We start from the raw sequence: 72089 nt of genomic DNA on the forward strand, positions 1-72089 counted from the left end.
GTGTGTGTGTGTGTGTGTGTGTGTGTGTGTGTGTGTGTGTGTGTGTGTGTAAAGGAGTGTGTGAAGGCTGTGTGTGTGTGAGAGAGAGAGAGTCCAATTGAATCATTAGGAATTGGATGAGTTAAATAAGAGAATGAAGGAAAGGAACTCTTTCTCTGTCTCTCTGTCTTTACCCTATGACAGCATAGTCCCCTACCAGACTTCAGATTCTGAGTAGTCATTTGATTTTGATTCATTATACAGGGGGGCAGGGGGCATTGGGAGGCAAATGATGAGGTCCACCAGGGGGCATTTATTTTAAAAAAGTTGGTCATATACGTAGATGATCTTCATAGCAGGGAGAGGTGCATGAATACAGTGCTCAGCAGAATGCATTACTCTCTGTTGCGCCTAAGAGTACACGCTATGCGGTCAAAAACTCCATGCGCTGTCTGCCAGGCGCCTGTGAGTATCCTAATAAGTCAAGTCAAGTCAAGTCAAGTCAAGTCAAGTCAAGTCAAGTCAAGTCAAGTTGGCTTTATTGTCAATTAATGATCATTCTGAGAGTGGCGCCACCAATGCCCGTCAGAGGAAGAGGTTCACACACAAACACACACTCACTCACAGTCCTGCCTCCTGCTGCAGAGTTCACAGTAGAGGAGAGACAACCTTCACTTTATCTGGAAGAACTAACACATAGACATACTGAATACCGGGGCAAAGACGATATAGATATGTAGGATATGAAGGCTTTTAATGTGTAATAAACTCTACCACATGCTCGACTGCATGCATCTGGGGAAATCAGGCTGAGTATGGTAAACAATAACATAAATACTGGAACAGCGATAAGTGTTCATAGGAATGATAGGAAGCCTTTTAATGTGTAATAAAGTCTACCATATGCTCGACTGCATCTGGGGAAATCAGGCTGAATTTGGTAAACAATAACATAAAAACTGGAGCAGAGATGTGCTGTTTAGAATAGGAAGCCTTTTAATTTGTAATAAACTGTGACAGCTTCATATGTAACAACCAATATACTGTAGGCATACAATCTGTTAAGCAATCACATAGAGGACGTACCATAATATGAATGAAAACAATAACACACAGCAACACAGACAGCTTATAGGATATGAGGCCTTTTAATGTGTAATATAGTCGGACAGCTTCAACCAATATAATTAGACCGAACATGTGAAGCAATCACACACGGGATATAGTATTTTTAATAATAACAATAACACACTGAAACACAGATAAGATAGAGGAAAGTATGTCTTTAAATATTACAACAACTTTAATGTCTAGAGTAGCAGCAGATTGCATTTAAAGTAGCAGGAAAACCCTTTACACATACAACCACTTCAAAGTGATTGTAAGAAGCAACAATGCAATGAAATGAAATATGAAGCTGCAGGATAGTAAGTCTTCAAATATTACTAACATAAGCATGGTATTAAAACTAGGATTTAGGATCATTAGCCTTTAATTATAACAATAACAAACACAAAATTACAGACAGGATAGGATATAGAATAGTAGGCCTATAACAGGATATAGAATAGTAGGCCTATAACATGATATAGAATAGTAGGCCTACAGTATAACAGGATATAGAATAATAGGCCTATAACAGGATATAGAATAGTAGGCCTGTAACAGGATATAGAATAGTAGGCCTATAACAGGATGTAGAATAGTAGGCCTATAACAGGATATAGAATACTAGGCCTATAACAGGATATAGAATAGTAGGCCTATAACAGGATTGGATATAGAATAGTAGGCCTATAACAGGATATAGAATATTAGGCCTATAATAGGATATAGAATAGTAGGCCTACAGTATAACAGGATGTAGAATAGTAGGCCTATAACAGGATAGTATATAGAATGGTAGGCCCATAAAAGGATCGGATATAGAATAGTAGACCTAAGCCTACCACAATAAGATAAACACAAGAGCGCAGATAGGATGGGTTAGCAAGCTGATAGCATGTGACACAAATAGCGTGGAAAACAACCAATGCAAACAAGTTTCATTTGATAAGTAGGAGTGGCTGCACCTATGCCGACATTACTCTAAATGCAAAAAGAATTCTGCTGCAAATTGACAATAAAAGTCGAATTCATGTATGGACTGTCAGCACAATATTAAGTTATATAGTAAAAGTGACAGTAGACACCATCAGGCTGACTGCAACCTGCAAACAATACATTCACATCTCAGTAATCAGCCATGACACAGATCAGATCGCAGTTTCAATCATCTCTACACTTCAGCAATGAGAGCAAGCCCTACTAGATGGATGAATAGTTAAATGAATAGTGAATATTTAATAGATGAATAGTGTTCTCTTACAGTACTGTCCTCTTCTACGTCCTACATGATGTGTGTGCGAGTGCAGACTGCCATGTACTCCTTGAAGTTGAGGAGAAATGAACAGATTTCCCTGCAAGACCACGCCTTTCAGTCCACTCGACTAGCTGGATACACCATAATGGGCAAAAAGTATATATTGTTCAACTGCTTGTGAACTATCACACAAATCAACATGACAATCCCCATGATTTGGTCAGAAAGGCTTTCACCTCCCATCTCCCACCACTGATAATGTAGGCCTAACAGGTTTTTGATAATTCAAGAGGACAAAAAGAGAAATAAATAATACTGTAGAATAAGTCATCTTAACACAAACACTCACAACACTCACACAGCTGTAGGCCTACTATACTACAAATTCCTTGCCAAGATGTGTAGTTGTACAAAGGGGCTTGAAGATGATCCTCGTTTCGTTTGGTTACTTCATTTACTTATCTCTTTGAGGTTAAATGGTTCACAGAGTTCCGTTCATGACATCGATAAAATCCATACATCCCAAGTAGTGATCACAGTTGTGCAAATGAGCAGAAAGTGTGCCGAAGCGCTGTGCAAAGTAAGCTTAAAGTGCACCAAGTAGCGTTGTCAAAGAGCGGTTCTAAGGCGCTGTTTCCACGTAGCAGGATATTTTTTTAGCAGGGTATTTTTTTCTCTTTTTGAGGTGTAAATATAAATCCCATTGTAACAAATGTGTTTCAGCTCCCTGAACAGGACATTGTTTTCTCCTGCTTTTTATACCTGGATTTTAAATATCTGCTACGTGGAAACGGAAGGCCAAAACCAATGCAAAACCAATGCAACCAGGAGAAAAAAATATCCACATATAAAAATATCCAGCTACATGGAAACAGCACCTAAAGCGCGAACTGCGGTCAGCAAAAGTTTGGCACTCCCTAGCCACCTGCCCTTAATACTACAACTTAGCTCCCCATTCACAAGTGCCCCGGAGAAATAAAAAAATGATCACCACGTGACCCAGTCTACGCACGTCACCCTCCAAGCCTGTCAATTACAGTCCAAAATCTGTCCGTAACACATGCCAATTCTATTCATTTGGGGGACCAAGGCAAAATATAGATATGGGACATGTGTTGTAGCCTTCAACTTTATGTTGTTCAATCCAGATCACTGCTTCATATAATAAACCAGAGCCAATGATTAAAAACCCTGCCCTGAGACATCGTTTGAAAAGAGCCTCTACTGTGTTTACTGTGCCATCCAGCTCACTACAATAAGTGCTGCCCACTCTCTCCAAAGCATCACCGTCAATAGGCAGTGGTGGCAGTTGAGTCTGGTGTCTCTGAAAGTTGACAACAACCTCCTTGCTCTCGCTGACGTTCAGCTGGAGGTAGTTGCCTTTGCACCATTTCACATATTGTTCACATATTGCTAATATCTATGGTAATTTATATGTGAAGTCTTTATGATAATCATTATGTGTATAGGCGACAGTATTTAAAGCCCATTGGGAAACTCCAACTCCCATTGTCATTGTGACACAGCACTCCACAGCACACAAGTGAACACTGCACGCTGCACACAACAAAATTGCATTTATGCCTCACCCGTGCAAGGGGGCAGCCCTCAGTGGCGCCCCATGGAGAGCAGTGCGGTGGGACGGTACCATGCTCAGGGTACCTCAGTCATGGAGGAGGATGGGGGAGAGCACTGGTTGATTACTCCCCCCACCAACCTGGCGGGTCGGGAGTCGAACCGGCAACCTCTGGGATGCAAGTCTGACGCCATAACCGCTCACCCATGACTGCCCATGTAGATGACAACAGGTCTAGGAAAATAAATAAAATTAAAACAAGAATCAAACAAAGTTCACGTAAGTCTTTACGGAAGTTTTTGGAGGCTCGTCGACTCCGGCGGCCATTGCTGAGCACAGTGGTGATATTGATGGTGTCAATTTTATATAATTCTAGGCCAGTGATGGTGTAATTGCAGGAGCTTGTCTGAATGGTGCGTATGACTTCCTGGTCTTTGATGATCTCCAGCAGGTAAGTCACCTGGTCCACTCCGGCTGGTTTGTCCCATGTCACAGTCGGTGGTGTGAGAATGAGCTCTTTTACCTCGAGATTGCATGGAGATGGGACGTCTGTAGGAGAAGAACATGTAGTCAGCGAACCGTAGCAACATGTATGAGCATTCACATTTTAAAGGAACAGTTCACCCTTTTTTGTTTTCCCCATATTTTCAGTATTTCCAAGCATTATTCATGAATTTGCACATAATTATCTTCTCAGTGTTTTCATTACTTAGATTTAGATTATATTTATTGGTATCAGAATTATTAGCATAATCACTGGAAGTAAATGGGAGCATTAACATCAAGCAACACATGATCACAGGACAGGATTAAATAGCTGTTTTACACTCTGGTGAATTTCACATTCATTTTAAAGTAGTTTATACGTTAGTACATTTGATGATGGGTTTTGTTTGCTCCCGTAGACTTGCATTGCTTCACTTAAATTAGCTATACTGTTAAACTAGGCAATGAGGTGGACTGTTCCTTTAAAACAAGTTTTAATTTGAAGGTAGACAGGGGACATTTTTATGTTTGCTGTGAGTAGTATAATGGCCCCCATGTCTCACCTGTGTAAACAGCCCCCTCCACAGGTGTGCTCTGGCGGCCATCTTGGCTGAGGGTGGCCACAGTGAAGTGGTACTTCTCTCCTGCAGACAGATCTTTGATTTCTAAACTCATACCCATCACCGGAAAGCTGCGATGCTTTTGACCTCCTGTCCAGGCGACCATGAAGGTGTGGTGACCAGGAGCGCCCTCTGGTGGTGACCAGCGTAATGACACTGAGTCTGGCTGCACTGACTCAAACTGGATCGGCCCAGGAGGAGGAACACCTGCAGGAGAATGCAGAAGGGTCAGAGTTTAGAACATGCTTCACACCAGTCAGCACTTGAAACACACATTCACAGATTATAAAACATGATGTACCTTCTTTTGTAGAGGACTGTGAAGATATCTTTACAGGACTCTGTATTAACACAGAAAAAGCATGCATACAGCAACATTAACAAGGTTTATAACACTGTCCTAATCAGTGGGCCCTGTTTCTCTCAGCCAGTTGTGGTGCATGCAGGTAGGGTGTTAAAGGAGCTCCCAGCCAGTTTTCAACTGTTTCTCAGATGGATCTCGTCGGAGCTGCCTGGAGTGTCTACCTGAAAATCCACACTACTCATTAAAATATTCTCTTTGATGCTTATTGAAATCGATGTCTGAATGCCAGCTTTTGGAAATGGGGATTCCTACCCACAGACCGTGGAAATGGTTGAGAAGACAATAAATAAAGACATGCTATTTCTGGAGATGTGTTAAAAATGGCTGCCATGTTAAAAAATCACAATGGTTGATATCTTTTTACTGTAAAACTGTGTGTATACACAAGTTTGCAGTTTGTTTTTTAATCTCAAAGTGCTCAGCTTCTGCAATCTGTCTTGTCTAGGCCAAACACCCACACAGACACACACACACACACACACACACACACACACACACACACACACACACACACACACACACACACACACACACACACACACACACACACACACACACACACACACACACACACGAACACGAACATGAACATGAACACACACACACCATGTTGAATAATTCCATAGTCTTTGCATGTGGATCCTGTTCACCTGTTCGATGACATCATGTTGTCTGTGATCGTGAAGTAAACAGCGTGAGCAGATTGCTGATTGGTCAGTTCTGCAGTAGAACTCCAGGTCTTTGTGATGCTGCGGGCAGATGCTGTGGTGATGGAGATCCTGTAGCTCGTGGCTGTCCAGGTCTGGAGATGTGTGGTGGTCCTTCACATGGACCTCACAGTAGTTGTCATTGCAGGTCAGACAGCGCTTCACTGCAGACCCAGAGCAGACATCACACAGTACTGGTTCAGAGGACACGCTGCAGGACAGAAGACAATGTGAGCCTTCTGGGTTAGGCCAATTCAGGGCTTGGCTGTCTTTAAAGATCAGGCGCTTCAACCACCTGAGTAACTGCAACACTGACAGTCTACAGAGGCTCCATGCATGCAGAGACCTCTGTGACATTATGTATGTAAATAGCGCAAATTGCATAATCCTTACAATAAATAAAATAAAATAAAAACACCAAACCAGTTTGAAGAGGAATTTACCTTCACACAGTGCAGTAAACTATGTAGCGTGTTTGCTAACATATCACAGATGTTGGCTTTCACTTGCTAGTAAATAAATGCTACATTTCAATGGCTCTCTTCAACACAGTACATCACATGGCCCTCTCCTATTTCATTCTGGTGGCTCCTTCCATAAATAACAAACAGTTACATGAATGTGGGTTGTAGCCTAAGTAGTACTGTAGCTTCTGGGTTAAGCCACTGCATGCTAGTTGCTACAGATATTCAGTGATGTGTGGTAAGGCTGTAAGGGCTAACATACATACCTCCAGGAGGACCGAGATGGAGGATAACCAGAGTCCATGGCCCTGCAGTTGATGGAGTCAAACAATAGAGGAAAAAAGACACACATGCTAGTGCACAAGGGATCATCTAAACATACACTATACAGTTGAGGACGATATTATTAGCCCCCCTCCTGAAATTAGACATTTCTCTTGATCTCTCAGTAAGAATTACCATTATTCACCGTCTCTGTGATTCTGGAAACAAATACACTGATGGAGATAATGTCCAATGAGTTGAATTTAGATTTTTCTATTGTTACGATGAGTTTAAACAAAAAAGGGCAAAAATGACAAGGACAAAATTATTAGCCCCCTGATCATTAATAGTCAATATGATGCCATTTATGAACCAAAACTGACAACAGGCTCTGATAAGTTGCTACCTAGGTTGGCTCGTGCCCCACTAGGGATTTTGGCCCATTTCTTCACTGCAAGTGTTCTAGCTGGTCCAAATCGCATGGAGGTGAGCATAGACATTAACCACAGACTCTCAGTGGGATTGAGGACTGACCTATGAGCGGGTGATTCCAATATCATGGTCCTTGAAGAACCTCTGAACTAATCTAAATGTATGCTTTGGGTTACAATGTTGTTGGAAGACCCAGCAATCCAGATTCAGACCCAGACTCCCTGTGTCTGAGGCTGAATAACAGACTAAACTTGATGCCCTTCCACTATGTGTAACTGTGGAAACTGCTTAGCCTCATTAGACCAAAGAAGCATTGGGCACCTGCCTAGATGATTGTTATTGACCTGGCCTCACCTGGAGGTCCCCCCCCCAAGAAAGACAGTTGTTAGGGCTTGTCATCATATTGGGCTTTGGGGCCATCATCACAGAAGAACCCCTTTACTAAAGGCAGTGCATATCAGAGTGTTATTGAGCTTTGCCTGTGAACATTTGAAAGTCAAAAATGAGTTTTGAACGTCTCTGCTTTCATCTGATGATATTCAATTGCACCTGCTTTGATGCATGAATTCTGCTTCTGTCAGGTGAAGAAAGGGATAGGCCTTGAATCGTTATAAGATGGTTTCCACAATTAAACATGGTGGTAGATGCATCATTCTGTGGCAGCATCAGCCACAGGAAACCTTGTTTGGGTGTAGGGCACCATAAAAACTGAAATTTATGATAGAATGTGGAAAGTGACCTTGCAAAAATATGCTCATAGAGGGAGGTAAGATCTTCACTGGATCTTTCAATAAGATAATAACCTAAAACTTGCATCCAAAATAGTTCAAATGTTCTTCAAGGATACTAAAACCATGGTCATAGAGTGGTTCAGACCTCAATCCTTTAGATAGTATTTGAAGAGTGCTGAAAATGAATGTCCATCCTCAACATCCATGCAATTTGGACCAGCTTAACTATTTGCAATGAAAAAATTGGGCTAAAATCCCTGGTAGGACATGTGCCAACATAGTTAACAACTAATCAAAGTGCCTGGTGTTAATTTTTGTTCATAAATGGCAGGTGTTGCTAATGACATTGCCGGCTATGTTTGGACAAGGAACTGGCCATTTTAAAATATAGCTTTTCTAGATATTCAATTTAAAATTTTTCAATTTATCATAATTCATATTCTGAGAGTTGTTGCATTCCAAGCTGATTGTGTAATATGTAGAGCCAGAAAAGAGCTTTCAAACAACACAACAGGCATCTTTTTGTGACTAACACTGACTGATATATTCAAGGCTGAATGTATAGTGTCCTACCCTCACATGTGAACCTTTCCTAGTCTGTTTCTCCCTTAATATTAGTGCCAGATTCAAACCAATGCAGTTCTGGGGTGCTACCTTGCTACTAAAAAGGCACACCAAGTATGATTGAAATCCGGGTCGGTCGGGTCCCAAAGTGTCTGATTTCACGTGAAATGACCCCATTACCTTATTGTTATCAGGCTATGGCGGAGTTGCGTTTGAGGGAAAAGACGGATGCTCGTATTTGATAACTAGCGGTCCCACCCCACGGCCCTCGCGGCCCTCTGGTCTGAAATTAAAAGTTGTCTGCGGGCCTGGAGGTTGTGATCGCGGCACAACTTTAGTTCGCGGCCCAATGGTTAAGAATCCCTGGGCACCAGTTAGGCTGGTATCTAACTGTGAGATTGTTATAGGCAGTGTTGGGCAGTAATGCATTACAAAAGTAATTAATTAATGTTTTGCTGTAATGTAGTAGGCCTAATGTTAAGACATTACAGGGCAAAAATCTAATCTAAAGTCTAAAGTCAAAAATCTAAAGTAATAGCATATTTACTTAGTTAGGCCTACAATGCTAAATAACAAGTTACAGTGCATTAGGCTACAATGACCTGGATTTTTTTTTTTTTTTAGCAGTATTCAGTGTGGTGGGTCAGAAAGAAGCTATTCCAGAATAGTTTTTGGTCTGCATGCTGCCAAAAACGCCTCCTGGATGGGAGGTGGAAAAGTCATGACTCATGAGCTTGATGTAGACTGTAATAAATTGCCAGATCCATTTTTAGGCTTGAGAGTAAATTAAGTAATGCAACAGTACTGTGATGCCTCACATTTTAAATATAGTACTGTTGTAATAAGGGATTATTTCAAAAAAACAGTATCAGTAGGCCTCGCCTAATGTTAGTCCTACAGTTTTGAGTAACTTGGCCAAGTCTTGTTAATATATAGGGTTAACTGAACACTATTGTGAGTGGGATCAAATATTAGGCTATCTGAAACGGGGTTAAATTTAGCCTAAATAATGTGGCCTATATTAGGCTACTGTGTGACTTTATAAGACTAAGTTTGTTAGGCCTATATAGTAGCGTTGGTTCCCAAACTCCTGACTTAGCCTACTTCCTGTGCAATGCAACGTAGGTTTAACCGAAGTCCTCCTGGACGTTTTGTTCTCGCGCAACTGTACTAAATTAAGATTATGACTATGTGTTGTGAGTCCAATTACTCCAGCCCCGAATGACCAGGTCTCTCGACACCGCTGATTACAAGTAGACTACCGGTATGAATGTTATAAATACAACAAAAGCAGAGTACGTACCAAAATAAGAAAATAACGGACGCCACAGTATGGCGGCCATTAAAACACGTGCATCTTCTGCAGCCACACTTTGTAGTTATTCACAACTTTCTGCAATTGTTAGATTTGCAGTCCAGAAGACCTCCTATTGTTTACCAAGCTTTTTCCGCCCTCAGTCAGCAGGACTCTCTGCTTCTGGCTGACCTTTGGTTGCTTTTGGGCAAGCATATCAAATCTAGCCTCATCAATGTGGCTGGACCATCCATTTATTGTGAAGTGCTCTCTGCTCTCTGCTCTACCCAAACAGTTCTGGAAGAGAGCACTAGAGGGTGTGAATGATGAGGATGGGCATCTACGTAGATGCAGAATGTGCCCTATACCTTACCCAGTTTTTATGGCCTGGCATGGCCAATGACATCGAAGAGAAGTGCTTGAGGTGTGAGTGCTGTTTCAGATGGATATTTGTTCTTCAGAGAGCTGCACCAATGGAGAGCATTACCACCACGTACCCACTGGAGCTCATCTGCATGGACTACCTGTTTGTCTCTGGAACCAGACAGCTACCAAAACACATTCAGTGGATTGGGGATGAGGATTCATCCTGCAGTTGAATGTGGTGCTTTATTACAGTGGTGTGGCCGTACGTGAGCTCATCTGTGGCAAATACCTATGGGACACTGTTGACTCTCCCGGTAACAGTCAGTCGTGTTGCAAAGCACGATGGACAGGGCCGGATTAAGATGGACTGGGGCCTCTAGGCTACAGTTTGACAGGAAATGGTGCGGCAAAACTTCATGGGCAGCGTCATAACTCCAAGCTAGAAATACAAAAAAATAACATATATGGAGACAAATCTCAATATGGCCTCTTGTCACAATTCTCTCCTCTACACTCCCCACCCCCTTTTAACCAACTGGATCCCCCTGGCAAGTGGGAGCCCCTATACTGCAGCCATAACTAGCCTGTGCGTTAATCCAGCCCTGACGATGGGAAATCTACAGTTTATAGCAACAGTACACCACCTGGCAATCGACAATGTTCATGTGGTCCAGTCTTTCCTAATCCAACAAGGCCAGTGGTGTATAGTCAAGGACATTGGTGCCAATCTCGACAAATTGCTGCCATATTGAATTTCTGTATGGCCACTGTGCCTTTTAACAAAACAGTGTCCCTCAGAGAGCATTTATGGCAACTTTCATGCTTTTATACCAAACAAAATGACTTACATGAACCATTTAGTAGTTATGGCCTCCATCTTGAAAAATGACTGCCATATTGAAATTTTGGGTGGCCAGGGTCTTCTTCAAAGTAGTGCCCCTCAGACAGCATTTCAGCCAAATTTCAGGTTTGTATGTAAAAGTAAATGGTTTTTACACTAACCATTTAGTAGCAATGGCGACCATCTTGAAAAACTGCCACCACATCGAATTTTCGCTTGGCCAGTGCTTTTTAGATGCGTCCCACGCATCTCTATAAGAGGCTTTGGTGTCCGTCCGTCCGTCCGTCCTTCCGTCCGTCCGTCCGCCCTCCCGTGATGAGTTTCTGAATTGTGATTCCCTCTTGTGATTCCCTCTTGTGTCCACAAGGTGGCAGTCGCTCAGTTTTGGACTGGAGCTCATGGGTGCAAACCAAAACGTCTACCAAGAGACCGTGCTCTTTGCCAGTGAGAAAAACATGGCGGCACTTCCTGTTGATTTTCACATGAAAGTTTTGCTTAATTTAAAGTCCCTAAGCGACTATAAATGTTGTGGCTTCCATATATTGATGTAAAAGTGCCCCACGAAGTAATGAAGCACAACAAAGTTACTCCACATTACCATTTGACCACTCGTTTTTCTATGCTAACAGGGTAGCTAATGTAGCATTGTAAATGATCCAGGGAGAAAGGGGGGAAGGTTGTGATTTCAGTCCGCCTGAGGCAACGATTTTCGTGGGGAAGATGACCTGCATCTCGGTGGCATTGAACCACGCCCCCGTGCCTTATTTGGCTCGCTCAGCACGTGCGTCCTCAGTCCAATCGCAATGCTTTATTTTCCCCAGATGTTTAATCCAATGGTTTAATCGCATTTAAGTGAAAGTGCCATGTATACACATCGCAAAATAACTCTTAATCTGATCTATTTAAATCGCATTTATTAAATCGGACTTAAAAACATCATGTACACGTAGCCAATGTCTCATTGATTAGTTTATGGAACTTACGGTTTGTCTGTTACGGTCCACGAAGACAATATCCACGTGAAAACGCAAACGCCTTCAAACCACTGTTTTGACAGAAATACAGTTCACCTGTCGCCTACTCTGTTTTCTTCCCAAAGCGGCATTTAAAAGTATTCCATGAAATCCAACATCAACGTCACTTCAAATAGGTGACAGCATCATGCACACACATGAAATAACACTTCAGTGAGGGGGGGACATCACTGCTCTCATATTAAAGTGAAAAGAGAATTTCACATTTTAGTTTATTTAATGTAGGCCTATGCAAAATTGCAAATAGCCTATTCATTGAAATCTGTCCAGAAAGGGTTGTAATGTTTGCCTGTTTTTTTATGTTTGTAATTATTATTTTTTTAAAAATAAAAAATCGTGATTTAAAAAAAAAAATAGCCTAACAAAAATAGAGATTTTATGTTAAAAAAAATGTGATATGGGATGGACCGATGGCCCCCCTAAGCTAAATTCGCCTTAGGTCCCCACATTGCTAAATGTAGTGTAAGGGATTATTTTGAAAAGACAGTAACATAATCAGCAATGCATTACAGTTTTTCAGTAAATTGCCCAACACTGTTGAAATCCTATGGTACTTTTTCAAATCCAGGCTTATACAGTACATGGTAGGCTTATTGATAAATTGCCTTGACAGGTTATGAGGAGGCCAAGGGGGCGTTTGGGCAAAAAAGGTTCAGAACAGGCATAGACGGACGCATCTGTTGTCCGCCTGTCGGACTTGTTTCCTAAAAAGTGACCCGTAGAGAGAGTATTTCAACCACATTTCATTTCTTTATACCAAAGTAAAAGGCTTTTACACTAACCCTTACCCTTAGTCGCAGAGGCAGCCATCTTGAAAAATGGCTGTCATATTTACTTTTAGTGTGGCCAGATTTTTTTTTCTAAAAAGTGACCCTTAGAAAGTATTTCAGCCAAATTTCATGTTTTTGTACCAAAGTAAATGATTTTTAAACTAACCGTTTTAGTAGCAATGGCGGCCATCTTGAAAACCGGCCGCCATATTGAATTTTTGCGTGGCCAGCGCTTTTTTTCTAAAAAGTGACCCTTAGAGAGTATTTCAGCCAAATTTCATGTTTTTAAACCAAAGTTACTGGGTTTTACACTAACCATTCAGTAGCAGTGGCGGCCATCTTGAAAAATGGCCGCCATATTGAATTTTTGCATGGCCAGCGGTTTGATTCCAAAAAGTGACCCTTAAAGAGTACCTGTGCCAAATTTCATGCTTTTATACCAAAGTGAACGATTATGTTACTAATCTGCTACACTATAAAGTGTGAACATCAGAGGACCTCACCTGTGTGTTTCTATGATACTTAAAGGTGAACTGTGTATGGTTGTGGCCAGAGTAGGTATTGGAGCTATGCTGCTCATTGAAACTGCGCTGCCTATTGCCAAATTTCATCTTTTCATGGATATTTACAAAGTCATTGACTAATATTTACTAGTATGACCAAAGTATAGCAAAAAATGCAGCTTAAATGGCGAATTGGAGAAGATCCAATTTTAGCTAGTTTAAAATGCTGTGCTACTCTTAAGAATGAATTAGTACTGTGCAAATGTGACATCTGAAAACTGGAGCGGCAGTCGGTTTTTTACCCTAGGGGAATAAGACTACGACTGCTAAAACTTTCTTTGATTGTTTGAACCACCCATCATTGAAAACTTATGGACTTGTGCCTTGAACTTTAATAAAAAGAAAAAAAAGAGGAAAAGCAAGAAAGGAAACTGTTGTCATGTCAACTCCTTGAGTGAATTCCAGTACCTCAAACCTCCACCAGATGTCACATTCCTTTATTCAAGTTGGGGTACATTGCACCAGTTGAAACCAAACCAATCAAAACCAGAAACAAATTGACAGTGTGTATGTGTGATATTGAATTGTGTTTGTGAAATAAGGGCTTTGAGACATTAAGCTGCATATACTGTAATTTTATTGAAATGAAAATTAATTAGGATTTCAAATGTTTCATACATCATAATTAAACAACCATGGCTTGTCATAGGAGTGGTTGGAAAACCAAGTATATTCTAGGAGAGGAGACAGACAGAAGACGTTGAATTAGAAAAAGGGTCGCTGGATACATAGGCTTAATGCCATGCGTTTCCCTGGTCTAAATGACAATATAGATATGATATCTTTTCTTTGAACCATCGAGCTTTGTAATGTCTTTTTGTTTTTCTTTCCAGTAATGTGATACTCTTTATGCATTTAACATTTTTAAGACTGCCACTGGCAGCTTTCTATTGTTGTGGTTGTTTGTACCTTGTAGCTCTGCAGGAGCAGACTCCGCCTACGTCACCTTGAGTCAATCAGCTGATTGATTAGTGTGTTTGAGACTCTTATGTGCTACACTGCTTGATTCACCTTGTGCCCTGATGAAGGCCCTGTAGCGGGCCGAAACATGTTGGCAGTGGCAGTATTTTTAATTATTTAAGTTCAAACATGAACTAGCCTTTATAATGAAGCGGTTTTATCTAAGAAGAGTGCCTTGGCGTCCTGCCTTTTTTTGATATTTTCTACGTCTTGGCCAAAGAGCACCTTCAAACCACAACTAGTTTTACCACTTGAACGCAGCAGCCCTCCAGCCCTCTACCTTTTAACCAAGTATATTCAGTTGGAGAAATGCCTCACATGTCCACATGTTTATTATAGTGTGTTGGAGAAAGGCCAGACGCATATTTACCAGGGAAAGTGGCCCAGTGTTTCTATTCATACAGTAAAGAGGCCTGATTAGGGGTGGGCATACTTGAAAATCTTATTAACTCAATGACTTTCTGTGATTAATCGTGATTAATGGCATAGCGCGCGGAACCCAAATATGAATTCAAAAGCGCCAATATATTTGAAAATGTCAGATTACCAAATCACTGATGACACCGTAATTATCATATATCACAGACGACCACAGAAAGAGATGGAATCTTTTTTTTAAATAAAAAAATAGACTAAAGAATAGAAAAGGAAAGAGAAAAGAAGTAGAGAAAAGAATAGAATATATACATTGACATTTTCTAAGATGAAGTAGACCAATCATAATCATAATTTGCTACTGTAACCTGTGTAGCCTAATAGGCCTATATCTATCTTTCAAAATAGAAATGGGCCTATTTGCCAATCTAGGCCTACATACTGTATCACACTAAGTTATAAAGCATGTAACTAATGAAACAAATTAGGCTATTGTAGAGGATAGGGTTTTTTTGCATACACTTAGGCTATTGAAGATTAGAGTATCACCATTATTGCATACAATTATTAAATTATAGGCTATTTAGATTGAACTGAAGCTGAAATATCAGAAACTCAAATTAGGATAGTCTACATGGGCCTACAAGAAACAAACCTTGTCACTTGAAATTAATTAGGCAAGCAGACGTGTGTCTGATAGGCCCTATGCCCCTCCTTCCCTCACTGTCAAGAGCGTGGAGTAGCCTAGAACTTTACCCTCCACTCTCAGTCCTTATCTGTCGCCATTATGTTGATGACCCTTTGATGACCCTTGACCCTTGCCTACAAAACCATCACAGGAACGGCCCCAGCTTATCTGAAGGACCTACTAACGCCTTATATGGAAGAGAACTGCGCTCATCCAGCACAAGCCGTCTGGCTCTGCCATCCAGTCGCTCTAGGTACTCCCAGTCAAGATTGTTCTCTGTTGTGGTACCCAAGTGGTGGAACAGTCTCCCAGAGGCAGCAAGACTAAGCACATCTCTTGCAGCCTTCAAGAAACAACTAAAGACATTCCTCTTTCAAAAGAATCTACTAGACTAATGCTTCAACTGGCCTTGCCCCAGGGCAGACTCCTGACATGATGTTTAGTTTAGTTTAGTTTAGTTTGTGTGTGTGTGTGTTGTGTGTGTGTACTCGTTATTTACTCTGTATATTAAAAAAAAAAAAAAACTAACCCCTCTTTGCAACTGCACTTCTTGTTCTGTATATCTCCTGTGCACTTTGTATTTGCTTGTGATGTTGGCTTGATTATAACCAAAGCGACTTTCAAAAGAGGACATAAAGCGTCTGCCAAATGCAATGTAATGTAATGTAATGTAAATGTTGCAGCGACTAGAAACTAAATGACTGACTGCTGGCGGTAATTAGGCTACAACTTTCAAATCAATAACGTTGACATCACAAAACAATAGGCCTAACATAAAGGTGAGGTTGCTGATGTCGGGTGTAGTTTTTGGCACGGCGAAATCATACTATGTTGCTGCCGATATGAATGCTGAATGTAACTTTGTGAGGCGCTTCAGTTAAACGCAATTAGACTTCGGCTAAAGATGCCTTCTTTTACCACTGATTTTTCAACTGTGCCTCTTCTGCTAGCCTACCGTGCATGCGCAACGCCAGATATAGGTAGAAATCAAAACGTTGCCTGAGGAATAAATATCTCGCGGTCGGCTTTTTGATCAAGGCTTTAGTTTTCAGCTATGCACACTGTCAGTCCGCGTGTCGTTATTGACAGCTGATAGGCTACTTTTTTTCATAACCTTGCGAGTTGCCAAGGCGCACATGCTTTTCGAGAGCTACGCAATGAGGGCTGTAGAACTTTGTAACGAAAATGTCCATTCAGAAGTTTTGCCTACTTTCTAGACCCTGATGTCTTTTTCTCTGTCAGCTGTCACTGGTGGTCTCCAACTGCTGCGTGCGAGGGGCAGGGCTTTAAGAGCGCAGACAGTTGCAAAATAAAAGTAAACCAACAACGCAACGGTCTTAAAAGGCTAAAAAAAATAACCAAAAAAAAACCCAATGCGTTAAGCGTTAACAAAATTGTCGGGCGATACTCACCTCAATAGTTAACACGTTAACGTTGCCCAGCCCTAGGCCTGATGTGTATTCATGAGAACAAGTTAAACCACTTGCCCTTCTCTTTACGTGTGCAGATTGGCCTCAGGAGAGGGCTGTTGTCATGAGTGAAGTGCTGTCCACCATTAGCTGCAAGCATCTCATCTATTTTCCTCAGCAGCTCATCTACCTGACTCCTGTCTCTGCTCCTGTTGTTAAACACATGATATCTCCCTCCACAGCTGCTGATCACCTCTTTTAACTCAGCGCGCTGTCCCTCCACAAACTGCCTTATCGTTACGCCATCAGCATCAAGCTGATCCCCATTTGTGAAGAGGATGATGATGTGGTCTTTCACCTTCTCCCCAAAGATCTCCTGGAGGGCCCTGACTCTATCCCGTTCCTCTCTGGTGAAGCGGCAGCGCACAGAAATGACCAGCAGGAAGGCATGGGGGCCTGGGGCGGACAACTTAATGCACTGAAGGATCTCCTCTTTTATTCTCTTATCATCTATTTCTGGGTCTAATACACCAGGAGTATCAACCACCAGAACTTCACGTGGGCTACTGATTGATGCTTGTTGACATGTGTGAGTGACAGTCTGGAATGAGGGTGTGGACTGAAATGCTTTTCTGCCCAGGATGGTATTTCCTGTGGCACTCTTCCCCGTTCCAATTCTCCCAATCAGGACGATCCTCAGGGGTGGACCTGCAAACTTAGCATGGTTCTTCATTAATGAAGCAAATTCAAAACCTGTGGGATGAAAAAGACATTTTGTTGCAACACCCTTCAATTCAAGATCTTAAAAAAAAATATTCCCCGCATACCACTACAGGAGACCTTGCACACCACTGGTGGTACCACAGTTAGAGAACCACTGTACCAAGACAAAATACAATCCAGCTATGTTTTTTTTACGATTTACATTGACAAAGTGGCTCAGTACATATGATCATTTAGAAAAGTTCAGAAGATCATTTAGAACTTTTATATTGTGAATTGGGTGAAATTGGCTTGAGTGTGAACGTAGGCCTGTGTTTTGTGTGATTTTGACCTCCTCTAACGTCATTACCAAACTGCTACACCTGTTAATCACCTGTGTCTACATGACCTACTAAAACCTCTCTACCACACACTGCCCCAAGTCGAGACCACCACAACAGCAATAATATACATGAATAAATAACAAATAACAATACAAAATAACACTATCCAATGGTGCACACACCTGTACAGAAGGTTGTGGAGGCTGGTTGACTTTGACGGCCATTGTTGACTACAGTGGTGACGTTGATGGTGTAATGTGCAGCTGATAGCAGGCCAGTCATGGTGTACTGGCAGGAGTCTCGGTGGATGGTGCGTTTGTCTCCCTGATATCCAGCTTTGATGATCTCTAACAGGTAAGTCACCTGGTCCACTCCAGCTGGCTTGGTCCAAGTCACACTGGCTTTGAGTGAATTCTGGTCCACATTCACCTGGAGATTGTGTGGAGGGGGGACCTCTGTAGGCAGAGAACATGAAAAACATAAAAAGGGAACATTTTGACATTTCGATATAAAGTAGATATTTGAAGACAGGTTTTACCTGCCTCGTACACCAACATAGTTTTATGTCTGCTAGGAATGAAAGCCCATGTGTCTCACCTGTGTGAACAGCCCCCTCCACAGGTGTGCTCTGGCGGCCATCTTGGCTGAGGGTGGCCACAGTGAAGTGGTACTTCTCTCCTGGAGTCAGTTCTGTCATCTCTAAACTTGTAGCTGTCACCGTAAGGCTGCGGTGCTTTTGAACGCCTGTCCAGGTGACCTTGTAGGTGCAGTTACCAGGGGCGCCCTCTGGAGGTGACCAGTGTAATGACACTGAGTCTGGCTGCACTGACTCAAACTGGATCGGCCCAGGAGGAGGAACACCTGCGGGAGAATGCAGAAGGGCCAGAGTTTAGAACATGCTTCACACCAATCAACACACAAAACACATTTATTCTACAGAATATAAAACATGATGCACCTTCTTTTGTAGAGGACCTTGGAGATGTATTTGCAGATGTCTGTATTAACACGAAAAATCATGCATAATATTAGCAAGGTTTATAACACTGTCCTAATCAGCGGGCCCTGTTTCTCTCAGTGAGTTCTGGTGTGTGCAGGTAGGGTGTTAAAGGAGCTCGCAGCCAGTTTGTATATTTTTTAACTGCTTCTCAGTTGGATCTCATCTGAGTTGCCTGGAGTGTCTTCCTGACAATCCACAGTCATTAAAATATACACTTCTGATATAGGCATGAACAGCCATCCGGGTACTTTGCCCGTAAATGTGCGTTACGTCCCTTTATGGGGGAAAATCAAACCGAATGTCTAATCAACTTACATGCTACATTGGCTAACCTAATGAACACAGTCCATGCTACAGCCACGGCTGTTTGGCTATTATTTGAACAGCCAACAACACTACACGTTTTCGGCATGTTGCGCGTGAACAACGCTAGTCTACAGGTCTTTATCTTTCGATTATTAAACCCCAACACCACCAATTTACTTGCATTGCCTGTTTTCCCCCACACATGTACATTTGTAATTATGATTTGAAAATTCACAATAGCCTGATCTATATTCATGTATTTCTATATTCTACAGTGCCATGAGAAAGTTTGGGCGCCCTTTTGGATAATCATTACATCGGTTTATTTCTCGTTGAACTTTTAAAGTAGCAACTTCATTTTAACATATGTTAAACATGTAGGGAAAGAGAAACATTTCAGCAGTGGAAGAATTTTCATAGGTGTTATACAAGTAGAAATAATTTTATGTGGATTTAAACAAAAATAGGCATGTGCATAAATATGGGCACCCCAAAGAAAGTATACCATTAATATGAAGTAGAGCTCACCTTTGCAGCACAAACTGGTTTTAATGACTTTGGAATCCCATCAGTCACCAAGACAGACATGATTGGTCATTAAAATGTTATTTATCATACAAAATAGCTTCTGATGGATACACAGGAAAGCCTTTTTATTCGTCACCCATCCAATGAGCTTTTGCCTTGTGAAAAGTATACGTGGAAGGACCCATGTCCAAGTCTGCATTATCAGCAGCTATGGTCTTGTAATTCTATGGAGGTGTTCTGTAGTGTGCCTGTTACCATTCTTACTATGCTTTAGCCATGCCCTTTTAACTATTTTTCAACAAACTACAGTTTGTTCAGAGCCCACCATATTCCACTCTCCAAGACAGAACTTAGGAGAAAACCTATGCAGAAAGCTTATCTGGACAAGCTAAAATCATTTTGGGAAATCATAGTGTGGTCAGATGAGACTGAGCTATAGTTATTTGACCTTAACAATGGGAGGTGGACATGGCAAAAAATGCACCCATCAATTCTATGACCTCTGGTCTGAAACACACCCTACTATAGGTCTGCGTGGATAGTATACACACTGTAAAACGTATTAGAGTTAAGGGCCTCACTAATTCTTTTCAAATAACATATTTTTCAAAAGAATGTTCAAGTGTCAGTCACAAAATTAGAGCTGAGCAGAGTTTGGACTTTCCAGCAGACAGTGTTTGCACTGCACTGATCAAAATTCAACAATGAGTTAATGCAAAACAACAAGTACAATGTCTTAATAGTCATACCAATCTTGAGATATCACATCATTGAAAAAGAATGAATTTATTTGAACCAGGATGTCTAAATAAGACATATGAATAAGTTGACTGAATAAGAGGGGCTCTGGATAGAATAATTGGCAACTATTCAGTAGCACCAGGCAGTTGGAACTGTCTTCTTGTATAGCAAGTATCCAAAGGCCATTAGATCAGCAAAGGTGAGCTCTACTTCATATTAATGGTATAGCTTCTTTGGGGTGCCCATATTTATGCACACGCATATTTTTGTTTAAATCCACATAAAATTCTTTCTGTAGCACCTATGAAAATTCTTCCACTGCTGAAATGTTTCTCTTTCCCTACATGTTTAACATACAGATGGTGTAACTTCAATCTGCTCATTACCGTGCCGTGCCGCGGCAGCGCACCGTGATCATTACACCCTGTGGCCATTCGGAATGCGGGGGGCAGTATAGCACCGCTTTTGCAGAGCAGCGTCTGCCTGTGTTAGTGCGTCTGTTTGTGCTTCCGTCGTCCGTCCCCCAGTTTTAGTAGTAGTAGAAATACAGTCAGCAAATTGCATGTTTTATTTAGCATTGGGCATTTGATATGGCATTTGATTATAACACAAGTGTGAGCCCTAAACAAGACCACCATGTGAATTTAAACTCGACTTTTTTTCTGTCTTGCATTCACCGTCTCCCAATCCGTCCCTAGCTTATTCCGGCACTATTCAAGCCAGGAACGGGTATCCCCAGGATACAGAGTTTGCATACCTACTACAATTTGAACCGGTAAAGACAATTAAAATCGAGTCAATCAGACAGGAACACCATTGTAATTAAGTGTGTCCCATAACGCCAGCATGAGAGAGATCGAATTTTAAATTTGGCGACGACATTCTGTCTTCAAAACTGGCATCGGCCGCTTCCAATTTAGGACCATAGGCCTATTCAACCGTTTCCACAACCTCACTGATCACAGTTGCTTCATCTCTAATGCCAGGGCTAAGAATAACGAAAATAGCAAAACAGAGTAGGCATGAAATCAAGCGGCGGAGTTCGGACCATTTTGAGTGGACCGATGTCGCTTGCGTTGTGTAGCCCTATCAAGCAAGCCTGTCTGTCTCATTTGTGCGATGAGCACAAAAACACAAATTGAACCACTCGTATAGTGTGAGTCAAACAGACATGAACAACATTGTAACCTAATGAAGTAGTGCCCCGTCATGTCAGCAAGAGAGAGGTGATTTTACATTTGGCGACGACATTCTGTCTTTAAAACTGGCGCATGCCGCTTCCCCTATTGCAGGCTATTACCTGATCTACACTGTCGTTACCACAAAAAACAAGGTAGCACAACTTAATACTATTACTAGGCTATATATCTGGTAAATAGTAGGTTGAAGACGGGGTATTATTGGTGCACTGTTTTTTTTTTGCGAAGCAGAGTAATCTGCTTCAGTGTAGCTCATTGTAGCCTATGTTGATCCCTCCCTCAGTTTTAGGCTACAAGTGGAAAGAGTCAGCCAATTGCGCGTTGCACGTAACATTGGGCATTTGATAATAACACAAGCGTGATCCCTAAACAAGACCGCCAGTCGACGGTGTTTTGTTTTTATTATTCTGTCCTGCATTCACCGTCTCAATTCCGCTCTTAACTTATAAGTGATAACTGTTAATTATTTCTGCACTAGCCTATTCAAGTCAGGAACGGATATCCTCAGGATAGCCTACGGACTAATAGGTTGAAGACGTTTTTTTTTGTATTGGTGCTTGTGAACATTTCATCCTTTCAATGCGCTGTTGTGCGCGGTCGACGGGGTTCGGGTTAACTGATGTGATGGACTGCACACGTGACAATACATCTGTTACACCAGGTGTGGCTAATCATATGTGATTAGGACTGCAAATTCAGTTGCTTCGGTGGAGATGCGAACCAACAATGTGACTGGGGAACTATGACTCCTTCCGAGGCTGGATAACCTGTCGCGCCACGACATCTCACAAAAGTCCCGTGCACTGCACAGCACTGCTGTAACCCACCCCTCCCCCACAGACAAACATTCATGTTCTGAAAAGTTCAACACGTTCTGAAAATTTTAGCCGCTTTGCATTAAGTTTTCGAGCAGACACTTGTCCACGGTGACGCAACATCGAAAGAGAAAAGCAGAGACTGTTCACAAATAGCCTAACTGAATAAAGATTTAATTAAAAAAAACACAGCATTTGTATGAAAATGTGCTGGGTGACACTGCCTAGGCCTATCCAGATGCACGTATAGCAACAATGAGAAAGAGGGGGAGAGACGGAGAGAGAGAGAGCGATTAGCGCGTATCTGTGTGTGTGTGTGTGTGTGTGTGTGTGTGTGTGTGTGTGTGTGTGTGTGTGTGTGTGTGTGTGTGTGTGTGTGTGTCGGGGAACATTTGAAGTGAAAAACCAACCCTCCCCCACTTCAGCATCAGATGTTGGTGGTCTAAGTCAATCCTTGTTTACCCAACTATCTTGTAGCCCAGTCATGAAGTTCACAAAGCCATCGGTAGTCTATAGGCTAAGATATCCAAAATCCCTCCGCAAATGTCTGCATTGCCTGAGTTCATAGGCTAAAACAACTTTATTTAGGCCTGACTTATTTAGCTTACTTTATTTGCCTTATTTAGGCCTATTATCGTATTTAGGCTTTAACGTGGGCCTATTTTACAAAATATCGAAAGAAGGAAAAGAAACTACAGACAAGTTGAGGCTTACTGATCGTAGCCTATTACAGCAAATCGAACATGCGCTTTATGAACACACTAGCCTGAGGGCAAACATCTTCTTCTCACGATTGAGATAACCAGGCCATGCCAGGAATTCAACTACCTGGGCACACACTAAAATACTGACAGACTACAATTGCTTGGATCTTCAGTGGGTTTCGTGGGTCCGGGGGGATGGGTGGCCTACTGCCTAAACTGTAACAGTTTAAATGCGTCCTCTCCAAACAGAGTGTGTGTGTGTGTGTGTGTGTGGGGGGGGGGGGAGCATTAGGCTATCGGGGAGGATTGAGGATAAATCTTACACCTTTCCTTATTAATGGAAAATGAATTCCATGCTTTAGGGAGTGTTCAAGAACCTAAACAATATGTAATTGCTGCTGCACAGTTCACGGGTTAGGCTATTTATTCAGTGAGGTTGTGGATATTGACACCTGTCCTCCGCGACCGCGGATAGCCCCCACCTTTGCGCTTCTCATCTGGCTGTCACACATCAACTGGAGGAGAGCGCGCAGTTCAAGACAAGCAGCATGACTGCAATCGTCAACAGGCCTACTGTAGTCTAAACAACTGTTCAATGTTCAGCGGTGTCCGTAGTCAAATTATCACAGCGGTCGAAGTCGAAAGTCGAAGACTTATTCACGAGGATATCATAGCTACCTTTCCTTGTCAATGTCCCATGCATTACAAAATATTCAAAAACCTCATCTGCGATAGGTTAAACACGATTTATCTAACACGCTTGAGGATAATATTGCCACCTTTCCCCTCTCCTGCGGTAGCCAGTTGCCTTCTCAGAAGAAGCAATCTGAATCTGAATCAGGGGTGCGCACTGTTCAAGACCCGCGGCAAGACTGCAATGGTCATCATGGTCCGTGGTGTCAGCATTCAGCCAAAACGGTGATAGGCCCTTTATATAGGCTATATATATAAATATACCTTATTCGCAGCAGCCAAAATCAGTCAGACAATAAGTCCTTAACGAGTACGTGCAGGCTAGCGAATGCTCCTTCTACCAGGGTAAAGTTTGCAATTGGAGAGGGGTGATTGAAAGGGTAAATTAAGTCCGAAATCAAAATGATCAAAATACGGTTAATTTATTTACAATACCCTACATGACAGAACGAAAATGTGTAGGAGGTCAACAGAAAATAACCATAAACTGAGGACTATAGTCAACATCAAAGTAAAATACAAACACGAAATCAAACAAAGCTTTTTTTAATGCGGCAACACTGGTTAACAGCAGGTTTTACGCACACATTTCGAAGCGGTTTATCACAGATGCCGCTCTCTTCCTTGCTCTCCCAAACCCCAACGTACACTGGGTTTAATACTCCCTGCAATACTGGCCAGCTATTATTCAATTATCATTTCATTTGTCCATGCAAAGACCTTACGCTGCGGTTAACTAAAAGTAGCCTCGGCCGAATTAAGGTAGGCTACAGCCTAACACAAAACGGTTTCCATCTGCACACAGATGCCACATATTAATAGGCTACCATACACAAAAAAAATGTAAAGCTAGCAAATGAAAATGAAAAGCATTTAAACTAACATCCCACTAAACAATCTCTTCCCCAAAGTCAAAGTTGAAACGGTGTGCGCTTCCGCCTCGCAGATTGACTGATTAAAGTGTGTTGATCAGTGCAGTGCGTGCAGGGTGTGTGCGAGTGTCCATATGTAGTGCACAAAACATTAAAAGCATTGTGAGAGAACATGTTTGCCAGTTTGGTGCGAAGGGAGGACAATCCAAGTGCAGAGAGGCTGCATGTTGACGTTACATTTCATTTCGTTGGATGCTTGTCTCAAATGTCATTTTCTCTCATCACATGCCTTGGCTACTCGTTTTAAATGTGGATTTTAACCACATTAACCCGTATTACAGTGTTAAACCACATGCTACCCTGAAACACCGCTGCTTCCCCGAGTTTTACATTGCAAAATTTCCAACATTTCCTTCACTGACGCAGCGGTTGATGGTCAAATACGCGGCGCATCCTAAACAGTAAACAAAAATATAAGGGGGGAAACATGCAGCGCCGGTGGTCAAGCCTTTTTCCTTGGTTCATTTAATGATTATTTAGACCGCGCTTTTCTGTCAAATATCCTCGTGCACCCGGCCCTTAAAAGGAACCCGGCCGCTAATTGGAACTCGGCTATTATATGGAACTTTACGGTATATTAATATGCCGTCAACATCGTCTAAAATATTCCATATGGTAATAAATGTTGCCTACCCATTTGCGCTTGAATGTGTATTGTGTGTATGCAAGAGAAAGTGTGTGTGTGTGTGTGAGAGAGAGAGAGAGAGAGAGAGAGAGAGAGAGAGAGAGAGAGAGAGAGAGAGAGAGAGAGAGAGAGAGAGAGAAAGAGATATCATATATATATACAGGTTGCGAGCGCTCCCAAGTAGGCTATAGCAAGCGCTCGCAAATAGCAAGCGCTCCCAAGTGCCACCCGGCGGTTGTTTGGGTACACTGCAGCTAGGCCCGGTACGTACCGAGGTGGATGACGTGGCATTACCTCGGTAAAGGGTGTGCATTGTAGGGGGACCGACTGTATGTTAAAATGAAGTTGCTACTTTAAATGCTCAACGAGAAATAAACCAATGTAATGATTTTCCAAAAGGGTGCCCAAACTTTCTCATGGCACTGTATATGCTTTTCTCTCATATACGAGTGATTCTACGATTCCCCTACGCTTTTGGCAAAAGCAAAATGTCAATTATCAGTATTTTTTTTTCAACTAAATGACCTAGATGTTTACATAGTGTATATATTTAAGTTTCCAAACAAACAAATTGCCAAGCTTAATCTTAAATCATTTGATAAATACTCTAATGAAAGCGAACATTTGCTTAATTATTTTGTCAACAGTGTTATGGACAAATACTATGTCATTTCAAACATATATAAAAATACTACAGAGTTGAAACAATATATGTTTGAAAGTGCTTATGTCCCTTAGCAGTAATGTTGTCATTAATCTGTGCAACTGATAGAGAAAATGTGATTGTTGAGCTTCATAAGTAGGATTTTATGAGTCACTGTGATACAGACTGACACATTTTTCATCATAAATCCCTGTAACGTCTGATTTGAATATAGTCACCCTCCTTACACAAGACTTACTTCTCCAGAGATAATCTCTAGTGTATGTTCATAGGATTTTTCCAACACATAAGGGATCAATAGCGCAAAAACACTTTCAAAACAGTCAACCGTGTTACTCAACTGTGTTACGGTCAACAGTGCAGGGGAACAAGTCGGCACTTTTTTAGGAGAAAAAACAGAGCAGACAAACCCATCTGCTTAGAACACAAATTATTTTGTTTGTTTGTCTGTCAATATGGATATAAATTGGCAAAAACATACTCCTCCTCAACTGTCATCAGTGTTGCCAGATTAGGCTGGTTCCCGCCCAATTGGGCTGCTTAGGATGGCCGTGTGCGGGTAAAAATGGCATCTATCAGAAAAACCTTCCCACTGCCATATAAATCAATAGAATTGGGCGGGTTTTTAGGGCGGATTTTGATCACTTTTTGGGCTGGAAATCATCAGCCTCATCTGGCAACCCTGACTGTCATACTTAATTGTAACACCATTGACGGTAACACCGTTGACATTTCAGCCATTTTTATGGTGTTGTGCTAACTGAGGACCTCAGAAGTTCCACCACAACACCTTAATCAATTCATGTACCTGTATGCTTTATCTGTGTTTTTCTACATGTGATTTCTAATTCAGATTCTTATGAATATGTTGATAACACAGTTGACAGGCAATTTTCCCGCTATGAGAACATAAAAAAGAATGGATTAAATTATGGAAGGATGGAGCTCAAAATTTACCAAAAAGTCTTCCCATATCCTGCCAAAGAGGTTATGACATCACGCGATGTTATTCGTATGGCCTAAGACCAAACCATTACTGATTTATGGAGGAGGTTTCAGACCGTGACACGGTTAACACAGTTTTCGTGGACACACACAAAATGGCAAATTTCATGTATAATGGAAAGGACAGTGGTCTTTCTGACAGTTTTGTCATATTGTGATGATTACTGTGAATCAACATTTGCAATCGTCTTGGGCAAAACAAGTTTCTTTACATGCTAATATGAAGACTGAATCTGACATTTGGAAAACAGGACGGCATGAAAACGCCCAAAACCAGTATTAAATATTCATTCTTGCTGAGGGAAATAATGCTATGTCTACACTTTCTGTATTATATGAAAGATAAATGTTTTCTAATGTCCAAAACATCATTGGATGCAGTTAATAGTTAGTGGAATTGCCAAATAAAATCCACGGACTTAAAAGTGTAGGCGATTTAGAGAATCACTCATACACTAAATATGTTCTATGACATGCTAATACAACAATAATAATAATATGATAAGCAAAAACGTACAATCTTTTTTTTTTTTTAATTGCTGCCATGATTGCCATGCTGAAAATTCACAATGGACAATATCTTTTATATTTTCAACTGCTTTAAGTTTGTATGCCCGAGTTCGCTCAAGTGTTCAGCTTATCTACCATCAGTCTCAAACAACGCACACAAGCACACACCATACTAGGCTTGTTGGGACATAAAAACATCCCTCTTAATCTTAATGTTTATTAGTATTGAGCACACCGAAAACGTCCACAGTCTGTGTCTGTAGATCTCGTTTAGGCCTACCTGTTCGATGACATCATGTCCATTGTGATCATAAAGGAAGCAGCGTGAGCAGATTGCTGATTGGTCGGTTCTGCAGTAGAACTCCAGCTCTTTGTGATGCTGTGGGCAGAGGCTTTGGTGATGGAGATCCTGTAGCTCGTGGCTGTCCAGGTCTGGAGATGTGTAGTGGTTCTTCACATGGACCTCACAGTACTTGTCATCGCAGGTCAGGCAGCGCTTCACTGCTGACCCAGAGCAGACATCACATAGCACTGATCCAGATGACACACTGCAAGAGAGAACAAGACAATACTGTATATAAAGAAGCAAATATGAACCCTCTCGGTAAGGCCACTTCTGGCGTTGAGCAAACGTGTGCTCTCTTCTTGACAGAACAGTCGAGCCACTGTTGACAGATGACACCCAAATCTACATTCACACTAAACCCTCCCATCCACTCCCCCTCGCTAACTTAACAACCTGCCTAAATGAAATTAGTAATTGGATGACCCAAAATGTTCTTAAACTTAATCAAAACAAAACCGAAGCCATCATTGTTATATCCGTTCAGGCTAGTTCGACTGTGCTGTCAGCATTGTGTTATGCCTGTATTATGTTGTGTTCTATTGCTGGGGTCTTGCCCGGGGTTCGGGGAGTTTGAGCTAGATAAACACGATGAGTTAACGTCACAAGCCGTGTGTCTGTGTGCTTCATTTACTACACGTTTACAAACGTAACATTGGCGACGAGGATGGCTGATATAAACCTCCCACCACCGGCACTGTTTCTCGCACTGCCGGGTGAGCCACCGATTCCGTGGACCCGTTGGATTAAGTCTTTTGAAACTTTCCTACTAGCAGTGGGACTCACAGATGTGCCTGCTGCACGCAAGAAAGCGCTGCTGCAGCATTGCCTAGGAGCCGAGGGTCAGCGTGTGCTCGGAGCACTGGAGTCAGGTACCGTCAGTGATTACAAGAAAGCACTAGAACTTCTTGGTGCCCAATATGCAGCCCCGCAAAGCGCCCTTTTGCGTCGATTTCTGTTTCGCCAAAGACACCAGTTGTCTGGTGAGACTGTACATCAGTACGTAGCAAACCTGCGTGCATTAGCCAGCTCGTGCAAGTTCGGTGCACTGCAGGATGAGATGATTCGCGACCAGCTCATAGAGCGTACGAACAATGCAAAAGTGTGCGAGACTCTCCTGTTGGAAGATGATAAGTTAACACTCGAAAAAGCGATGACTATTGCTTTCCAAATAGAGAGTGCAGCCACATACACATCTGCCTTGTCTAATCCACAAGCAACCGCAGCATATCCCACACCGTCACCCACGCTCACTCCATTACCCGAGCCTAGCCAGAGCGAGATGGAAGCAGCCGACTCCCCCGCGATCCAAATGCTTCGACGTCAAACTCGCTCACGGTCACGCCCACAGCCTCCCTCACCACAGCCACCTCCATCACAGCCTCCTCCACGATCGTGTAATAATTGTTGGTCGTCCTCCCACCAGTCCAGGGCTCAACATTGTCCCGCTCGAGGACAAATGTGCCGAAACTGTGGCAAACGCAATCACTTTGCTACTGTATGCCGCTCTGCCCCATCTGAATCACACCATGCCACTGTCATTCACAATGTCAATTCACAAGTAACCTCATTTAAAACATGCTCAGTGCAGCTGAATGATGTGTGCATCCCACTCCTCGTGGACACTGGTGCAAGTGTTTCTCTCATGAATATGCACACATACAATTCCTTCTTCAGTGCACTGCCCCTGTCTTCCCCAACTACCTCACTGTCGGCTTATGGGGATGCAAAAATAGACCTGGTGGGGTCCATTAAACTGACCGTGGGGTATGGCAATAAGGTCATGCCCAGTTTTCCCTTTCAAGTTTCTCGTCAGGGAGCCAACCTGATGGGTTTGGACCTCTTCTCAGCTCTGGGATTCTCCCTGGTGGACACAAAGGGAGCTGCAATTCTGGCTGTCACCACACCATGGCAACAGAAGTGGCCGTCACTGTTCGAGGGCCTGGGCTGCCTTACAGCGTTTGCGCACCAGCCTCTGCTGAACCCTGCCGTCAAGCCAGTCATCCAACCCCTGCGCCGTGTCCCGCTGGCTCTCCGTGATGAGCTCTCCACTGAGCTCAAACAGCTGCTGGACGCCAATATCATTGAAGCTGTGGATGCATCGCCCTGGGTCTCAAATCTGGCGATAGCAAGGAAGAAGTCTGGGGTTCTGCGCGTTTGCGTCGACATGCGCACAGTGAACAAGGCGATTATCCCGGATAGGTTTCCCCTTCCTTCAGCAGAGGAGCTCACCGCTCAGTTCCATGGCTCGACTGTGTTCTCCAAACTTGACCTCAACCAAAGCTACCTGCAGGTGCCCCTCCACCCCAGCAGCAGGAACCTGACAACCTTTGTGACTCACGTTGGGGTGTTCCGTTACACCCGCATGCCTTTTGGGATGAGCTCCGCCCCCAGCTGTTTCCAAAAAGTCATGACATCGATCTTAGCTGGCATACCTGGCGTGGCCATTTACCTTGATGATGTCGTGGTTCATGGGGCCACCCCTGAGTGCCATGACAACCGCCTCCACAGAGTCTTTGCAGCACTTAGCAAACACACACTTACACTCAACACTGACAAGTGCGTCTTCTCTGCACCAGCCATTGAGTATGTGGGTAATCGCGTGTCAGGGAACGGCATCCACCCACTGCAGTCAAACCTGGAGGCTATTCTGGCCGTCCCAGAGCCCACCTCAGCCACTCAGCTTGCCTCCTTTTTGGGGATGACGGGCTATTACCTGAAGTTCCTCCCACGCTACTCTACTACCACTGCGCCACTGCGACAGCTGCTGCGTAAGGGGGAGCTGTGGGCGTGGTCATCGGAGTGTTCTGAGGCCGTGCACTCACTCAAAACTCAGCTCACAACAGCCCCGGTGCTAGCCCACTTCAACATTGACAGCCCTACCTTGGTCACCTGTGATGCGTCGGCCACAGCCATCGGTGCAGTACTGTCACAGATGCAGGGAGGTGTGGAGAAACCAATCGCCTTCGCCTCACGGGCACTCAGTCCTACTGAACAGCGGTACTCCGTGGGTGAGCGTGAGGCATTAGCCTGCATCTGGGCCTGTGAGAGGTGGCACCTGTATCTCTACGGCCGCGCTTTCACCCTTAGACCACCAGGCTCTAACCGCTTTACTCTCCACATCTGGGACAGGCCACAGACCACTACGGCTACACCGCTGGGCCGACCGCCTCCACCAGTATAACTTTGACCTGAAGTTCACCCCTGGCCGAGATAATGTTGTGGCTGACCTGCTGTCGCGCTCTGTCACACAGTACCCCATCACGTCCACACACACTGACACCGACCGTGCTGAACAGGACATTGTCCAGATGCAACACACTCCACTACAGACCACGGTATCACTGCAAGAGCTGAAAGAGGCATCTGAGAGCGATCCTGTCCTCTCTCAGCTCCGTGACTACATTCAGAATGGCTGGCCGCACAGGGTGCCTGAGGAGCTGTCGGTCTTCTCCAGGGTAAAGCAGGAGCTGTCCTGCTGGAATGGGACTTGTGTAGCACGTGGCCTCAGCACAGTCATCCCTAGTGCCCTGCAGGCACATGTTCTAGCCATGGCTCATGAGGGCCACCTGGGCATGGTGAAGTTGAAGCAGCGCTGCAGAGGCCTGGTCTGGTGGCCTGGGATAAACGAGGAAATTGAGGCCCTATGTAAAGACTGCACTGCCTGCATCGTGAGTGGCAAGACAGGTCACCAGCCACCCCCCACCCCTGCAACCACTGGCCTGGCCAACTCAGCCCTGGGACCACCTACAGCTGGACATTTGCGGGGAAATACAGGGTGTCCCTCACCACCAACGGTTCCTGGTCGTTGCGTATGACCTTCACTCAAAATGGCCCGAGCTCATGACCACCGGCTCAGTGACCTCTAAAGTCATTATTGACTTCCTCGACTCTCTCTTTGCCCGCTGGGGTCTCCCAAACACCATCACAACCGACAATGGCCCACAGCTGACCTCGGCTGAATTCACCACATACCTCAAGGCCAAAGGAATCCGCCACATCCGTACAGCGTACTACCACCCTCAAGCTAATGGGGGGGGTTGAACGCTTCCACCAGGCACACCTGGTCCAGGGCTGGGCCTTTCCAGAGGCTCTACGTCAGACACTACTCCACTACAGGGCCACCCAACACTCTACAACAGGGGTCTCCCCAGCATCCCTCATGCTTGGCCGCGAGCTTCGGCTTCCCCTGAACAGACTGAGCCCCGAAATGCCCCAGAGGCCATCACCCACGGTCAGGGCCTCGGTTGCCTGTCAGCAGAGGCGTATGAAGCAGGCGTTCGACCACTCAGCACGCGCCAGAACCCCTGACATCAAACCCATGGAGTGGGTCAGGGTCCGTAGGCCCCACAGAGGCAACAAACTCGCCTCATACTGGTCAGCCCCTCTCCAAGTTACTCGCCAGCTAGGCTCAGCCACCTTCCGGCTCAGCGACGGCAGCCGGTGGCATGCAAGCCGCCTCCGCAAAGTGGCACCTCCGATTCTCACACCGCCTATGACACCACATACCACTTCTCTAGGTGGGCTGGATACTTCGGCACCGGAACTGGCACCTCAGATAGCCCCTGAGGCGAACCACGGGCACACCTACCGACCTGCCACCGATAACTGGTACCACCAGCTCACCTACCAACCTGCCCCTGACAGTGGGTGCCAGTGCATCTGAGACCACCCAGTCACAGCTTTATGCCTCCCCTAGGCCCGTTTGCACTAGATCCCGTCCTGCATATTTGGAGGACTTTGACTCTACATTTCATGCCTGAAATTCAGTAGGAGGGGGGGAAATGTTATATCCGTTCAGGCTAGTTCGACTGTGCTGTCAGCATTGTATTATGCCTGTATTATGTTGTGTTCTATTGCTGGGGTCTTGCCCGGGGTTCGGGGAGTTTGAGCTAGATAAACACGATGAGTTAACGTCACAAGCCGTGTGTCTGTGTGCTTCATTTACTACACGTTTACAAACGTAACAATCATCATCGCCACCCCATCATTACTTAAAAAGATAAACCTTTCTCAGTTCTCTATCCCTGACTATTTTACCTCCACTTCCTCTGAAGTAAAAAATCTGGGCACATTGATGGTGCCCTCCAAGTCGGTTCTAACCCCTATTCCGGATGGTAACCGTAAATGTGGCTCCTGCGCGCAATGCAGTTATACTTATAAATGCACTACATTCAAACACCCCCACACAGGTAAAAGTATTCCCATTAAGGGCATTATCACATGTAACACAAAATCTGTTATTTATCTGATTACGTACCCATGTGGAAAGTCATATGTTGGAAAAACTAGTAGGGAGTTAAAAGTATGCATTGCAGAGCATCGCAGCACCATTCGTTGTAAAAACCTTAACTATCCAGTAGCTGCGCATTTTGTGGAAGCTGGCCATTCGGTCTCTGCACTAAGATACATAGGGATTGAGAAGGTATCTCTGCCTAGACGGGGGGGTAACCTAGAACGTTTACTATCTCAGAGAGAAAATTATTATATCCACTCTCTTAAGACATTGATTCCTTTTGGTCTAAATGTGGAATTTGAATTAAAATGTTTTCTCTAGGTAGACTCAATCTTATTGTGCAGATCATCTGGCCTTTGGTGATGGGTGTCAAGATGAGACAATACTTTTCATGACGGCCTCTAGTGGCCTGATCTAAAAATTACAAGTGTTGCTCTCACTTTGCCTTCCCATCACGTAATGTATATAGTTTACTTGGGATTTGGATCTCTTGCACTCACAGGGGCTGGTGTATCACTATGTGTTTTTGTTTTTCTTTTAATTTTTATAAATTGTCTTACCTCTTTTTGACATTACTGCCAATTTGTAAAGAAAACATACTGTAATCAAGATGAGATTTCACCTTGTCTGGCAGGTGTCACTGAACTGATTAACCGGCTGCTGTCAGCCAATCACAAACCAGAGGACAATTTATAAGGGGTGTCTTCACTTTGCTTTTGTAAAACTTGAGAAAGGCCATACGGGCCGAAACGTTGTTTGTCAATAAATTGCAGCACGATGGACAAGAGTGTGCGGTACCTTCTTCTACCAAATTGATCCTGCACCCGCTACCTGCACCTCGAAACCTCTGGTGTGCGTTGGTTTCCTCCCTCAAAAGTAAAAAATCTGGGCGTCATCATCGACTCTTCGCTCTCCTTTGAATCCCATATCAAACACCTCACCAAAACTGCGTTTTTCCACCTTAAAACCATCTCCAGACTCCGCCCTTCTCTTACCCCTACCTCTGCTGAGACCCTCATTCACGCTTTCGGAACCTCCAGATTAGATTATTGCAATGCCCTACTCACTGGTCTCCCTACTAAATTGATTAACCGTCTACAATACATTCAGAACTCAGCAGCTAGATTACTTACACACACCAGACCCTGGCATCACATTACCCCTATCCTCTATCAATTACACTGGCTTCCTATCCATTCACGTATCCATTTCAAAATTCTCCTCCTTGTATACAAGGCCCAGCACAACCTTTCACCCTCCTACATCACAAGTCTCCTCACCCCATACAATCCCACCCGCACACTACGCTCCACTGACTCACTCCTCCTTACAGTTCCCTCCACACACCTGCACACCATGTTGTTGGCCCCAAACTTTGGAATTCACTCCCACTGTCACTTCGTCAGTGTTCTACACTGTCTACTTTTAAATCCAAGCTGAAGACACACCTTTTCACTTCTGCTTTTCCACTTCATTGACAGGCACTTCCACTTTATTTTAATTATCAGTTTATTTTTATTTTACATATTACTATTTTTTTCCCCTCATTTTATTTTATTTTCAAATGCATTCTACTTCTTTTTCTTATTTGAAAACATTTATTTTTATTGTACTTTTATTTCTATTTTATTTTTGAATTTTAATTACTCTCCTATTGTTAATTCACTGAAGCTTTGTTGTACTTTCCCTACTGTTATGTATTTGTTTTGATTGTGAAGTGTACTTGGGTATTTTGAAAGGCGCTCAAAAATAAAATGTATTATTATTATTATTACTGCAACACTGACACAGCACTGTATGCCACTATTTTACAGTTTGGCTGGGGTTTATAAAGGTGGTAAAGTTTCTTATTTTTCATGTTAAGCGTTGTCTTGCTTTAAGACAAGTTAAAAGAGGGAGTATGTAGCTAAGCTAGTGAAAGTCAATGGATCCGTGTACCATTGTAGCATGCTACACGGATTGCTTAAGGTTTTACTATGCCATATAAGGGCTTCCGCACACCGGCTCCGACAAAGTGCTGAGCACTGCTCAGCTAAAATCCGATTCCATTGTTTTCAATAGAACCACGCACACTGGCGCCGATGTCCCCGGACATTCGCCGATGTCGGATAGCAATTAGAGACAAGTTCTATTTTGTCGGCGCCGCCCATTGACTGTTCATGTGAAATTGGGTTTGGGGGTCCGAATTCTGTCGGAAGCAAAAGTGCGCCGCAGTGCTGTCGGAGCTAGTGTGAAAGTGAAAGCGAAAGCCCATTGGGAAACTCCAACTCCCTTTGTCATTGTGACACAGCACTCCACAGCACACAAGTGAACTCTGCACACTGCACACAACGAAATTGCATTCATGCCTCACCCGTGCAAGGGGGCAGCCCTCAGTGGCGCCCCATGGGGAGCAGTGCGGTGGGACGGTACCATGCTCAGGGTACCTCAGTCATGGAGGAGGATGGGGGAGAGCACTGGTTGATTACTCCCCCCACCAACCTGGCGGGTCGGGAGTCGAACCGACAACCTCTGGGATGCAAGTCTGACGCCCTAACCGCTCACCCATGACTGCCCAGTGTGCAGCTGGCCTAAGTATGTGTTCCGCAATAGAAGCTATGACATACTGTAAGTATGTGTTCCGCAATAGAAGCTATAACATACTGTACCTCCAGGAGGCCTCAGATGGGGGATAGCCAGAGTCCACAGACCTGCAGCTGAGGAAGAAAACAAAGATGGAATTGAGACTGGCAATACTGTACACCAGAGGTGGGCAAAGGAGGTGGCCCAAATGAGGCCCGCTGAGCCATTTCATCTGACCCACAGAGACTTTACAAGAAAGAATTTACTAATACAAATACAAATTAATATGCCTATGGTCCCTCAACAAAAGTGGCTACTTAAAACAGAGGTCTTGTGAATTTAGGATAAGCAAATGCATAGGAGGTGTGACTGTGCCTCCCTCTGCAGGTAGTATGGGGAAACACACACACACACACACACACACACACACACACACACACACACACACACACACACACACACACACACACACACACACACACACACACACACACACACACACACACACACACAGCAGAAGAAGAAGAATCAGGGGCTGGTCATACAGGTATGGTGAAGTGGACACACACACTATTGGATGACTGTCACTGCCTACCTTCTCCCCTCTGCCATGTTGGGTGGGTGGTCTTTTGAGACATCGCTCTTTATAGACAGAGCACTGGACATGCTGCCTGTAGTTGTTCGCTCGTCTGAGATTATTCCTGGTAATAGTAGATATATTACGTCAATTATGTCTTCTTGTTAATTCAAGTCATCAGCTATGTTTTGATTCAGACATGTTAAAGTTTTTTCCTTTACCTGACGTGTTTAATGGGTGTAACTTCAGTCTTTATCAGAGGGTCACACAGGGTGTTGAAGGGTGACACGTTTTGGAATCAACTGATGTTACAGAGGTGTTGACTTAGTCCAATCCATCGATTGTGCCCATGAGGCAATTATTGTAAGAAAAGAAACAACTGAAAGAAAATAAAGGCTCTGAATTGTGCGACACTATTTCACGGTATTCACATTAACCTGTTGCGGGGAAGAAGGATCAAGTGTCTGATGGTTGGGTTCTCTCACCCTAACAAATGAGAGAGGACCAGTGGTGTAGTCTACGTAGAACGCGGGTATACGGAGTACCAACTTCAAAATTTCAGGGATTTCAGTATATCCACTTAAAATTAATTGATCCATTATGTAGAATAGCAGAAAGACATGGCATAACAATAAGGTAAGGTCAAGTAAATATAGTTTATATTGTTACAATATGGTTTTGATTAGTAAACATTAAACTCAATAGCACAGTATATCAGATTTGCAGTGTTCTATTACGTAGTAGGCTAATACATTTTTATAATATTGTACTTTTTATAATAGGCCTATCCTATGCTGTGTGCACCTTTCTGCTGTGCAGGCCAGCCTATAGCCTGATGGCAATAGGCCTAACGACTGTCTATTTTATTATATTCTTTTTTTATATAATACATCTCCACTGTGCAATATAACTGTCAGTCTTTTTACCTTCCCTTGTTGCTGGCTGAAAGGGAAAAGTTTGCTAGAGTCTCTGCTTCCACCAGACTCGTGTCTTTTCAGCCATTGATGTGCGCAGCTATTCTGGACTTTACGGTCCCATTCACTTCAATTCATTTTTTTGGCGTTTTACATATTTCGGACCGTGCGGACGCCGCTGTACTCGTGCGAGGAAAACAACAATTGTCTCGGGTGCTAAACATGGTCATGGAACGGCTTCCTTAACCAGAATGGTGTGTGTTGTGTTATTTCGAAGATAATTAAAGAAAATCTTATTACAATGGGATTTCTCATAGGCATGGTTTTGCATGTCTCTTATCTCTTTTCATGTTGACTTAGCGATCACCGTTACAAGTTTACAAGGTGCCCAGCGCACATATGTATGCATACAAAAAGGAAGAATACATTTCACAGTGTAATTCTGCAAATAATTCACTTCAAAGTTAAGTGTTATTACATAGGCACCATGGTCATCAATATGTGTGTAAGAACAAGTGAAAAAAACAAATCGGTCAGTTTGTCAAAGAGGAGACGGTAGATATGCACCATAATACACAGTATTCATCGAAATATGCTCATGAGTTGTATGCTGAAGAAATACTGTACGCACAAATATCTATTTACTGAATTAGACTAATCATGGCCTATCAGAAGTGAGGTAACATAGGCCTACACGAGTGTAAAAATTGTCCTTTGATGGGCCTTGAACCCACAACCTGTGGAATGGTAGGCATGACTCCATCCACTAAGCTACCACAGTTTCAGTAGAATTTGTTTGACCAGAAAACTTCTTGTTGTGCACATTATCACAGCACTAAAAAATCATATAGGCCTACAATCATTTCTTCATCATACTTCAGACAATGAGGTAATGGTGCAGGGAAAATATATTTTATATGATTTATTGTGTTAAAATGCACAACGACGACATATCTTTCTGGTCTTAACATTTCTTATGAAACTGTGGTAGCTTGGTGGATGAAGTCATGCTGTCCATACCATAAGTTGTGGGTTCAAGGCCACTCAGCATTCAACTTTTACTCACGTGTATGTAACCTCACTCCTGATATAGGCCTACATTATAAGGCTTATTGGGAAAATAAATATTTGTGCCTTCAGTATGTCTTCAGCATATCTTTCAGGAGCACATAGCGACACATACTGTGTATTATGCTACATATCATCCACAGTGTCTGCTTTGAGAAATTAATCATTCTCAATTTGCACTACTTATTACATATGTGGTATGATCTGTTAACTTCAGAGTTACTTATTTTCAGAATTACAGAAAGTTCTGATCATTCTGCACATTGTAAGATGAAATGGTGATGACGCAGTGAACATGCTAAGAGATATGAAACCTGTCCAATCATGCAAATGACATCCCACTATAATAAGATTTTATTCAATTTTCTTCAAAACAACACAACACATTGCAGAAATTCTTGTAGCCATCATATGTAGGCCTATAGGATGTAATGGAAGCATTTACACATTGTCAGCAGCGCAAGCACCCTTTTCTCACAGACCCTTGATGTGCCCTACAGACAGACTTGAAGTACTTTGTACATGGGCCCATCTAAAACATGCAGTACAATGTTAAAGGGACAGTTTGGTCAATTTCAACATGCAGTTGTAATGCTCACACTACCCTGGACTTGTCAGTGCCTGAGATTTTTTTTTCTTTCTTCAGCCGATCCTGGTCATTGTAATGGGGGCAGCTCTTTGTTTACATTTCAAAAAAACATTTTTATTTATTCCCAAAAACATCCAAAAGGTTATAAAACATCAGCAGACAACTAGCAAGCAGCAGTACCTTTTGGGAAAATATTTGGAGTTGGCCTATGTTTTATTTTTTTAAAATGTAAACAAACGCTGCCCCCATTAGAATTGCTCATATCTCGGAAAGGGCTGAGCCGAAAAATGTGGCATCACCAGGTACTGACAAGTCAAGGGTAGCGTGAGCAATACAACTGCATGTTGAAATTGACCAAACTGTCCCTTTAAGATTTTGTTTGTTAATTCTTAACCTACAAACATGGAAAAGACAGAGGAGATGAAAGACATTGGAAACTTCTTGAATGTAGCAATCCCATTACAATAGAAACAACATGAATTGTTTGCCAATTAATGACTATATGTAGTAGCCTAGCCCAGTGGTTCCCAACCTTTTTCTTCAGGGACCCATGTTTTTACTATTGTAAGGTTTGGTGACCCAGCGCCCGCATGAGAGGAAGTCACTCGATACGCTCTGTCTCCTACGAAAACTCATTTTAGTCATCATTTTATTCCTCAATTCGTCTTTGTTCAAAAACAGAATACATGTTTAATGTAGCACTTAAATTTTGTTGCTTCTATGCATTTGTCATTTATTCAACATGGGCTACATATGGTATTAAAATGAAACCCCTTAAACTCAAGAGGGCTTCGCGACCCCCTGTGGATCTTTGGCGACCCATAGGTTGGGAATCACTGGCCTAGCCTATAATGCAACCTTTGTTACATAGCCTAATAGTGAGTTAAATTGAATCCGAATGTCTCAGCGTGCCCTACAATATCGCCCCCCTGTGGCCACATTAGCTAATGAAGATAATGTTGCTTGAGTGATATGTGGCATGATGTGCATTATTGAGGAAAGAGACGTAGGCTATGTGCCGTCAGTATTTTTCCTTCATATCATTCAGAAGCATGGTGTGATGCATACTTTGTACTATGTTGCGCATATCTACCATCTCCTCTTTGACAAACTGACCGATTTGTTTTTTCACTTGTTCTTAAACACATATTGATGACCATGGTGCCTATGTAATAACACTTAACTTTGAAGTGAATTATTTGCAGAATTACACTGTGAAATGTATTCTTCCTTTTTGTATGCATACATATGTGCGCTGTGCACCTTGTAAACTTGTAACGGTGATAGCTCAGTCAACATGAAAAGAGATAAGAGACATGCAAAACCATGCCTATGAGAAATCCCATTGTAATAAGATTTTCTTTAATTATCTTCGAAATGACACAACACACACCATTCTGGTTAAGCAAGCCGTTCCATGACCATGTTTAGCACCCGAGACAATTGTTGTTTTCCTCGCACGAGTACAGCGGCGTCCGCACGGTCCGAAATATGTAAAACGCCAAAAAAATGAATTGAAGTGAATGGGACCGTAAAGTCCAGAATAGCTGCGCACATCAATGGCTGAAAAGACACGAGTTTCCACCAGCTCCTGACCAATTTATTGCCTATTGCGCGATGTAAACAGACGTCCTTCGAGATGCGTTTCTCCTAAATGTTGTCAATTTTTTTAATTAAACAAGACAAAGTAGAAAATCGACAAATAGCCTACAACAGAGCTTAGGCTAGGCCTACTTACCAAAACAAATAGGCTAACACTAACATTAAATAATGACGAGTGGTAGCCTACAGCTCTACGTGACTCCCATTGCCCTTAGCTTGCAGGTGACTGTAGGCGCGGTCTAGCTCCTGTTTTCTGTGTTTTAAAACGTCCTTCTAATTCTCATATTCTCTATCAAATGTCTACTTTTATAAGGAGACGTAGAAACCAGGCGTTCCGTCAAATATAACCATAAACATAACAAATACAGCTTACCTCCGAAAATGATAAAATGGCGCCTACGTCTGTCAAGTTGCTTTCGATTTTAACTTCAGTCCTGTGACGCGCTTTGTTGATTTTTCAGCGGCGCTGCAGATTTCTAAACAATCGCACACGCACCAACGTCATCACGTGGGCTATTGGAATGACTAAAGTAGATGCGCTGTGCAGATGGACTAGAGATCAGTGCTACTCACGAAAGGCTAGGCCTACTGTAGTTTCCAGCAGAGGACAAACGCAGTACAGGAAACGTGGAAACTCAGTAAGGTGCAGCTCTGTAGCAGCCTGTCCCATAGGCTACACTCTGCTATGGTGTAGTCTACGTAGAACGCAGGTATACGGAGTAGCCTATAGGCCTACCCACTTCCAAATTTCAGGAATTTCAGTATACCCACTTCAAATTGATTCATGCATTATTTAGAATAGCACAAATATAAACAGTATACCCACTTCAAAAAGTGCTCAAATATACAGTATACTCACTACAAAAAAGTAGACTAGCCTACACCACTGGTCTGCTTATAGCACGTTTTATTTTCACATAAGCCTTTGTAAATGTCGGTCCTACGTAATCATCACATATGATGCGCTCGTCCAAGATTGGCCTGAAGTGAGGCAGGTTATTTTTTCCTAAAAAGGATGGGTGTGGTTTAAAGTGAGACACATTTTGTAGCCTAGGGTAAAGTGAGACACATGTGATTTAGCTCTTAATCATATTTTAGTGCTTATTTTGTTAGTCATAGGCTATGCATTAGGAAAGTCATGATGCCAAGTAGGCCTAATTAGGCTACTCCAGGAGGACAACCTAGACCAAAACCACCCCTAACAGGGAACTTGGGCGGTTCTAGACTGGTGCCAGGGCCCCTCTAGATTTCCTCCTGGCCCCTGTTGTGCGAACAGCCAATGACTGTGGCATGAGGTGCATTTCTGTACGGTATATTATGTATTCATAACATTAAAAATGAATCTCCTTTGGCAATTCGCAGTGTATGTGTCCCCCTGGTTCACTAGTTTGCCCTTGAGTGCTTGGTGTACAATATGCGTGAGTGGCATGTTAGCTGGCCTCGGTCCTCCTGGGATGTTTAAAGCAGAGATCATGCGGGATGAGGTCCACTTCCACCCCCATTGTATAGAGGAGTATAGCTGGGTGCTCTAGTCAATGAGGAGTAGGAGGAGGTCGTGGGACAACCACAAAGGTGAAAGGGAAAGGAGGGGTTTAAATATCTGCGAAGGCGGGAGCAAGTAATGACAGCTGTCAATCACTCGCAGGCTTCCTCCCGAACCATGTTTATATATAATCAACATTATTTTTGGTCTAGAGTCGCCCCTGACGAGGAGTGCAGCCATTGCCCAGACCCTGCTATAATCAGGATATAATATAATAATATAATATCATATATAATATGGATTTTCAATGCGTGGTTGGTTACTGATCTACGTAGCTGTTAGGATCTAAAAGAGTAATTATGACAAAGTAGAAAAAGGAAGCTTATCAGCTTACAATGAGGAGGTTTAACCTGACTTTCTCTAGGTGAAGGGGCTCCTCATTGCTCCACAAATATCCATGGAGGTAAAAAGAAAATCTTTGCACCAGATTGAGGATACACATGGCATTTTTAATGAGCTGCTACTTTAACTGCTAACAGAAAATACAATCCTAAAAAAAGTACAGAATCAATGTCGATGAGTGAGTCCATGTGAGCGGCCATTGTTGCTGAAACTGACGAGTTTCACACACACGCATGCACACCCACACACCCACCCACACACACACACACACACAAACACATAGGCCTACACAAAAACACGGTCAGACTGGGATGCTATGTTATGTAGCCTATAAAGTACGTCTGTCTGTCTGCAACGTGATACAATGCGTTTGTGTGTATAGCCTCTTGCCCTTGCAACAAAGATATATGATAATTTGAATTTGAATTGTGCAATTATTTTGCATCGAGTCATTATCATCATGAAATGGGTTACTGAGTAAACTGGAGCTGGAGTCCAACGTCATGACAACACCCCACATACTGTAGCAAACACACACACACACACATATACACACACACACACACACACACACACACACACACACACACACACACACACACACACACACACACGCACACACAGACACACACACACACACACACACACAGATATTGCAGTAGCTGAGTGTGCACGTTGTGTGTTCCTGTTCCACCGCCGCTCACCAACAGGAGGCAGCAGTCCTCTACTACAGACAGCAGTTTACAATAGACTACTTTCAGTCACACACATTACATATATTATATTAGAATACATTAATGTGATAATCATCATTACAAATGTGCAGACTGATCACAGTAGTTTACATTAGACTGCATTTACTTTAATATCATTACACATGTACAGGTTATTACACCCCAACACGGCCTGGCCCTTATGGGACAAACTTCACAGTATAAAACCAACCCAATTGACCTTAAAAGAGCACAAACAGCACCTTTTACACTCCGAGCCCAACCAGTGGGATTTATTTTACATTCACACATGGACATTAAAAAAGATTATTACATTACACTTAGCCGACGCTTTCATTTTTTTTCAAAGCGACTTACAGTTATTAATTGACAGGGTATTGGTTACAGTCCCCGGAGCAATGTGGAGATAGGTGCCTTACTCAAGGGCACTTCAGCCATGGATGGAGATGTAGGGAGAGATCAGGTAGGATTTGAACCTGCAAGCCGTAGATTGAAAGACCAATTCTCTAACCACTAGGCCACGGCTGCCACAACATAAATTCAAAATGTCCAAATCATAGACACAGACAAACAAATTCCATGATCCCATAACTGATGCTGTAAGTTAAGCCTAATTGACAGCATAGCCATCACATTCACTTTCTCTTTTAAAACATTTGCATGATTACAACATGCGCAATTGCACATGGTACAGTAGGATAGATAGGTTTCATTTCATTGTCACATATACATGTGCAATGTGAAATATAATGGTCAGAATGAAGCATCTCAGGAATTCCCACTTCATCAGGCAAATTCCACAGACCCCCTTTGTGACTCCATGAAAAATACAATAACAATGACAATAATAATGATAATAACAACATTTATTGCAGCAGTCCTATACAGCAGTGGTTCAGAGTGAATTTGAGTGTTCCTGCTCCCCCTCCTTTGACCAGTAGATGGCAGCAGTCCTCCTCTGCAGACTGATGGCAAGTTGCCTACGGCAAGGCAAGGCAAGTTTATATGTAAAGCACATTTCATACACAGATGCACAATGGGCTTCACAACAAATACTAAAAACTGTCAAATGTCATCAATAATCACCATCAACAAACTACAAATGGATACAAGACAGTACATGTACATTGTTTATTTATTTTCTACGTCAGATTTTTGTAGATGCAGCAAAGGATTCACAGAATGCTGGAGCTCAACTGTTAACATTTAAGATAAAAAAATTTTTCACTGCCCTCCACCCCCATTTTACTTAGATGTGCTATGATTATATGATTAGACTGCAGTCTGGAGAAAGTGCAGCCTGTTGCCCTAACGTGTGCATGATTGTCGAGTACATCACGTTATTGCACCAGTCCCCCTCTCAAGACTGATAGCAGGGTAAAGTCATGTGATTTCCACCATTACAAATGTGCAGACTGATCACAGTACAGTAGTTGACATTAGACTACATTAATTTAAATATCATGACACATGTGGTGACTGTTTACATTTGGTTAACTACATTGCTTTTAATATCATCATCATCATCATCAGGTAGTAGGAAACTAAATACCGGTGTTGACACAAAACCTTCCGCACCCTCTTAGAAATCTGAAGATGAGGAGGAACTTTTTTTATTTCAGCAGTCAGTCTAAAGATACATCTAAATCAACAAAAAGAACGGCTTCACTAGAAGAAGGCAGAGGTTTTGGAATCCAGAGTCCAGACCTGAATCCCATTGACCATCTATGGCAGGCATGGGCAACTTTGCTGATAAGGAGGGCCCGAGGAGGTCCATATAAGTTACTTACTGTATCATTGGGAGGACCACATTTTAGCATCGCCACCATCGGAGAGCCACATGACCACGAATCTGACTGCAATTCACATAGTCTGAGATGCAGTTGGTTGCTCGCTGACTGCCGATATTGTTTGGAAGGAATAGAAGTGTTTTCTATTAGGCCAACAATACAATACAATTACAATGGACTTGATTCAGTACTGTTTAAAAAAAAATCTGGTCATTATTATTATTATTATTATCTGTATTATTATTATTATTTCTACGTTAATCTACGGCCACACTGAGTGAGTAGGTGTGCCGCATGTGGCCCCCGGGCCTCCAGTTGCCCATCCCTGATCTATGGGGTGATCTGAAGAGGGTTGTGCCCTCGCAATCCATTTCATTTGGTAAAGAATTTGCAAATAAAGAGCGGACAAATATTTTCATGGCAGCTATGCCTCCGAAATAACTACACTAACCAAACACATCATCTTTTTTGGTGCTTATACAGTAAATCACATCGTGGCACAAAAACATATCGTAAAATAACATACATGTTAGTTGGCTCTGTGTTTCTGATATGAGAGCATGAAACAGAAAAACACTAAAGAACTTCATTGCGTATCAGTGCATATAGTAGAGTAGAGTAGAGTAACTTTATTGATCCCCAGGGAGAAATTGAGGTATCCAGTAGCTTACATAAATACACAATTACACAAAAGCCCACAGGGACATTTCAACACAAATAACACAGGAATAGTCAGGGAATAAAATAAAATAGTAAAGATAATAAATGTAAAAAAGGTAATTGTGAGTTGGGATAGACCAATGCAGAAAACATACTCTGTCAGTTAAGGTAGACAATCTTAACATGACCTGGAACAAGTGTTGATGGATACATCTATAGCATAGTATGTAGAAGTAGGCAGTGTACAGAGTATGATAGGGGTGGAAAATTCTCACAATGTTTCATACACAGGGCCAGTTCTATGGGCTTCACTACAGATATCAGAGACGTGTATTTTGTTTACAAGTATGTAACTAATCTAAAATAGTCCAAATATCCTTTTCACCCACTGTATCATTCTACTCAGCCAATTGCCCACAAAAGATTCAGGGTTCCTAACTGAGTCCTCATACACTTCATTAGAAAAGTGCTCCCCTCCATTCACCACTATCATCTGATCTACCATTCTAACAAGATCAGCAACCTGCTCACGATTGTTAAGATCGTTGTAGAAAGGAACATATCTACCGCCACATTCACTGATGACTTTGCGGAGTTCATTTGTACCGTCTTGCAGAAATTGTTGTATAGTTTGGTTTCCCAGCTCATCAGCACGATTGAAGACCACAATCATGTAGTCTGCGAGTCTTCTTCCAAATATGCCTTGTAAATCTTTGACTGTTTTCTGTTCCTCATCAGTGAATCGGGTCAGTTGAATCACCAGTAGGAATGCGTGTGGACCAGGTGAGGACACTTGAATGCATTGCAGAATCTCATTGGCAACCTCTACTGCCGGTCGTCCTGTATCCATGATACCCGGAGTGTCAACCACCTCAATCCGTCTTCCGTCCTCTATCACCTCTTGTTTTGAACACTTCTGTGTGACTGAACTTGCAGAGCATTTGGACACAAATGCACCTTCTCTCCTCACAATGACGTTTCCAACATGACTCTTCCCAACACCAGTTTTTCCAAAAATGACCAACCTCATAGGATTAACTGAAATCAAAAATCAATATTGTAAGAATTCAGACTTCCATTACAGTTTTTCACGATTGGTTTGGCTAATTTCTGGAAACCGAGATGGCATTTCTAGAAATTTTGGGTCATTTGGCCAAACATTCTTACACTTCTGCACAACAGTTCAGATAACTAGCAAAATGTCACATACCTCCCAAAACAGCTCATTCTTGCATCAGCACTAAACCTTCTCCCACATAAATAGTCAGTACCATAAAAATGGCATATATCCTTCTCAATTGGTTTGGCTCATTTGCATTAATTTAGTCATTCTGTCAAAATAAACTGGATGGTTCAGCATATCGCCATGGATCCTCATCACTTGCTCATATCACTCCAAAAACAGTTTACCCGTGTGTCGAAACTAAATTCCTTCCACAGAATGCCGTTTGAAAAAATGTCAAGAAATTAGCCAAATAACAGAGGAAACTGTAGTATACACGGTTGTAAAATTATTTCCTACAAACTAGTTAAGTTACAATACCATCTGGCCTGTTGAACACTGTCATGAATTTACTGTTTACAGTAAAGAAATTCTTAAAATATTATGTCCTTGACTGTTTTGACAATTGTGTAGACTACTTTGCATATGATGACTCACACAATGAAATCATGCTGACATGTTTTGGAAAAGGCAACCATTAGACTGAGAATTGTCTAATTTGTTTAGATAAGACAGGTCAATTTATTTGGAAAATGTGCTAAATGTATGCTCAATGTGTCAACTGTAGGGTACTTGTATATAGCCATCTGCCGAGATGTACTAAACATTTGAGACATGTGCAAAGCATTTGAAATTTGATGAAAGCAATGAAAAATGCCATTTTGTTGTGGGAAATTGTAAGTTGGTTTGGAGATTTGTCCGTGTTGTTTTGAGAATGTCATCTCAGTTTTGAGAAATTAGCCAAACCAATCGAGAAAAAAACTGTAACTGGCTTCTATTCTTTCACTTGCACATATTCAATTAACAATCGATGACAATACGGTTCATTTAACTATATTTTAACTTAGTATTTTGTGAGTAACCTGGGCCTACCTGGGTTAGCAGCCATTGTGACCGATTCAATGTCTGCAGCGTTGAGCATCTGCAAGTATCTGGACTTGTGGCTCTGTATATATTGTGAGCAAACAACAACAAACATCCCTAAACCTTCCCCATGGAACTGCCCACTTCTGTATACATGAAGAGGATTCTCAGCGCAACCATCATTTCATACATAATAATGAGTCAATGAGCCTGCCCACTATCACATAGGCCTACACATTATGAGCCAGCCATCCAGTTCTGCATAATGAGCTGTTTCAGTGGAACCTCCCACTTTCACATGCATAATGAGGCAAAGGCAAAGACCTCAAGTCTAGAGTCAGATGGAGAAGAGGCAAAAGAGCCTCACTGGATGTAGCAGTGTAAGGTAATGCTCTTGTGTTTTCCTTATGGAAAGGTTTAAGTAAAGGCTTTCTTAACTATTATAATTGATGTAATGTAGCATAATTGTATTAACCATTCATCTTTATTTAAATATCATTCAGCAAATTCTTGAGTTCATCGTGAAAGCCACTGTGTTGAAAGGGACTCAGAGAATATCAGCACTGGCTACTCTTTCAACACAAGACGCTGAACATGGGCAATAGTAAGACTGCTTTAAAGATTTTTCCTGTTAGCTAAATTGAATTGTTTTTCACTTGGGCTGTTTTTGCAGATACACAAACCTATCACAACATTGGAAAAAAAACTCAGTTTGCAATTTTATAACATACTTTGCTAAATTTACAAAAAAAATCCATTGCACCAAACTCATTTTACACAACTCTACATGACACAACTCGCAGGTCATCTTAGGGCAAAATATTCACTGGTGTAAGCTAACTGTTGTCTTTGTGTTGGAATTGCCTAAATGCTGTCGGGTATTTCAAAGAATATCCTTTAGGCACCTTTGTTGTCAGCGTTATAGGTGTGAATTGCAGCTAGCTGTAGCAGCATTGCAAAATTATGGTGATTTTAGTGTGGACACTCTTTATTACAAATCACCAGTGTGAGTTCAGGCTTTAATTGTTGATGGGAAATTTGAAATGACATTGCAAACGCAAGTGGTAGAAAATAATCACACAAAGAATATTTCTTGGCATAAAATGCAGTGATGTTAAATATAACTTAGATATATAACACTTTCTTTCCTCTTTTCTTCTGTAGCCCAAAGCAATACCACAGCTCTACTCAGCAGCCCCTCTGGTCAGTGCAGGCTTTCTGAATTTGTGCGGTATATAGAGGGCATATCGTTTCTGCGAACACTGATGGGTCGTTGTTTCATAATTTAGTACTATTAAAAATAAAATTACTTTATTTTTTACTTTTCATCTGTAGTTTACAATGCAACCCACTCTACATTGAGCAACCAGTCCATGCCTTTGGCCCTGGTTCTGCTGGGGAAGTCTGGTGCTGGGAAGAGTGCCAGTGGAAACACCATCCTGGGAGAGACATTTTTCCGATCAGAGGCCAGCTCCAGAGCCATCACCACAGAGTGCAAGAAAAGTGAAGAAAAGAATTTTCACGGGAGAAATGTGATAGTCATCGACACCCCAGATGTATTTTTTTTAAGTAGGCAAGTTAGGGATTGCAGAGAGATGTGTGAGGGGCATGTGTGTGTGTACCTGCTGGTCCTCCAGATTGGCCGCTTCACAGAGGGAGAGAGAGACATCTTAAAAAGCCTAGAGAAGACACTTCAGACCAATATCAGAGACAGAGCCATCATCCTCTTTACATATGGAGATAACCTGATGTCAGATCAGACTATTGATGATTATGTAAATGAAGCCGGTGAAGACTTCCAGAATCTCATTAAGAAGTGTGGCAACAGATATCTGGTGATCAATAATAAAGACACAGATAAGAAGGAAGAGCAGGTGGAAATGCTGGTGGAAGCACTCATGAAAAAGATAGACGAACTACCTGAGGTCAAAAAAGAGAGCGAAAAATGTTGGGAAGACAAGAAATGGTTATTAGCGGCTGGCATTGGCGTTGTTGTGATAGTTATAGTCCTCTCACTAACACTGGCAAAATGGCCACAGCCATAATAAAAACTGCTAATGTATTTCTTTCTCTAGTGATTCAGTGTTTCTTTTTTTCTTTTTTAATTTGGGGACTTTTATTTCCTGTTTTTCACAAGAATGTCCAACTATGGTCTTACATGTGTTTTTGATAAGGTAATGTTCCTGCCATTGGACAAAAACTTAAATGAATGTTTCAAAATACTATGTGGATCATAATATTGCTGTCATGATGTTGTTTGTTATGGGTTTTTTTGGTCAGTTAGAGAGAAGGGGAATAAGCGGGAGAGAAAGAAGGATTGTAATGAACTCGGGTTGCTAGAATGTATGATATGGTGCGTGATCCACCATCCTTCCATCAGTTTAAAGTATGGGGCATTGTAAACATAAACATGTACTAGGAAATCACACTGACTTTTGTGATTTGGGAAATTTGACGCATGAGTGTCTTCCCAGTGTATTGTGTCCTGCCCTGATAACCATTAAAAATAGTAATGTCTTGGCGTATAAGTAAGACACTGTTGTTTTGAATTCCTGTTTTCCTTTATTTCCTCTGAATTTGGTCATCTTTGGTCAGTCGATCATGAATATCACAAACTCATTAGCCTATCACAAACATCATCAGTAGTGCACAACATGAACATTCCCAAATGCTATTTTATTGGGATAATCTGTAAGAGCAAAATCTAATTTTGTATTGCTTGTATATTCGTACTCTGTTATTCATTTTGTCTTGCTTGTATATACATACTCTCTTATTCATTCATGCTTTTATGCAGGCTTAAACCGTACACTCTCCTGTCTAAATAAAGGGCAACTGAAACAGGTTCCAGAGGAATGTGATATCTGATGAGTTTCTCTAAATATAACACGGCACAGTCACATCTTGTGTGTCAAGTCTTTGCATACCCCCTTTCCCCTTCAGTTAGTTTACTTTCGATTTCAGCTGGACTTTGCGAAATGTTTACTTTGGCTCATTTTCTTGTTATCTCCTAAGTTCTCAGACATTTCCTTGGGCCATGTCGCTATAAATGTTTTTGTTTTGTTTTCACAAACTATTGTTGGAGTCCACTTTCGTCCTTCTATATCCAAACCAAACCTAGTTCCACTTAATGGCACAATACTTCCACCACACACTGTAACTTTCTTGACGAGAAACTTATTGTCTATTATTAATCACACTGCCAGTAACAAGTTGTCTTTATTTCTTTAATTTGAAAAGGTTGCATGCCTCTTATATATGTTATTGATGCAGTGCACACCATTCACGAGTATAAACCTTTTGAAAAAATAACATTTTGAAAGATATTTCCAAAATTCGCATACAGGGTAAGTTTAAAGGAACAGTACACCTTTTCTTGATTTTCACATACAGATTGTATACAGTATTTGCAGTTTTTCCAAGTACTAAACCTGAATGAATGTATTTTTTTTTTGTCTTAGTGTGTTCAGTACTTATCATCATTACTTCCTTAGCATAATCAGAAGTGGATAGAACCATTAATATCAAGCCACTAGTCATACTGGAAGGAATTAAATAGCCAATTTTCTACTGGTGAATTTTACATTAGCCTATTTCAAACCCTTGTAAGGTGTTCAGGTCATTTTGACCTGCATTCAGTTTTTAGCTTGAGAAAAATAGTATCAGTTATTATTCTTTCACACTGAGTTTCACTGACTTTGGCCCATTTCCAGTGAGGAACATGAATAATAGTGATTTCAGTCATATTTAGTGGAACATACTTTTTTCAGGGTCAAAGTTGGAGATTTCCCATTCATTTTCCCATAGGGACACAAACAATGAGATATCAATTTGAAACTTTCACAATAATTTACTCAAGCAAAGAAAAATATTTTTTGTATTCCAAGTTGTCTGAAATATGATGATTAAATATGCAAATGAGATCACATCTAATTAAATATGTGAGACTTTATGCAACAACGGGCATACAATAAATTACATGAATGCTGCCAAAAGTGGGAAGCTCAATTTCACCAAATGAAACATGCATGTCAACATGTACTGTGACTACTGTAGCAGATCATGATCCTCTCTATGAGATTTTAAAAGAGGGTGTACTCACTTTCATTTCACAAAAATGGAGAAATAGGTCATTGCTATTAACCTTAGTTTTCTGTTGTAAGCTCAACAGATGTTGTATTACACTTGGAAGTAACGTGTGCTTATTGAAATACTGAATATTTACTTTCAAAACGGGTGTACTCATTAGTCATTATCAATGTACATATGCTTCCATGCCATTGTTATGTTTTGTTTCTTGTACGGATGTAGTGTGAAACGCGCCTTCTAGTAAAGAATTGGATCAGGAATCTCATTATCTTAATGCATTTATTGATTGTTCTTTTGTTGTTGATTTCGTGTGATACCTACAGGATTTTCTTCAAAAATATGAAAATAAATTGAATTAAGTGTAGTGGAGCAAAGTAAAAGAACAGAAGTAGAGCACATGCTCAACATCAAAACCAAACCCTGGTGTGCACATGAGGTGTACCTGTGTGGGATTTTCCACCTGTCTGCCTGGGCGGGTGTGGTCCTAATAAAAGAGAATTCTTACGGAATAATTACCGAGAAGATAAGCAAAGTAATCACTCTGAAACAATTATAAAACAAAGAAACAGAAAGGTCACAGTTTCACTGGCAAGGTGGAACTGGTGCTCTGTAGTCAAGAACTTAGTTGGCCTCAAGATTTTGTTATCACTACACTGTCCATCCATCATACTGTAGATTCCAATGGCATAATGGATGCACATATGGGTTTATCTCTGTGTTTAGTGGCTAAATGTCCGTTCTTAAAATGTTGACCATTTCCTTCTTGAGAATCATGCAAGTAACCACTCAGTCAGACGGAAAGAACGAGTCTACGCGTGTTAAAGTTTGAACGACGGTAGAAAACAGTGTGCTCACCCCGTCTTTATTTAAGTTTCTCAACATATGACAAACACACAGCAGTTTTCACATTCAAGACGCACAAGCTCCAAAACGTCATTGCTCAGCGTCAGTTTCTATTGATTATACATTCGGCTATTCATTCTAGATCCTTCTAAGCATTAAACTAAAGGCAGATTAACTGAGAGGAAATTATAAACATTAAATAGGTAATGTAATTCAAATACAATCATAATATCTATATATAATATACAAGTACTAAATATACAAAAATAACAACCAAATATGAGCATAAATGTTACATAGAAAATGGCACCAATACTGTGTGTATTTGTGTGGGTGTTATCCTGGAAAAGGAAGCATTAACCCCATGAGAGGGCATAGAAAAGAAACCAACGAAAGACAGCAAAGAAAGCTAAAGCATTTATTCTTAACCCTCTGAGGTCTAAGGCCTTTCAGAGGCTTTTAGGCTGCTTGCACCACCCTGACATTTTCAAGTATTTTCAGCTAACAGTAAGCATCTATGCAAAAGTGGAATATATGGTTGTATTGTGAAAAGCCTGACAAGAAATAATCTGAAAAAAATTGGATGTCATACAAACATGTTTTATTTAAATTGAGTATAAACACAACTGTACAAAAAAACAGGGTTCAGACGTCTTCAAAAAGTTCAAGAAAACACACAATAAATATATCTAGCCAAGACTTTTGAAGTTTGAATCTTGTAAACAAATGTGTTGGCAGCATAAAAGTGAAAAGGGCATTTAGAAATGTTTTGTTGTTTTCATACAAAATGCAAAAAAGAATGACTATGTCACTGCCACTGCCTGTCTCATTTGAATACTAATGAGCTAGGTGTGAAAAACCTCTAATGGCCCACACCCCCCTGTCAATCCCCATGTGCTCTGATAGCCCCAACCCCCCTGTCACTCTACGTCTGCTGTGTTTACCCTACCTGAAAGGGGCGTGTTGTCACCTCTGAATAGCCACTCAAGTACTGGTACTTTACATGTGAATAGCTATAGGTGTGGCTGCTACAGGCAGAGAGTACAGAATATGCGAAGATTTCTTTTCACTTTCTTTAAATTGGGCCAGCTATATAATTTATTTAATATATATATATTTGAAATCTGGAAGGTCTGAGGTTTCTAATGGTGTAACTTATGTGTTTCAATGACAAAAACTCACAGAGTTACAGATTTGTTTTTAGAGACATGTCAAATTGCCCTCTCAAGGGCACTTAGACCTCAATGGGTTAAAGGTGCACTGTGTGAGATTTTTAGTTGTTTATTTCCAGAATTCTAACCATTCACAAATGTTACATTTTTCATGAATATTTACCACCACTATCAAATTCTTTTTTTTTTTCCAAATGTTTCTTTAGTAATTTTTTTAAGTGTAATAACAGGATACTGATTTAGGATTTAGGGTACTGAATGACCATAGTATAAAAGTTAAACAGTATGGGAATGATATCACACATTGCCTATAAAAAGGCAAAAAGAACAAACCAAACCCCCAGCACCCCACTCCCCACCCACCAACCATTTACAGTACACTACCCAACACAAAGTAAACAGAAGCAAACTGCCATAGACAGAAAAAATAACAAAAAACACACAAGACATACACTCACCGGCCACTACATTAGGAACACATGTTACAACTGCTCATTGAGGGAAATTTCTGATCAGCTACATCACATGGTACTCTATGCATTTGTGCACACAGACATGGTTGAGATGATCTGACGTAGTTCAAACCGAGCATCATAATGGGGAAGAAAGGTTATTTAAATGACTTTGAACATCGCATGGCTGTCAAGCCGAAAGGGCTTGATTTGAGTATTTCAGAAAATACTGATCTACTGGGATATACACACACAACCATCTCTAGAGTTTATAAAAAATGGTACGAAAAAGGAAAAAAATGCAGTGACCAGTGATTCTGTGGGCAAAAATGCCTTGTTGACGGCAGAGGTCAGAGGAAAATGGCCAGTCTGGTTTAAGCTGATACAAAGGTAACGTCAAGTCAAATAACTAACGCAGTACAACCAAGGTACGCATAAGAGAATACCTGATTACACAGCACATCAAATCTTGACCACATTTGGTGCCAGTCCTGTCAGCTAAGAACAGGGAAATGAGACAACAATTTGGACAGACTCACCATCACTGTTGGGAAAGTTACTCAAAAACTGTAATGCACTACTTATTACATGGTACTGTCATTTAAAAGTAATGCCTTACATTACAACATTACTTTTTTTTAAAGTAAGGCATTACACTACTTTTGCATTACTTTTAGTTACTTTAGCCAAAATGACTGGAAATAAGGATTTGGCAATCTACAGTGCAAATCTGTGAGGTGGCATGACTTTCACCTGCCATCCACAAGTCGTTTTGGAAGCCTGCAGACTGAAAACCAACATTTTCAGGAATTGTGTCTTACCCACATAGGCTACAATAAGGCCTAAGAAAAATAAAAGTTTGGTTCCGGTTGGTTGTCAGGTTTGGTCATCGTCCGGTCGGATTTCTTTTCTATTTCCAATTTTTTTCAATTTCTTTTTTTTTCTATGTCCAACCCCCCAACCCCCCACATGCGCCAGATTTTTGTCATAAACGTTGTTGAACAATGCCAAGGACGATAGTGGAGTTGAGGCTTGATAAGTACAGCTGAAGCTACAATGAAATATAATAAACATTAATGAGCCAAGAGGCCTATAATATTTTATTTCAAATAGATTTATTTCAATTTTAGTGATGTTTAGTTGAACAAAAGTGAGGGGGGTGCAACGTAGGCCCTACTCATCCCCCCGTCGGATAGCCTACCCTGCCGTGTCCCTGTCTCGTGCGAATGGGATGCATCCCCTCCTTTCCTGACTAATTTGGTGGTGCTATGGCACCTCTTCAAATCGTCAAATTGTTTGTAGGCTACTGTTTTTCGACGTGGATAGCGGTTTGGGTTTCAAGTATAGTGTGCATTTAACTTTATGTTCTTAGCGTCCTTATTTTCAATGGAGTCAAAGTAGTGGGCATATACCCATCTTGAAAACGAGCAAGCTGGATCTTCTGGATCGGTCATCCTTTGTCAGCCTGCCATTTCGAGAGACGAAGCGTGAAAGAGGAAGCAACGTTCTGCGTGAAACTTTAAAATCTCTGCGCGGACGTAGGCTATTGTAGGCAATAGCTGATCTTGCTGTGATCCGCGAACATTGTATAAAGAAAACAAAATACCCACACAAAATTTAGGTGAAAAAAATGCGTTGTATTGTGCAAGTTACTTGCATTGTAACAAGGACATACAGTTAGGGCCATAAATATTTGGACATCTGCACAATTTTCATCTTTTTGGTGCTGTACACAATCCCAATGGATTTGAAATTAAACAAATGAGATGTACATTAACAGCAGACTTTCAGCTTTAATATGGGGGTGTTTGCGTCCAAATCGAGTGAACTGTGAAGGAATTATGACATTTTCTATCAGTGCCACCCCATTTTTAAGGGACCAAAAGTAATTGGACAGTCTAGTATTTATACATCAAACTTTCAATTTTTAATGATTTGGTTGCAAATACTTTCCAGTCAGTTACAGCCTGTAATTTGCAATCCATAGACATCAATAGACACTTGGTTTTATCTCTAGTGATGCTATGGTGAGCTCTCTATTGCAACAGTCTTCAGTTCCTGCTTATTCTTAGGGTATTTTCCCTTCAGTTTTGCCTCCAGCAAGTGAAATGCTTGCTCAACCGTACTCAGGTGAGGTGATTGACTGGGCCATTGAATAATATTCCACTTTTTTGGGGGTAGAAATGGCTTAGTGGCTGTCAGATGAAGCTTTGGGTCATTGTCCATCTGCACTGTGAAGCATTGTCCAATGAGTCCCACACCATTAGGTTTAATATGACATGATAATATAGCCTGAAAATCTTCAGAATTCATCCTGTGGCTTTTGTCTGTAGTCCTCATCATCAATAAATACAAGGGGAAAATAGTATTGACAGATATGCATGCCCACACCATGACACTACCACCACCATGATTCACTGATTGGGTGGTATGCTTTGAATCATGAGCAGTTCCTTCCCTTCTCTATACTCCTTTCTTCCCATTACCCTTGTACAAGATGATTTTTGTCTCCTCTGTCCATAGGATGTAGCTCAAGACCTATACAGTCTTTTTAAGATGTTGTTTGGCAAAGCCAAATCTGGTATTGCTATTTCTGATGCAATCAATAATTTACATCCTTTAGTAAACCCTCTGTATTTCCTATGGTGAAGTGTTCCTCAATGTTCTTGATCTTTTTCTTGATTGTTGCCTTGGACATGTATCCACCGTTCACCTGGACACTGTTCTACATCTGGCCAACTGTTGGAAGATGGGTTTTTGTTCACCAGATACAGAATATAGTCTGTCATCCACAGCAATTGTCTTCCATGTCTGCCAGGTAGTTTGGTGTTGCTCTGGTATTTATTTTTTTCCAACATTCTGAACTCTTGAATTAATCATATTCAATGTTTCCCCATCTCTCAAATGGGTTTGTTTAGATTTTTTTCAACCTTATGATGGCTTGCATCACTGATGGTGACAGGTGGACTTTGGATCTCATGGATATTCCGTAAAAATATATGGAAATGCAAATGGAACACTTCAAATGAACTCTAAAGGGCTCTGCATACTTCACGTGCGCACTTTGTCGCGAGTGGCGCGAGAACCATTAATGACGTCATCACTTGCGACAGACTATTCATACTTCAAAAGCGCCTTGCTCGCATTGTCGGAAGTGCCCTCTGCTGTTCATGAGAGAAACGGCAGTATTTTTCGCAACTCGCAGCGTGAGTTCTACTGATGTATAAAATAGAAAGCCAAACACGGCTGCTGTAGGGCTACTGAACGTCTGACTTGTGACTTACCACATTGAAACATATATTTTTTTGTTGTAGCCTACATTGCCAGATCATTCCAAGACCATGTGAGAGCATTGTTCTGGCGGCAGAATTTATAAATAGATCGCCGAACACAACGTGCTTCTGAACAAAGTAAACAATTGTTTCACTGAACAACATTTAAGAGAGAAGATAAAATAACTCTCTATGACATTTTATTATCCTCAAAATGATGCAGGATCCATTCTGTAGTAGCCTACAGTAGTTGTAGCCTCTCTTCGCAACTCCTGCTTTGTCTGCCTACCTGCATGGTCGCTGGTGGCGCACGACAAGTTAGAAAAATCCTCGTGTGCACGACGTGGCGACACGCGCCGAATTTTGAGCTTACGACGGGGGGCGTGTCGAAATTTTAGGTCACGTGACGGCGCGCGCCATCGTCGTGAGTGAAGTATGAAGGAGACTAGCGCCACTCACGACTAGTATGAATCCCCCTTAAGACCTTGTATTGACATCTTGGTGATGGTGTAGTAAGGGAATAATACACATCTGATTGGAAAATAGCTGAGAAGCCTACTGTCCAATTACTTTTGATCCCTTGAAAAGTGGGCAACACACACAAAAAACGTTGCTATTTCATTCCTGTTCATGCGATTTGGATTTTAACACCCTCACATTAACACTGAGAGTCTACAGTTAATGCACAGCTTGTTTGTTAAATTTAAAATCCATTGTGGTGGGGTATAGTGTGGAAAAGGATGATGATTGTGTTGCTGTCCAAATATTTCTGGACCTAACTGTATTACCGATTTTTTCCCCTGTAATCAGTTACATTACTGCGTTACTCAAAAATGTAATGCATTACAGTAATTAGTTACTTTTGTAACGAGTTACTCCCAACACTGGTCCTAGTGTACTCCTTGGCGTGGAGAATGTGCTGGGTCAAGCATGTGAACGCTTCCCCTGGAGCCGACCTGCTTGCCGGCGTTGGCGTTCCAAATGGGACTGTGCAAATGTTGAGCAAATGTTGAGTGGTTCTGTTGGCAATAGCCTTGCGCTACAACCAGAGTCACCTCTGTGCTTAAACAGCTGTAGCCTTAAGCTACAACGGGGGCTGCTAACACCTGCCCTGCACAAAACAACTGAAGCCATAAGCTTCACCGGCTCAACTTCTCCATACTATACACTGCCTGCAGCCTTAAGCTACACGGGATCCATTTCTTCAAGCTCTGACAGACATTGCAGCCTTAGCTACAAACAGAGCAACATGCTCTGGGTAAAACATTTTGGGAAGTTTTCCTCTTCCTTTTATCTGTTCTGTGGTTCAGGCTTCCTGTTACAGAAAACCAGGGTCAGGTTAGTATCAGTGCTCCCTCCACTGGGAGGGAGTGTATGTGTGTGCGCTAATGAGTGCATGTGTGTTCATTAACACATGTAGACTACATGTGGGGACATAAAAACAGCATAACAGTAAAGACGCAACACCCGGTCACATAAAGGACATCTTTAATCAGGTAGGCCTAACTGGATGGGGGATCAAATTCTATGTATTCATTATGACTACACTATGACGAGAACATTGCACTTTTATACATGAAAAGGGGGATCTTCTCCATGGTCTGCCATTTTGAATTTCCAGAAATTGTCTTTTTTATCTGAAAAAACACATTTTACTTTGATCATACTAGTAAATATTAGTTTATTATTTAGTAAATATTCATGAAAAGATCAAATTTGGCAACACAGTTTCAATGAGCAGCAAAGTTGCAGTACCCATTCTGGCCACATCCTACACAGTGCTGTCAGTGAGCCACTCTTAAACTTTCAACCTGACAAGCCACTGGTAGATTTATTGTGCGTTCATGTGGTCTCGTAATTATCGTAAATACCAAATGCCGACATTCGAAGCACACATTAACGTCACCGCTTCTGGTATTTAACACGGGACAACTCGGAGAAAATTTTGATAAACGAGTTTCCGAGATGATGACGCACAGAACAGCTGGCTCTACTAGAGGTGCTCCGATTGCTCGGCTGCCGATCATGACCGGCCGATAATGGCCAAAAATAGCCTGATCGGTGATCGGAAAAACATGCCGATCAAAAAAACGATCGAGAGATATTAAATTCCTCACGCAACCATTTGCCTTTACACCTGGCTCTGCACAGCTGCAACTGCACCAAAGGCATCTTTGCTTGTCTATAACTTTTCGCCATTCCCCCCTTCATTTCCACCATTCATAACCATATCTGCATCAACAATGATCTGATTTTCCGATCCATGCGCCGTTTACCTGACAATGTAATTTGCGATTGACTACTCGCCAGTGAGCCATGTTACGTTATAACCTGTGTAGTTGCCTTGGTCAGCACGCGACAACTTCACGTTGTCAGCACGCGACAACTTCACGTCAGCACAAACATGTCAATTATTGTTTTCAAAGTTGTAATTGGCAGTCAGTCGATTAGTTTGATAGTCGCTGAAACACCAAACGGCGACAGATGTGGTTAAAACTTGAGAGAGAGATTCAGAACGGTAGTGGAGCACTGCAACTGTGGACGGTGACAGAGAGGGGAGGGGCTCTCCTCAAGAGGCTGCTCATTTAAAGCAACAGGTTGTTTTTTTCTCGTATGTGGAAGACTATTTGATGTAATGTTTCAGTTTCAATTCAATCTTAAATAGTTTAGTTATTCTATGCAATAACTTATACATTGATTAATACTGTAGACTGTATTACCAACACTAGTCTGAAAGATAATAATAATAATAATAATAATAGCCTAATACTGTAATAGACATGTGCAAATTAAGATTGATTGGTTTATGGGCAGAAATGGTATTCAATAAGGATAATTAATAGGCTATTAAAAAAATAGGAAATCATTTTTGTGATCGGCAATGATCGGTAATCGGCAGATAAAGATTTTTGGTGATCGGTATCGGTGATCGGACCCAAAAAATGGTGATCGGAGCACCTCTAGGCTCTACTCTCACCATGGCAACCGCTAAGTTGAAATACTCAAAAACCGGCATCAGTATGTTCAGACGGTCATGGTAAATGACAGTGTCCGAAAATATTCAGCATGTTTACCTTTTGACTTCCTAATTCATTTGCTTGCTGTAGCTGATGAACAACAGTCTTTCTTTAATTATCATTCAGCACATTCTTGATTTCATTGGGAAAGCCACCGTGTTGAAAGGGACTCAGGAGTACAGCAGCACTGAACTACCAACACAAGACACTGAACATGGATAACAGTAAGGCTGCTTTACAATTTTTCTCTGTAGCTAAGTCTAACTGTTTGTCACTTGAGCTATTGTTGCAGATACACAAACCTATCACAACATTAGAAAAACTAATAGCATGACTGTGAACTTATATTATGTTCTTAATCTTAACTCTTCTGCACTTTGTTTGTGGAATGCGTTGAGAAAATCCATGAAATCCATTTGAAAACATATAAGATAAGATGATCCTTTATTGTCTCTACAAGAGATGTAACATGTAAACATGTAAACAGACAGCTGTTGTTCGTATGCTTCTTCATCTTGGTCAATCATCAAAACATTCGTCCAGAATACTGCAACCAAACATATACGGGTTGGTCTGTCAGTCTGGAGTGCAAGGGAGGGCAAGGAGGAGAACTAGGCTCTTTTTCCCACAGGCAGTGATGTCAGGATCAGACCTTGAAGCCTTGATGGGTTTTGTTGTCGTATGTACGTGTAGTTCTGCAAACAATGAAGGTACAAAAAAAACCCTATAGTGATGGAGAAAAACTGTAATGTGGCAGTACATTACATTTCACAGATGCTCATATCCAAAGTGACAATGCACAAAATATGTCGTAATACAGAGTACAACAGCATGAATAAATACGTAAGGGATAATTGACGATACGGTGTGCGTATAACGTAGAAAAATAATGCACACCTAGTTGGTGATGCGGCCACGACGCGAAACGGAGACCTCGGTGTGCATTATTTGTCCTGTTATATGCACACCGTGAAGTCAATTATCCCGCTTATACCACGGTTGCCACACTGTCTGAAATTTATTTGAGAAATTATTTCAATGTTTTAATGGCTAAAACAAAGGTTTTCTGTATAACTACTTCCTTCCACCACAAGAAGGTTCTTTTCATAACTTTCTGGCAAACTGCCATTACTAATTCTAAATTGAAGGTTGCTATGGCCAAGACACCGTCGTTAGTTCTATCGCATTCGGTTGTCAAGTCAAGAGCCAGTCGTTAATTCTATCGCATTTGGTTGTCAAGTCAGTCGCCTCAATGTTCTATCCATCCAATATATGGGCGCGTCTGACTTGCCCACAAGATTATGCTACAGTTGGCATGATTCCTACAAATGTACAGATCTCAATAGATTAACAAAATACCCTGCGTATCTTGGCGACATTCTAAATGCCTCGCCTCGCCATTAACTTTATCAAAACGGGCACCTCGTCCATCTGCTTTCCTCCCATAGGAAACTCCCCTTGATTTATTTTCCACTGTGTTCCCATAGTTACCCCTATTGATCCGAAAATATCCCATACTTTTCACAAGTTACGCTACTCTCTCAACTGATAAACGCTACAACCACAGGAAACATCTCCTCTCGTGTGGAAGGAACGCCCACGTGAAACGGGCGTCCCTTTGCGCAGGGAATCTCTCTCTCTCTCTCTCTCTCTCTCTCTCTCTCTCTCTCTCTCTCTCTCTATCACAAAGTTGACAGAGGGATGGTCAGTTGGGAGAAATCAACATGTTTGAAATTCGATTAGGCCTACTAAGATTTGCTCCAGATTCACTATGCATTGCTGGTGTCCAGACGCGCGATGCGACGTGTCAATTCAGCACGTAATGCTTGCAACTTTTTGTGTGTAATTTATGAACGTGCGTGCCTTGGTGCATTGATACACTGGAGTTATGCGGTCAGAAAAGTAAACTAATAGTGGGACTACTTCAGGTGTGCATATAGACAGTTAATCAACACCCAATTTAGTGCGTCACAATGGGAGATTCCAGACTGCCGTGGTATAAAACATAATGGGGAAGTGCAACGTAATATATGCTGTACTTTTCATTTTATGGGGAAATATAAAGTACCGGTATGCAAGAATTATTTCAGGGAAGCAGAGAAGGACATACATATTGACAGGGGCGTAGCACCAAATTTGGGGCCCTAGGAACGACCTCTTCCATGGGCCCCCCTACACACACCCCAACCTACCCAACACCCCAACCGCCACCCACCCACCGCGCCTACCTCCTGATATCGTCATCCTTCTTGCCTTCCTCAGAATACCCCTCTAGGCTGTCCTCTCCTTCACTTAAATCATCCTCATCTTCAATCATATGACATAGGCTAATAGACATAATACAAATATAAAATGTCTTAATCTTTCACATAACCAGTTATGAAAAGTAGGCTATCATAGGCTATTCATAGGGATGACTTTTAATCACTTCATCACTGGTGTGAGGGGAGACACTGGTAGGCCTACATCTCTCTTCTCAATGCTTTTGGCCTACTATTTCGTGCACTATGGACACATGAGACATTGATATGATGAACTGAACTTTCTTCAATGTGCATCCCTGAACAGAAACACACGCGCTAGCGCACACATTCGTTCACTTGCGCTGCCTCGCACCCACGTCACGTTTGCCCGTATCAGTGTTTGGGAGAGCAAGGGACAGAATCAGCTGTGATTTAGCCTTGGCACTGACAGAAGCTGACTTCGAAATTTCGCTTAAAACCTGCTGTAAAGCAGAGTAAAGAACTAAAGTAGGCTGTCGCTGTTTGGATTTGATGTCGTTATTCTCAACCTTTTGAAGTCAGGGCACCCCGAAGTTATATTTATTTCTTTGAAATCACTAGGCCTATTTATTAGGCTACTGCATATAATTTCAGAATTTAATTAGCCAGGAACTATTTCACAGTAGCCTACCTTGTAGTAATTTTTATGAGCACTCAATGCAGATAGGCTACCTGCTCAGCACGGAGGTAGGCTACTCTGCCTGTCTTTTCTATGCAAACCGCTTTGCGCAGATAGAATGGCGTCAGCAGCATTCATAACGCAGACTGGTGCCCCGTCAAAATCTCGTCATTATTTTACCACACTTCAGCTATAACGGGCGTTGTCAGATGGTCAGAGATATGGCCAAGTAACCAGAGCTTTCCTATTGAGAGTGTTGAGACCGCAAAATAAAAGCAGAATGAAAATTCAAGACTGACAGCTGTTCGCACCGCTACCTTGACATTGGCAACTGATGAACATGACGTCGTTATAGCCTAGTATTCATATCGTTACGAGGACAGAATCAATCTGCAAATTTGATGACCAGGGCGGGCAGCATTGCACCCGGTTGAGAAACTGCTTTTCTTCAAGACTAGGATATTAGCTAAAATAGGCTCACCTTCTCTCAAGTTCACACCATTTGCACCTGCTACGACAGGGGGCATCTTCACGTCCGTGACATTTTCTGAAATTGAGTGGGATATATTTTACAAATAGCTTTGCTATCATTTGGATATTTGAACCAACATCGACCCATGGTCTTTTGGGACACTTGAATATATCAAAGACAAATATGGGTTCTATTAGAATGATAGCCAACAAAAAGAGATTTTTTTCATTTGACTTCGGCTATCACAGAAGGCCACACGGAATGGACATGGGATAGGCCTAACCAGTTATCCTACTGTGAAGCCTAGGCTGCAATTTTGACATTTGGGCTCACCTTTCTTGCAAAAAATCAGCTGCAGTTGCTTTCCTTCATTTTGTTTCCCCTGTCTCTCTTGCCTTTCTATTCTTTTTGTGAAAGACTGGTGTTTTAGACGTCTTTCATTGCTAACCGGCTGCTGCGTTTAATGCATAATATTGAAGTGAGTGAGTGTTGATTCCGCATATTGTACAATCAAAAGTCCGCGAGCGGGCGGACTAAACCAATGCGTGATAATGGGGGTGTCCGATATAGAATATAGCCTATTTGCAGGCTAGTATATCCAATTCAACAGATGTATTTCCAGAGAATATGGAATTACATAAATTGCCAACATGTATTGACATTATTTTAAAAATAGTGTTTTAAAAAAACGAAAGAAGAAAATTATTTTCCATTGGAGGGCCCCCGGTGGGCCCCCCAGGTGGTCTGGGCCCTGAGAATGAGTCAGGGTTTTCCCCCCCTGTTCCACGCCGCTGCATATTGAAACCTATACACTGAAGTGTAATGTTCGGGCTAATAAAGTGAACACTGTATTGTTTTTGTATTTGTTAAAGTTAAGTTAAGTCATCCTGTTTTCCTATTTTGGTTTCTATAATATTATAATTGAAGTGATTTTTCCTGCTAAAGAGAAAAACAGTCATTTACATACACAGTAGGCCTACTTTCACATATTCACATATACAATGTTTGTGTGTGTCTGTGCGTGCGTGCGCGTTTGCTGTGTCCATCTCTCTGCCTTGTACAGTTGGATGGCAATGACACAGAAGGTGTGCTTTTACATCCTGAAAGAAAAAAGCCTTTAATAAAATTAACTTTTCCTCACTTAAGATGCATTTAGTTTTTACTACATCCCGAGATGTAAATTCAAGCCTGCTCATCTAAGGTCAAAATATTCACTGGCATATCGTAACAGTTGTCTTTGTGTTGAAATTGCCTAAATGCTTTTGAGTATTTCAAACGATATCCTTTAAGCACCATTAAAGGTGTGAATTTCCGGCTGTAGAAGCATTGCAACATTAGTATGGAAGTAACTCTTTAATAACCAGTCTGAGTTCAGAGTCTAATTGATGGGAAATTTCAAATGAAAACGGAAAAGTGGTAGAAAATGATTTCTCGAATACACAAAAATGGATTGACATAAATTGTGACCGATTAATGTTTGACATAATCAGACGTTAAACTTGAGGGGTGCATGATTTCACTAGGTATTCAATGATAGTGCATCACTGCAAGTTTCAGGGTTGCTAGATGTGACTGATGATTTCCAACCCAAAAAAAATTGTCAAAAAAGCTTTGAGGCACTACAACCCAAACCATTTAAACTACATGATTTCTATGGCCGTATACCTACAGAGAAAATGCCCAAAGCCCCTTTTTATCTGCAGAAGATCATCAGAAACCACCCATTCTGGCAACACAGATGGGTGTGTCATAGAGAATAGCTAAAAAAAAACTATATTCTATAGTGTTTGGCTGTGCATGCCCCCCTTGCAATGCAACCCACTCTACATTGAGCAGCGAGCCCATGCCTTTAGCCCTGGTCCTGCTGGGAAAGTCTGGTTCTGGGAAGAGTGCCAGTGGAAACACCATACTGGGAGAGGACAAGTTTCCATCGAGGGCCAGCTCCAAAGTCATCACCACAGAGTGCCAGAGAAGTGAAGAAAAGGATATCGGTGGGAGAAATGTGGTAGTCATTGACACCCCAGACGTCGATTTTTCAAGTACTCAAGTTAGGAAATGCAGACAGATGTGCGAGGCGAGGCAGTGTGTGTACCTGCTGGTTATCCAGATTGGCCGCTTCACTTGGGGAGAGAGAGACATCTTAGATAGACTAGAGAAGACACTTCAGACCAATATCAGAGACAGAGCCATCATCCTCTTTACATATGGAGATAACCTGAAGTCAGATCAGAGTATTGATGATTATGTAAATGAAGCTGGTGAAGACCTCCAGAATCTCATTGAGAAGTGTGGCAACAGATACCTGGTGATCAACAATAGAGCCAAAGATAAGAAGGAAGAACAGGTGGACATACTGGAAGCACTCATGACAAAGGTAAAAACACTACCTGAGAAATGAAATGACCTATCTGAGGAAGAAAAAGAGAGCAAAACAGTTAGGGATTCCAATGTTCGTAAATATAGGTTATTTTGGGATTACATTGGGTGTAAATGTGGGTTATTAGCTACTGGCATTGGCGTTGTTGTGGTTGCTATAGTAGCCCTCAGCCTAGCACTGCCAAAATAGCAACTGCCACAGCCATAATGACAACAATTACAACTGCTAATGTATTGTCATCTCTTTATGGCGGATTCAGTGTTTGTGGCATTTTTTTGAAAATTGTTTTATGTCATGTATGTGTGCGTGGTGTGTTACTTACTTTATGACAATATTGCAAAATATATAAATGAATTTTCAACATTTTGGATTCATATTTTTCACGACTTGATTATTCTGATGTACAAATATAATAATCTTTGATATGTTTATCAGGTAATGTTTCTGCTGATGACTGTCAGATTTGGACACATCTTAAATAAAGATTTTTCAAAATGTTATGTTGATCATAATATTGCTAGAATCATTTTAAAAAACGTTTTAGGCCTTTTTATACTAAAATTCGAACAAAATATGACTTCAGGAAAGGCCTCACATTGTTCACTTGACATTCATGATTTTAAAAATACATTATCATTTAACATGGAATTATTCACATAACAATGATTTTGGGGGTAACACTTCCAAATAAGGGGCCACAATTAACAGCAAAGTAGCTATAACCTAATACTTTAGTAAGGGTTAATAATCATTACTCAACGCCACATTAGTCATATGTCAAACATTAGCAAGCAGTTACTTAACTATTAGATAACTATTACCTTGTGTTACAAGTTCATATCATAAAAATTATTTAACTAATAGATAAGTAAGGGTACAGTAATAGTTAAGTAGCTATTAGGACATACTTAACTAAGGACCAAAATTAACACTTACTTAATACAAAAGTAAGGCATGACTAATGAATAAATAATACCAAAATATTGTCTGTAGATTTGAGTACCCATCATGCACTGCACTTCTTGGAGCTAATTTTCTCAGACATTAACTTAATTATCACAAAGGAATGGTTTAGTTTCGCTTCATTATTTTCGCTTCAACTATTACTCTTCATAATGTTCTGCATTTATTGTAGGGTTTTTACCATTAAAACTAATAAGTTGTATAAGAACAAATTACATCTCATCACCCCACCATCATTGAGAAGTGTATGTCCAATCCTTACTATATAATGGCTCCTGTTGCCATTATTACAGTGATTTGAACGAGTGAAAGCTAGACGTCAAAGTAGATTAATTACTTAACTATTAGGTATGCACAACCAACTCTATTATAAGGGTCCCAATTGACCATTTGAACCCCCCGCCCCCCCTCATAACTTAGGAACCGAATGGCGTATGGCCACCAAACTTGGAGGGGATGATCTTCAGCCAAGGATCTATGAATGACATCAGTTTGGTGTCATTATTGGATATTATGACATCATTATGACGCCATTTCCTGATTTTATTTCCCAAAATGTCACCTTAATGTATTTTCCATCTAACTTGGGTAATGCACATCAATTTTGGTTATTATGTGATTCAGACCACTTCAAATGTTCACAAGGGTGTCTGATGCTAATGAAAATGTAAAAAAATATGAAAAGTGATGATGATGAGACTTAGATCAGTGATTTTTGGTCAGGCGTACCTGTCAGAAACCCGTTGCCATGGCAACAACACAAATGATAAACCTAATCTTTTGGTATCATACTGTAGCCAACTTCATGTTAGGAAAAGTCATTAAGTTTCGTAGTCCTAGCTTTAGTCATTCAGGAGTTATACAACATCAAAGTTGGTGCGGTCACTTTTAGCCCGGATCTTTCGGCAGGATCTTAAGCAGTGGATCCGGTATCCGGCAGTTACCTAAAAATCAAGATCTGGGGCATCTCTATTTTTTACTTTTTACGTAGCCTAGGCTTTTCAGTCAGTCTTTCACAACCCAAACCACTTCATGGAGTGAAAGCCCTTTGGAAGCGGCCATTGAAGGCAGTGTGGCAGTAAGCCAATGAGTCTTTAAAATAGTTTGCGGCAACATAATAAAAAGGGCCCACGTGTGCGAGTTGGCTATGTGTTTAAACCCTTTCGTAGTGTAGCGAGACGCACTGAGTCAAGTGCTCCGTGTAGGGCTTAGCCAATGGCGTGCGTTGCCACCCTATTTATTTGTGGGTAACTTTGAACTCTGGAGGCGCGACAATCCGTCCCCCCTCACCTTGCTGGTTCCTGTCACACCCCTTCCTGTTTGCTTGTGGCTGGTAAGCACGATTGCGTTTGATCTTCCTGTTATTCTGCTTAACTTTTTCATGTATTACGATCATGACCGAATCTGTTACTTTCTCGGTGTCCCCACCGTTTGGCTCTGTGGTCTCGGTCAGCAATGCTCAACTTTGCGAGGCGACTTCTCTGCCAGTGACTGAACCTTTTCTATGGTCGTGCCCAGCGGTGCATGTCGTGCACGGTGAATTCCCAAATGTGCTTTTGCTGTCGCTAATGAAGCACTGATGCTCTGAAGTCTACGAATTTCGCTGGGAGTAGGCAAAGTTGTGAATCACCTGGTACGTGCCATCCTTTCGATTTTTCCCTACTCCGCGTTTATTATGCATAGTGTTAATCAGGCGATTCATTGTACTCTTTAGGTGTTGCCGGTTTTGCTCTGTTGCTGCTGCTGTTCTTGCCAACGCCAAATTCTACTGAGTGCTGCTTCTCTGGCTGGTGTAACCTTGAACTAGCCGCCTGCACAACGAGAGCCGTGACTGAAGCACCAACCACTAAAGCACTTTAAACGGCCTTATCTCTTTTTAACATTTGCAGTGTGAACGTGTGTGTGTGTGTCTGTGTGTGGTGGTGTGGGCGTGTTCGTCAATTTGTGTTTGAGTGTGTATGTGTGTGGGTGTGGGGATCCTTTCCTTTTGGGTTACTAAATTGGGGAATTTTGTTTTGTTTTTGTCCTGCTTAAGTTCCACCATTGGCAGGAGGCCCTTTTTGCCGTAGCTGTAGATAGCCAGTGGGCGGTCTTATTATTGGGCCTGTGTTACTTTTATTTTCGGTTAATCGCTTTTCTTTTGTACCATTTGTTTATTTCATTTAAGGCTACAAGCGCCTTATTTATACCCATTTTTGTTTGAGACCAACCACGCCTACACCCTCCCTGTGTGGTAGCAAACAATTGTTTGTTTGTCAAGTGCATGTTAACTCTGGTGGGAGGCTTAGGTCAGCTGCGGATCATCAATGATCCAGTTTCCCCTCCCCTTAGTCTGTAACTGGCGTGATTGAGTCATTTCTTTTGTTTATTTGTGTTGTATTATTCTGATTGATCCTCCCCTTACCTCTCCTTTTCTTCTTTATTTTACAGGTGCTGAGTGCCCAAAGCAGGGTGGCAGTAGATCCCAAAGGTGGTGGTATTTCCTGCGTATGTATGTGACCACGTATGCCCGTTTGAATTTCTTGTAGTTTAGTGTTTGCAGTGATTTGATTTATTTACTTATTTTTCCTTGGTTTGCTGTGCTTTTTGAGTTCTCTTTATTTTCTTTAGTTTGATTTGTAGAGAGTGTGTCACGTGTGTTTGCATGGTGTAAGCCCTCCTTCATTTCTCAGTAAATGGCCCCCTGCTGGTAGGCCTCAACCCTGCTCATTTTGATCCTCCCCTCCTAGCTCCCATACACGTCTGGTCAATTACTGTGTGAGTGAAAGTGTTGAGTGAGTGAATGATTCAATTCTGTGAACGGTACATTTTTAAAATCATTGTCAATTGTAATAAAAATAAAGTATACCATTTTGTATTTTTCTAACTTTGGTCTCTGGTGTCATTAGTCTACGAACCTTGCGTGTCCACATTGAAGTGTGTTCTGGGTAATACTCTAGGGGTGAGAGTCCACTGGTGGCGTAGTCGTGCAATTGCTCCTCTTTAAAAAATCAAATTTTATTCAACCCTTTCAACTTTACGGCCAAGGCTACATGTACAAACCATTTGTATGTTGTTTTGTTTGCTTTTGCTATTTTATTTATGTTATTTAAGTCTTAAAAGTTAAATATCGTAAAGACTGTTTGTGCACAAACGCTCGTTTTGCCTGCACAATCGTGCACAAACGAATCAAAATACTTTTATTCATATTTGCAACATATGGGGTGCCAACTTCACACAGGTACCTTGCTATATTATGTTTTCGTCAAAAGAGAATTAAAACTTAAACTTGACGCTACAGTGTGGTCTCAGCCAGGAAGTCTTAGCACTAGAGTTATTGCATGGTATATTATCAAGCAGCAGTCAGAAATATCTGTTTGAAATATGAAGTTTCTTCACCTTATGGATAATATTCTTTGAAGACACGAACAGCAGTCTGGCATTCAGTGCTCTCTTTCTAATCATCTCCTCCAACTCTGGGTATCCGGCCAGGTAGAGGTAAGACATGTGGAACAGTAGGGCAGTCTTTTCCGCAATGAAATTCTGAGAACCGAGCTGGCTCTGAGAAAGTGCTGATGAGATCAAATGTGGTTCAGAAGCATTTCAAAGGGTGTTTATATTATAGACAAGCTCAAACACACTCTCACACATAGTACTCGGATCGGTATATAAAATGTAGTTTGTTCATACTTTGAACCTTGATTATGACAGGGTAGTGAAGAGCATGGCAGGAATGGTGATAAATGGGCCATTTGTGAGGTGCAACACAGCAGCCCAATATATATATAGTGAATTGTATATATTATATATATATATAGTGAAATGTCAACAGAATAGAAAAATATAAAGTAACTTACAATATAATTAATAGTTAATGTACATTTTTCTTTACCTTTGCTTTGAGCCATGTTGATTTGCTGGTGAACCAGGAACAGGTCGCGGATTGGCTGGTTGAAAGGAGCACTACAAAGATTGGATTGAAACACACATATGCATAAGTGGTGAATAATTTCAGAATGCAGTACAGGTATGTCGAAAATGGTCGAAATTGAGTTTAGACTTAGGCTTTAAATTAACTCCAAATGTTGGTCCAACTGGTCCGTTTCAGAAAAAAACTATAAAAACGGATCATACTGCGTTTTTTGTTTTTGTTTTAAGAGATTATGTCTTGCAAGCCAAAAATGCAGTATATTACGCGAGATACTGCACTTATCCAGTTACACAGTGACTTCATTTTTCAGGTAAAAAGTCATGAATTTATTTTTATTTATTTATTTTTTCTTGTGTGCTTAAATTTCCACAATAAAAAAGTATTACATGGAAGTGTCATCACCTTTTTACCTTCACAGTTGCTCAGCCGGAAAGGAAACTTTAAAGCAGTGGTTCTTAACTGGAATCATCTCGGGACCCACACTTGTCTATGGACATTACGTTGTCGTGTTACGGTGTCAGAAGCTGGTCAATTTATTGTAATTATCACAACTCGCAGAGATGTGACCAAGTCACTTATGCAAGTCACAAGTAAGTCTCAAATCTTTCCACTCAAGTCCGAGTCAAGTCACAAGTCAAGACACATCTGACCAAGTCAAGGCCAAGTCCAAGTCGTACCCCAGCCAAGTCAAGTCCAAGTCCAAGTCTCAATTTTTATCAAGTCACAAAGGGATTTTCTATTTGCAATCACAATTTCGATCATAAATTCATTAGTATAATAATGAGACCTGAGTAAAAAGATGACAATTACTAAAACAGTTGCTGAGAAATCAGTCTAAACTTTTAAATCGTTAAGTTCCCTCGTGCAGTGTGAGAAGGACCTTAATACCTACGATTGAAAATATCACACAGTGTATGCCCGCCTTTAGTATATCCTTCAGATACTGCGGGTTTTCCTG

General features: G+C 41.6%; 3 protein-coding genes across 5 annotated transcripts; 1 reads left to right on the forward strand and 2 right to left on the reverse strand.

Annotated features, from left to right (window-relative positions):
* Positions 1 to 13366: 13366 nt before the first annotated feature.
* Positions 13367 to 40929, reverse strand: LOC134439755 (uncharacterized). Of its 2 annotated transcripts, XM_063189666.1 has the most exons (9): positions 40882 to 40929; positions 36557 to 36714; positions 36354 to 36459; positions 35845 to 35892; positions 27898 to 28165; positions 18854 to 18893; positions 18493 to 18756; positions 18078 to 18350; positions 13367 to 17602 (listed from the first exon to the last, which is right to left on the reverse strand). In XM_063189666.1, the coding sequence occupies exons 3-9, from the start codon at positions 36422 to 36424 to the stop codon at positions 16902 to 16904; spliced, it is 1665 nt and encodes a 554-aa protein (XP_063045736.1). In that variant the 5' UTR covers positions 36425 to 36459; positions 36557 to 36714; positions 40882 to 40929; the 3' UTR covers positions 13367 to 16901. The 2 variants fall into 2 exon arrangements, with proteins under 2 accessions (XP_063045736.1, XP_063045737.1); XM_063189667.1 differs by lacking the exon at positions 40882 to 40929 and having other exon boundaries at positions 36557 to 37544.
* Positions 40930 to 43320: 2391 nt separating this feature from the next.
* On the reverse strand, positions 43321 to 47737 carry LOC134439811 (GTPase IMAP family member 9-like). Its single transcript, XM_063189717.1, has 2 exons — positions 47673 to 47737; positions 43321 to 46615 (listed from the first exon to the last, which is right to left on the reverse strand). Exons 1-2 carry the CDS (start codon positions 47719 to 47721, stop codon positions 45936 to 45938), a joined length of 729 nt encoding a protein of 242 aa, XP_063045787.1. The 5' UTR covers positions 47722 to 47737; the 3' UTR covers positions 43321 to 45935.
* A 268-nt stretch (positions 47738 to 48005) lies between these two features.
* On the forward strand, positions 48006 to 49733 carry LOC134440414 (GTPase IMAP family member 8-like). Of its 2 annotated transcripts, XM_063190488.1 has the most exons (4): positions 48006 to 48048; positions 48167 to 48267; positions 48828 to 48866; positions 48999 to 49733. In XM_063190488.1, the coding sequence occupies exons 2-4, from the start codon at positions 48258 to 48260 to the stop codon at positions 49706 to 49708; spliced, it is 759 nt and encodes a 252-aa protein (XP_063046558.1). In that variant the 5' UTR covers positions 48006 to 48048; positions 48167 to 48257; the 3' UTR covers positions 49709 to 49733. The 2 variants fall into 2 exon arrangements, with proteins under 2 accessions (XP_063046558.1, XP_063046559.1); XM_063190489.1 differs by lacking the exons at positions 48006 to 48048; positions 48828 to 48866 and having other exon boundaries at positions 48057 to 48267.
* The last annotated feature ends 22356 nt before the right edge of the window (positions 49734 to 72089 follow it).

The sequence above is a fragment of the Engraulis encrasicolus genome, chromosome 23, assembly GCF_034702125.1.
Source record: "Engraulis encrasicolus isolate BLACKSEA-1 chromosome 23, IST_EnEncr_1.0, whole genome shotgun sequence".
NCBI lineage: Eukaryota > Metazoa > Chordata > Actinopteri > Clupeiformes > Engraulidae > Engraulis > Engraulis encrasicolus.

Excerpts from the sequence above, each read along its gene's own strand:
- LOC134440414 (XM_063190488.1), top strand. Across the intron at positions 48,867-48,998 it reads TCTACTCAGCAGCCCCTCTG|TTTACAATGCAACCCACTCT; the intron begins GTCAGTGCAGGC and ends TTTCATCTGTAG.
- LOC134439811 (XM_063189717.1), bottom strand. The coding sequence starts at position 47,721 with ATGCTCAACGCTGCAGACATTGAATCGGTCACAATGGCTGCTAACCCA. Across the intron at positions 46,616-47,672 it reads CACAATGGCTGCTAACCCAG|TTAATCCTATGAGGTTGGTC; the intron begins GTAGGCCCAGGT and ends TTTTGATTTCAG.
- LOC134439755 (XM_063189666.1), bottom strand. The coding sequence starts at position 36,424 with ATGTCCAGTGCTCTGTCTATAAAGAGCGATGTCTCAAAAGACCACCCA. Across the intron at positions 28,166-35,844 it reads CCATCTGAGGCCTCCTGGAG|TGTGTCATCTGGATCAGTGC; the intron begins GTACAGTATGTT and ends TCTCTCTTGCAG. Across the intron at positions 18,351-18,492 it reads GGAGGGGGCTGTTCACACAG|AGGTCCCCCCTCCACACAAT; the intron begins GTGAGACACATG and ends CTCTGCCTACAG.